The following is a 61,077-nucleotide window of genomic DNA, read 5'->3' as shown; positions in this document are numbered from 1 at the left end:
TTTTCTTTGTCATTATGGGGTATTTTGTGTAGATTGATGTAGAAAAAAAGATTAAATCAATTTTAGAAAAAGGCTGTAACGTAACAAAATGTGGATAAAGTCAAGGGGTCTGAATACTTTCTGAAGGCACTGTATATTAAATGCAATAACATCAGCCCAGTTCACAATTATAAGAGGAAAACATTGGGAGGGGTTGAGATTAAAATCAGATTGAAAATAGCATTTTTGTGTAATTCCACATTGATAGAAAGAGGAGCGCGTTGTCAGACACTGATAAAATGAGTGTATATGGTTGAAATTGGAGCAGTTTAGAGTGGATATTCAGGCTGCATTCTAAAACATTTAACATAATAGGCTACTGATGTAAGCTCCAGACTTTAACATACTACCAACATATTTTACAAATATGGAATACCAACTGGGATCTTTTTGACACCAAGAAGAAAATACTGGAAAAAGCAACAATAATAGCAAAATTATCAACTTAATTCTTATCAAAACATCATTAGACATGTAAATAGTGTCATCTAAAATAAACATTTTTTAAAAGTGTTATTTTAGCAAAATTCTGTCAAACAAAATATATTTTTTCCTTATATAACGTGCAGCTTTTTTCCAAAGTACAATCCATATAAGTACTAAAAACAAGATTTAACATAATTTGATTGTTATATCATTTAGTTTTTAGAATGTTGTAAATACAAATGTTGTCATATTTGTGTGGTAAAAACAATTTCCATTTAAAGGGGCGGTACACCAACATTTTAAATCCCTCGAGACATTGACCCAAAATATGTCTTGGTTTTCTTTATTTACTGCTAGTGAAACAATGGGAGTAGTATGGTCTATGGCAGGATGCTTCAAAAAGCATGCCCAAATCCTCAGTCACTTTAAACCAAATGTTATAACACAAATACCATAACAAGTTGCACATATAAAATATTGAAGGGTATTATAGGAATTTTGGTATTTATTTTATGAATACACACCAATACAGCACTACGTGTACATTCAGAGGGTAGTTGGTTATTGTATCACAGTTCTACCAAGTATTTATGCCATTGACAGACCTTTATGAGCTGTTTTGACTGCAACTAAGCATATATCTAAGGTAATTGATTTTGTACACGATCATACTTAGTTATAACCAAAGGTGAGTACATAAGATGCTCCATCTGTACAGGTGATCTGTCTATCAGGTCGAGATCACTCCAACATTTCCCCCTCCACCCTCTGAGGATATGTATACCTTAATAGTATGTATCCAAAGAAACCTGAATTCAAATAAATACATTTTTAGATTTGCCCTAGAATAACTTGTTTTCAGGGAATACACATCAATACAGCTCTCTGTGTAGATTCAGAGCGTATTCTAGTTGTGTATTGCAGTTCTATCAATAATATATACCATTGGAAGACCATTGTCCATTGTCAGATTTTAAATGCACAAAAATACGATAATCTTGGTTTTATACACAGTCATACGATATGTGGTATAGAAAAGTACATTCTTAGGTGAGTACATGGGGAGCTATATCTCTGCAGATTATGTCTATCTGTTCAAAACCATCACTGATACTGGTCCCCCTCCACCCTCTGGTGTTATTGATAACTTATATCTACGGATAAACCTAGATTCCAAACAAGGGCCTATTAATCAAATTACTATAGTTGGAATGAGTTGTTTTTGGCTAAAAGTCCATATTGATACAGAAACACTAACCAATGACAGATGTATTAAGAAAACATTGATTGACAAATTATGAAACATTTGAAGAATTTAATAAACTAATTTTGGGCTATGCTAAAAAATATTTATCTGGGGTCAAAATGACCCCAGTCGGTAGTTTGAGGGTTAACTACAGCACAAAAGCCAAACTTGGGCAGTATTTCTTCCAACTGGCAGTTTGCCAATTCATATCATGCTTTCCTTGTGGTCAATTTGTGTATTACACAAGGGGTCCAAAAGTTGAAAAAAAAGACCGGTATGAAAGTGCTAGTTTTATGGCCTCTGGTGCTCTCTAGTGGTTAAATTATATTTGAAAAAGTCAAATAATCTCTCTGGAGGCTGTAATAAATCTATTCCATCAGGTTTCTAGAATCAGATTTCCCAAAAGCTGAAAACCCTTCAACCAGAAAAAATGTCAGCAATACAATTGAATACTTTGAGTAATAAATAGCCTTTTGTTTTAACCAGTAATAAGACTTTCATTCAAGCAGGTTTTATTTTTCTAATGGTCTATATCCAGTTAGCTCAAATTGTGTTAAGATCACACGAACAGTGTTTATTTTATCTTCACAAAAACTCCTTGTCTACTTCAATCTTCTCCTCCTCTTCTGCCTCTCCTTCCCTTTTCTCCTCCTCCCCTCCCTCCTTCTCATCTAGGTCCTCCTCTGCCACATCCTTTCCAGTCAGCTGCTCCATCTCAGCGATGCGTTCCCTCATGGCCCTCTGGCTGGTGTTATAGTCTCCCAGCAGCTTCTTCAGCTTGGTCTGCATTAGCTCCAGTTTGCTGTACATGTGATTCACCTTAAATAAAAAAATCACATTTAGAATGTTGTACAATGTAAAGTGCAATCTTAAAGTCCTACTGTTTGTGCATTAAAATACTAAAATCAAGAAACAACTAACTCTACAAAAAGGCAGTTCTGTAAAGGTAATATATTTTAAAGCAGTGTTTTAAAAGATACCACCTTCTCGATTTCTGTGGTTTCGGGGATAATTTGGGAAGGGTCCAGTTCCAGCAGGCCGTCGTTCAGCAGGATCTGACAACCTTTTTCCTCCAGCATGCCCTTGGCTTTCGGGTACTCGGTCAACGACTCCATCAGGTCAACCAGGCAGAAGAGATCTGAGTAGCCAATGCTGCAGATGTTTGCCGTCCGCCGGTTCCCTGCCTTAGAACCCTTTATCGCTAGGATACTGATCTCGCCAAGTAGTGCCTTCTCCCAGTATGCAGAACTGCATGACGCCATTGTCAGCTGCCACCGCCAGCTTGCCCTCCTTGACAATATACTTCTCACGGCCGATGTCGCCCTTCTTACAGATGTAGTTGCTGAGGCTGAAGACCTGAGGCTGCAGCTTGAGCACCAGCTCAATCAGCAGGCCTGCTTCGCATTCAGCGAAGATGCGGACCTTCTTGAGAGTATCCAGGTGGACATTAATGACGATTTCGGCCCCAAGCTTCTCGGGTAGATAGCGCAACATCTCCCTTTCGTCCTGAGCCTTGTCGTTGGTCCACAGGTAGTCGAACGACCTCTGTAGAGGTGTTATAGGGAGAAAAGGACTCATATGAATAAAATACAACTACCTACCATTGTGACGCACCACTTGCCCTTCCAACCTCACAATGGGCGCTAACATAATTTCTATGAAGTGTAACAGTGCACCAACATTTGAGTCAACAAATCCTCAGTACTTTGATGGCTCCAGACAGTCTGTAGCCTTTCCGAACCCCACACATGCACCTGCATGTACTGCTTGATGTTGTCGATGCGTGCCTGAAACTCGACCCGCGTGGCGCTGATGTTGCCCACCAGGGTGGTGAAGATAAGCACACCCACCAGGAAGTTCAACACATGAAATAAGAACTGAGTCCAGCTCCGGTGATGGCATCTCGCCGATGGTGGTGAGCGTGGGCCAGTAGAGGCTGAAGGAGTACTTCCTCCCCAGTTCGCCTAACTCTGGCTCGTCCAGGTCATTCAGATCCGGGTAGACCCAGGGGTCAGAGCAGAAGCCGATGGACTGGATTAATTGATTATCAGATTTGTGTATAATAAATGTACACCATAAAGGTACAAAAATCTTAGAGGATAGTAAATGAGAGAATTAATAGTACTCCGAGTGGAAATTTACTTGCAGGTGAATAAGAGGATAATATGAAATTACACAAAATAAGAATTTACTCAAAGCAATTTTAGCCTTAGACTTTGTTATATATAAAAATGGAACCTTTGCAAACCACCAAAATAATAACTTATTTTATACCCTCAAAATCCAATCCATGCCACTAACTAACTATATATTTTAAACAAACTCTATATATATTTTACACAGTACATTTTTACTTGGCTGTTATAATGGTCCAGTTGTACATGACTGCTATTGTGATGAACAGCCAGTTTTAGTACAGACTGCCCGCTGGGTTGATGACAAACGCTTCTTTGGGCCTGCAAAGAAAGGAGGATGGAGAAGTCAATGTAATATTTAAAACATTATACTTATTAATATCGTACAATGATATCAGTATATGGCGTCGGGTGAAATGTTTCATACACACCCCTCCTTTAACTCTTTCTCATTTTCCTCTTTCCTCCTTTCTCCTCCTGCTCTTTTTGCTTCTTCTTTTCTTTCTTTTTCCAGAGATAGTCACTGGAGACGTCCTCGATGCACTTACTGATGAAGCCAGTGACTGATGTGGTGTACTCCTCAATGCCATCAGAAGAATCCCAGAACATATTCCAGTCTGTGCTAGCAAAACAGTGCTGTAGCTTAGCATCTGCTTCATCTGACCACTTTTTTATTGACCGAGTCACTGGTGCTTCCTGCTTACATTTTTGCTTGTACGCAGGAATCAGGAGGAGGGAATCATGGTCAGATTTGCCAAATGGAGGGTGAGGGAGAGCTTTGTATGCGTCTCTGTGTGTGGAGTAAAGGTGGTCTAGAGTTTTTTTCCCCCTCTGGTTGCACATTTAACATGCTGGTAGTAATTAGATAATTAGGTAAAACTGATTTAAGTTTCCCTGCATTAAAGTCCTCGGCCACTAGGAGCGCCCCCTCTGGATGAGCGTTTTCCTGTTTGCTTATGGCCATATACAGCTCATTGAGTGCGGTCTTTGTGCCAGCATAGGTTTGTGGTGGAAAATAGACAGCTACGAAGAATACAGATAAACTCTTGGTAAATAATGTGGTTTACAGCTTATCATGAGATCAGGGGCGGAAATCCTGGGGGGGGACGGGGGGGACACGACCCCCCATCCTGGGAAAAATATGATTTGTCCCCCCCAATATATCACTGAAACATAACTATGTAATTTAAATAATATTAATAATACGCAATGAAAGCAATTGTGCTGATTATAGACACTTAATAGCGCGTTTTTAAGTTTCAAAAGATTGCGACCCCCCCACCCTTTGCCTCACAATGGTTTGATCCACTGCCAGTTCCTTAGTTGGCAAGGTAACAGAGGGGTCGTATCTACTGTCTGAAATGCACTCAATGAACGTAACTGACATGAGGTTAATCTAGTCAATCGCACACACACACTAGCTGAATATGCAGAGCTAGCGCGCAAATATTAACTATTAAGCTAGCTAGTACCTATTCCATTTATGTGGCGTCGTCAAAGATGGAATCTTTGCTATCGTCAATTTATTCCAAGATCAGCATGCAGATGATGTAAGTTAGTGCTTCAAAGTCCCTGTGATAAGGTTAGCGATAAACTGAAGTCCAAACTGAACAGAACTACACTCTCTTCTACCATTGTCTTAAATATATTTAATGGTCTCGTTGCAAAAGCTAAATTGTCGCAAGGGAACTTTTATTTATTTATTTTATTTCACCTTTATTTAACCCGGGTAGCAAAGATTATAGCAAACACCACTGAAACTGAATTGGTGCTCGCTAGCTTTGCAAATTCAGCTATTGTTGGAAGCCAGCCAATATGAAACAAACTATTAAAATTACAAAAGGTTGCAGCATATGTTGTGTAAATGGGGAACTCATACAGCTGTCAACTCTTGTCATTTTAATCCGTTTCACATTTGCTAGCTACCTTTTAGATCGAAGCCCAAATAGAATGATAGAAGATGATAGAAGCCCATCTCCTACCTTAAATAACCTACACACTGTGTGTGTAGCCAGCCAGCCAGGTAGAAAAATGGCAGAAAAATAAAAGACGGACATCAGAGTATTTTTCAATACACCAAAACGCATAGTAAGAACCCTAGTAGCCTAATATCTCAAAGACTAGTTGATAAAATGTTCATAAGAAAGAAATGAAATTCTAATGGAAATGTTTCACAATGATGTCATTAGGCAGAGCAGGCAACAGATGGCACACAGACAGCAGAGTTGGGGACAGATATGCAGGGACAGACTGGCAGAGACAGGGAGTCTCAGGTAAGTTTGTTGAGTCTTTGTTTGGCAACATTATGAAAAAGGTTCTCAATTTTTTGGACTTGTAAAATAGGAACATCATTGGAAAATGCCATGGATACCCCCACTCTCAACTTAAACTGGTGACTGAACTAAGATTTGTTAAAGGCAATGGTATTGCTGTTGTGATTAGTTGTGTAGTTTTGGGTACTGGTAGTTTGGAGTACGTCAAACACCTTATTTTTTTGTTTCCTCAATATACATTTACCATATTACAATGTAGGCTATGTGTTACAGTACTACTTTTGGTGTCCCCCTCAGGAATTGCTCTTGAGAAAATTTCATGTAATTGTCCCCTCCAAAGTTGATATCAGATTTTCGCCCCTGCATGAGATACTCTACCTCAGGCAAGCAAAACTTTGAGACTTCCTTAGATTTCATATACCAGCTGTTGTTTACAAATATACATAGACCCCTACCCCTTGTCCTACCAGAGGCGGCTGTTCTATCCTGCCGAAAAAGCGTAAAACCCGCCAGCTGTATGTTATTCATGTCGTCGTTCAGCCACGACTCAGTGGAATATAAGTTGGTAGGATATACGTGTTCCTAGTTCGTCTATTTTATTATCCAATGATTGTATGTTGGCTAATAGGACCAATGGTATAGGCAGATTACCCACTCGCCGTCGCATCCTTACATGGAACCCAAACATACACTACCGGTCAAAAGTCTTAGAACACACTCATTCAAGGGTTTTTCTTTATTTTCTACATTGTAGAATAATAGTGAAGACAAACTATGAAATAACACATATGGAATCATGTGCTGGCCGCCACTGAAGGCTCTGGGCTGCAGACCTCCGCTGAAGGCTCCGGGCTGAGGAGCGTCGCTGGAGGCTCCGGGCTGGGGAGCGTCGCTGGAGGCTCCGGGCTGGGGAGCGTCGCTGGAGGCTCCGGGCTGGGGAGCGTCGCTGGAGGCTCCGGGCTGAGGAGCGTCGCTGGAGGCTCCGGGCTGAGGAGCGTCGCTGGAGGCTCCGGGCTGGGGAGCGTCGCTGGAGGCTCCGGGCTGGGGAGCGTCGCTGGAGGCTCCGGGCTGGGGAGCGTCACTGGAGGTTCTGAACTGAGAAGTGTCACTGGAGGCTTTTTACGTGGAGCAGGAATCGGTCTCACCAGACTGGGGAGATGCACTAAGGGCCGAGTGCTCACAGCAGGCACCGGCCGTACCAGGTTATGGATGCATACTGAACGTGGAGCAGGAACCGGTCTCAACGGACTGGGGAGACGCACTGGGGACCAAGTGCTCAAAGCAGGCACCGGCCATACTGGGTTATGGATACGTACTGGAGACTTGATGCGTGGTACTGGCTTAGGTGGCGCCAGACTGGTAACACGCACCTCAGGACTTGTGCAGGGAGCAGGAACAGGACGCTCCGGACTGGGTATGCGCACTGGAGGTCTGATTCGTGGAACTGGCTTAGGTGGCGCCAGACTGGCAACACGCACCTCAAGACGAGTGCAGGGAGCAGGAACAGGACGTACCGGTCTATGTAGGTGAACTGGAAACCTGGCATGCTGAGCAGGCCTACTCCTTCCGGGTTCAATGACCATCTTCGCCCTACACCGGCGAGGAGCTTGCACCGACCGCACCGGGCTGTGAGTGCGTATGGGCGATATAGTGCGCACCACACCGTAACTCATCGCTCGCTCCTCAGCACGCCCCCTCCGCCGTGCTCTTTCTGCCAGTACTTCTCTTCGGATTCTCGCGTCGAGCTCCGTGCTTGACTCCTTGACTGGCTTCTGTCTGCTCCACGGCTCTCTCCGATAGGCACAGGAAGTTAGATCAGGGCTCCCCCTGATGTCGACAAACTCCCCTTATGCCCCCCCCCAAAAAAAATGTATGGGGCTGCCTCTCCACCTTGATTATTGGTGGATATAGCGCTTCGTAGTATCGTCGCTCCCTCTTGGCTTCCTCTAATTCCTCCTTCGGGTGACGATACTCCCCAGCCTGGCTCCAGGGTCCTTTTCCATCTAATATTTCCTCCCAAGTCCACGACTCCAAGTACTTTTTCTCACACCACTTGGTCCTTTTATGGTGGGTTGTTCTGTCAGGGCTTTCAGAAGGATCGGACCAATACGCAGCGTGATCGTAGTTCCACATCTTTTATTTAATCGTGAAACTAAATGCCATATAAAATAAACTTGAAAATACAAAAAACAATAAAGCGTGACACAGAGCAGGCATACACTACTCACAAAATTAACAACCCACGGCATACAATTGGAAAACCCCCTACATAAATATGATCTCCAATCAGAGGCAACAAGAAGCAGCTGCCTCCAATTGGAGATCAACCCAAACAAAACCCGACATAAAAACAGAAAACCTAGAACCCAAAACATAGAAATAACAACCCAGACTGTCAACCAAACACCCCCTGTCACGCCCTGACCCATCTACTATAGAAAATGACCTCTTACACTGGTCAGGACGTGACAATAATATTTTTCCTTGTGGGAACACATATTGAAAAACATCCCCCCAAAAAAATCCAAGCTATAAAGTGAAGGGTATTATGGGATATAGATATATATATATATTTTACAATTACTGTCAAACAAAATGTCAGCGAAAGACTGATAACTCGGGGAGAGGGAAGAAAAAAGAAAATGTGAAATACACTACCGGTCAAAAGTTTTAGAACACCTACTCATAGTGAACACATCAAAACTATGAAATAACACACATGGAATCATGTAGTTACCAATTTTATTTTAAACAAATCAAAATATGTTTTATATTTGAGATTCTTCAAATAGCCACTCTTTGCCTTCATGACAGATTTGCACATACTAGGCATTCTCGCAACCAGCTTCATGAGGTAGTCACCTGGAATGCATTTCAATTAACAGGTGTGCTTTCTTAAGTGAATTTGTGGAATTTCTTTCCTTCTTAAGGCTTTCGAGCCAATCAGTTGTGTTGTGACAAGGTAGGGGTGGTATACAGAAGATGGTATTTTACCCAATAGGGCTAAGTCCATATTATGGCAAGAACAACTCAAATAAGCAAAGAGAAACGACAGTCCATCATTACTTTAAGACATGCAGGTCAGTCAATACGGAAAATTAAGAACTTTGAAAGTTTCTTCAAGTGCAGTTGTATCAAGCGCTATGATGATACTGGCTCTCATGAGGACTGCCACAGGAATGGAAGACCCAGAGTTACCTCTGCTGCAGAGGATAAGTTCTGTTCCGCATGTGTATTTCCCACCGTAAAGCATGGAGTAGGAGGTGTTGTGGTGTGGGGGTGCTTTGCTGGTGACACTGTCTGTGATTAATTTAGAATTCAAGGCACACTTAACCAGCATGGCTACCACAACATTCTGTAGCGATACGCCATCCCATCTGGTTTGGGTTTAGTGGGACTATCATTTGTTTTTCAACAGGACAATGACCAAACATACCTCCAGGCTGTGTAAGGGCTATTTGACCAAGAAGGAGAGTGATGGAGTGATGCATCAGATGACCTGGTCTCCACAATCCCTCGACCTCAACCAAATTGAGATGGTTTGGGATGAGTCGGACCACAGAGTGAAGAAAAATCAGCCAACAAGTGCTCAGCATATGTGGGAAGTCTTTCAAGACTGTTGGAAAAGCATTCCAGGTGACGCTGGTTGAGAGAATGCCAAGAGGGTGCAAAGCTGTTAAGGCAATGGGTGGCTATTTGAAGAATTTCAAATTTAAATATATTTTGATTTGTTTAACACTTTTTTGGTAACTACGTGATTCCATATGTTTTGTTGTTTTTAAGTAGAAAATAGTAAAAATAGAAAAACCCTTGAATGAGCAGGTGTTCTAAAACTTTTGACCGGTAGTGTACGTCCCCGATGTCTCCGTCTCTTTCTCCTGCGAATGACGGGATGAGGGCCTTGTCGGGTGTCTGGAGTAAATCCTTTGAATCCGACTCATTAAAGAAAAAAAATCTTCTTCCAGTATGGGGTGAGTAATCACTGTCCTGAAACATTATGTACAAAAAAACGTTAACAAATAACGTGAAAACACACACCATAGCACAATTGGTTAGAGGACCGTAAAACGTCAGCCATCTCCTCTGGTGCCACTCCAGAATGAATTAATGCATTTTATTTTACAATAAATACAAAAATACATAATAAAGTTGCCTCATCCATCCAATAATACACAGAAATGTATCTTGCCTTTCACAGCTTCTCACACGGTCATAATAAAACATCAGTGGGTGTGTGACGTTTGGAAACTCTGGGATTGCCTCCGATACACAGGGGGCATCGCAATAGTTTAAAGTGGCTTCCTACCACCATCCCCTTTCCTGTGTCTGAAAACACAGAAGGTAAATCTGTGTGTTGGATACCGCTGGGGAGCTTGATCTTTTAGCACCCCAGTTCCATTTAGAGCAATTTACAATTGATACAAATCAGACGGTTGGGTTGCTTTTACATACCTGCTACTATACCACACCTGTGTTTTGGTTAGCTCACCTTGAGTCCCTGAACAGTGGGGAACAGACAGTGGAGTAGGAATTAGTCTCAGTAGGGGCCGGCTTTTACCCTCTCTCCTGCTCTGTCAGCACTTTCTATTCTATCCCTCTGATCCTATTAAAACAAGCCAGCTGGGTAGAAGTTTCCTTCAACCACAGATCTAGGATCAGATTACTCTTCCTTAAATTCTAACATACACCGAGTGTACAAAACATTAGGAACACTTTCCTAATATTTAATTTCACCCCCTTTTGCCCCCAGAACAGTCTCAATTAGTCGGGGCATGGACTACAAGGTTGTCGAAAGGGATCTACAGGGATGCTGGCCCATGTTGACTCCAATGCTTCCACAGTTGTTTCAAGTTGGCTGGATGTCCTTTGGGTGGTGGACCATTCTTGATACACAGGAAACTGTTGTGTGAAAAAACCCAGCAGTGTTGCAGTCTTTGACACCCTCAAACTGGTGCGCCTGCCACCTTCATTACTACCATACGCCGTTCAAAGGCACTCAAACATTTTGTCTTTCCCATTCACCCTCTGAGTGGCACACATACAAAATACATGTCTCAATTGTCTCAAGACTTGAAAATCCTTCTTTAACCTGTCTCCCCTTAATCTACATTGATTGAAGTGGATTTAACAGGTGACATCAATAAGGGATCATAGCTTTCACCTGGTCAGTCTATGTAATGGAAAGGGCAGGTGTTCCTAATGTTTTGAACACTCAGTATAAATTATAAGGAGTTTGAAAATACATATGATCCTGGATCAGCTTTTATGGGCATCCTCTGAGTACCTGGGGATGTGTACTAATCATCCACTGTGGCCCAAGGGCTCCTCCTGATGGTAGTATTGGAGATTGATTTCACTGTTTATTGACAGCAGGGTCTTACCAGGGACGGAATTAAATACGATCAATAGTAGATCCACGTTAAATAGTATGATTAGTGAATGCCATAATGTATTTATTTTGTTAGACACTTCACCCTATTAGCTGAAATCTTTTTTTTCACAGGCATTTTAGCTGTCGCGCTTGCTGTTCGTTTAGAACAGATTCACTAATCATGGGAATTTGTCTCGCTATACAGACCTTGTCTCCCTCCCAACCCCCTGAGCAGGCCTGCTCCGCCCGTGGCTAAACCCAGTGTGAGAAGCATGCTAACAAACTTTTGTGCTATGAAACTAAATAAATACTGCACTCTTACCCAGGGGTGGAAATCCCAGGGGGGACGGGGGGGACACGACCCCCCCATCCTGGGAAAAATATGATTTGTCCCCCCCAATATATCACTGTAAACATAACTATGTAATTTAAATAATATTACTAATATGCAATGAAAGCAATTGTGCTGATTATAGACACTTAATAGCTCCTTTTTAAGTTTCAAAAGATTGCGCCCCCACCCTTTGCCTCACAATGGTTTGATCCACTGCCAGTTCCTTAGTTGGCAAGGTAACAGAGGGTTCGTATCTTACTGTAAATTAGTGCTTCAAAGTCCCTGTGATAAGGTTAGTGATAAACTGAAGTCCAAATGAACAGAACTACACTCTGTTCTACCATTGTCTTAAATATATTTAATGGTCTCGTTGCAAAAGCTAAATTGTCGCAAGGGAACTTTTATTTATTTATTTTATTTCACCTTTATTTAACCCGGGTAGCAAAGATTATAGCAAACACCACTGAAACGGAATTGGTGCTCACTAGCTTTGCAAATTCAGCTATTGTTGGAAGCTAGCCAATATGAAACAAACGATTAAAATTACAAAAGGTTGCAGCATATGTTGTGTAAATGGTGAACTCATACAGCTGTCAACTCTTGTCACTGCAATCCGTTTCACATTTGCTAGCTACCTTTTAGATCGAAGCCCATATAGAATGATAGAAGATAAGATGGTAGAAGCCCATCTCCTACTGTAAATAACCTGCACACTGTGTGTGTGTGTGTGTGTGTGTAACCGATGTGAAATGGCTAGTTAGTTAGCGGTGGTGCGCGCTAATAGCATTTCAATCAGTGACGTCACTCGCTCTGAGACTTGAAGTAGGGTAACAATGCTTCGTGGGGTGTCAGTTGTTGATGTGTGCAAGGGTCCCTGGTTCGAGCCCGGGTTGGGGCGAAGAGAGGGACGGAACCTACACTGTTACATTGATGCTGTTGACCCGGATCATTGGTTGCTGCGGAAAAGGAGGAGGTCAAAAGGGGGGTGAGTGTAACCGATGTGAAATGGCTAGTTAGTTAGCGGTGGTGTGCGCTAATAGCATTTCAATCAGTGACGTCACTCGCTCTGAGACTTGAAGTAGGGTTTCCCCTTGCATTGCAAGGGCCGCGGCTTTTGTGGCGCGATGGGTAACGATGCTTCGTGGGGTGTCAGTTGTTGATGTGTGCAAGGGTCCCTGGTTCGAGCCCGGGTTGGGGCGAAGAGAGGGATGGAACCTACACTGTTGCGTGTGTGTGTGTGTAGCCAGCCAGGTAGAAAAATGGCAGAAAAAAGACGGACATCAGAGTATTTTTCAGTATACCAAAACGCAAAGTAAGAACCCTAGTAGCCTAATATCTCAAAGACTAGTTGATAAAATGTTCATAAGAAAGAAGTGAAATACTAATGGAAATGTTTCACAATGTTGTCATTAGGCAGAGTAGGCAACAGATGGCACACAGACAGCAGAGCCGGGGACAGATATGCAGGGACAGACTGGCAGAGACAGGGAGTCTCAGGTAAGTTTGTTGAGTCTTTGTTTGGCAACATTATGAAAGGTTCTCAATTTTTTGGACTTGTAAAATAGGAACATCATTGGAAAATGCCATGGATACCCCCACTCTCAACTTAAACTGGTGACTGAACTAAGATTTGTTAAAGGCAATGGTATTGCTGTTGTGATTAGTTGTGTAGTTTTGGGTACCGGTAGTTAGGAGTACGGCAAACACCTTATTTCTTTGGTTCCTCAAAATACATTTACCATATTACAACGTAGGCTATGTGTTACAGCATTACTTTTGGTGTCCCCCTCAGGAATTGCTCTTGAGAAAATTTCATGTAATTGTCCCCTCCAAAGTTGATATCAGATTTTCGACCCTGCTCTTACCCACAAAATGTATTTGCTACATTCATGATAGTGTTAGACAAAGCAAGGAAAGTGAACTTCAAACCATGATGTACTTTTATTGGAACTTGCAGCGGTTGTTGGTAAGTAATGAATCTGCTAGCTTCTCATATGACTTATTGCGTCTTTAAAGGTAATTTCAGACTGAGTTGACATATGCAGCATTTACCACGAATTTGGGAACATTACCATTAAAAGGTGCATAGCCAACAAAGAGCGATGGGATTGAATCCCGGCCAAAATGACGAGCTACATATGGACAGTACCAAAATAAATGATCTAATGACTGCCTCCTCGCTGGGTAGATTGTATACCCCAGAGGTAGAGAGGTAGAGAGGTAGAGAGGTAGATAACATTCTATTGGTTGTAAGAATTTTGTATAAGCATTTTTAAATAAAAAAAATTCACATTTTTCAATCCGGCGTCGTTTTGCATGTCAATACATAAACCATGTGCCATGGAATCGGTACATCGAAAATCTCTTCCCAACTATTTTGCTGTATATATGGCACAGCTGTCATTTTTTTGGTCCTTAAATGAAACTGGTATATATTTTTATTTATCGCAATTTTCTTTAACCAATTTTGGTCTTTAATGCAGGGCCGACAGACAAGTTCCTTACTTTTTCTCCCTTCCACTTGCCTCTTCCATTTTTGCGGTAATGCTGCAATTAGTTGGTTGTGATTTTGTGTAGAGCACACATTTCCATATATCTGTGTTAGCTGCATGAGTGACAACTCCACCAGTCCTATTTATGATATCATATGCTCCAATTTGAGCAGCAGCAGCTGAAAAATTAGCTCCTACAAATATTGAAATTTACATGGTTTTTAGAGTGAAGTACATCGGAAAAAAGCAAAAGAAAACTGCAAGACTGAATAGGAGAAAAAACAAGCAACAAACAAAGAAGATAGGCTTTTGAAAAATAACTATTTTTCATAAAATTGTAGTCATCTTAGCTAGCTGAATTGTTTACCAGTTGCTAAGCACTATGTGTCTGTCTATCCCTGTTCTCTCCTCTCTGCACAGGCCATACAAACGCTTCACACCGCGTGGCCGCTGCCACTCTAACCTAGTGGTCCCAGCGCGCACGACCCACGTGGAGTTCCAGGTCTCCGGCAGCCTCTGGAACTGCCGGTCTGCAGCCAACAAGGTTGAGTTCATCTCAGCCTATGCTACCCTCCAGTCCCTAGACTTCCTGGCGCTGACGGAAACATGGATTACCACAGATAACACTGCTACTCCTACTGCTCTCTCTTCGTCTGCCCACGTGTTCTCGCATACCCCTAGAGCACCGAGCCAGCGGGGTGGTGGCACTGGAATCCTCATCTCTCCCAAGTGGACATTCTCTCTTTCTCCCCTGACCCATCTGTCTATCTCCTCATTTGAATTCCATGCTGTCACAGTTACCAGCCCTTTCAAGCTTAACATCCTTATAATTTATCGCCCTCCAGGTTCCCTTGGAGAGTTCATCAATGAGCTTGACGCCTTGATAAGTTCCTTTTCTGAGGATGGCTCACCTCTCAAAGTTCTGGGTGACTTTAACCTCCCCACGTCTACCTTTGACTCATTCCTCTCTGCCTCCTTCTTTCCACTCCTCTCCTCTTTTGACCTCACCCTCTCACCTTCCCCCCCTACTCACAAGGCACGCAAAACGCTTGACCTCATCATTACTAGATGCTGTTCTTCCACTAATCTCATTGCAACTCCCCTCCAAATCTCCGACCACTACCTTGTATCCTTTTCCCTCTTGCTCTCATCCAACACTTCTCACTCTGCCCCTACTCGGATGGTATTGCGCCGTCCCAACCTTCGCTCTCTCTCTCCCGCTACTCTCTCCTCTTCCATCCTATCATCTCTTCCCTCTGCTCAAACCTTCTCCAACCTATCTCCTGATTCTGCCTCCTCAACCCTCCTCTCCTCCCTTTCTGCATCCTTTGATTTTCTCTGTCCCCTATCCTCCAGGCCGGCTCGGTCCTCCCCTCCTGCACCGTGGCTTGACGACTCACTACGAGCTCACAGAACAGGGCTCCGGGCAGCCGAGCGGAAATGGAGGAAAACTCGCCTCCCTGCGGACCTGGCATCCTTTCACTCCGTCCTCTCTACATTCTCCTCTTCCGTCTCTGCTGCTAAAGCCACTTTCTACCACTCTAAATTCCAAGCATCTGCCTCTAACCCTAGGGAAGCTCTTTGCTACCTTCTCCTCCCTCCTGAATCCTCCTCCCCCCCCCTCCTCCCTCTCTGTGGATGACTTCGTCAACCATTTTGAAAAGAAGGTTGACGATATCCGATCCTCGTTTGCTAAGTCAAACGACACCGCTGGTCCTGCTCACACTGCCCTACCCTGTGCTTTGACCTCTTTCTCCCCTCTCTCTTCAGATGAAATCTCGCGTCTTGTGACGGCCGGCCGCCCAACAACCTGCCCACTTGACCCTATCCCCTCCTCTCTTCTCCAGACCATTTCCGGAGACCTTCTCCCCTTCCTCACCTCGCTCATCAACTCATCCTTGACCGCTGGCTACGTCCCTTCCGTCTTCAAGAGAGCGAGAGTTGCACCCCTTCTGAAAAAACCTACACTCGATCCCTCCGATGTCAACAACTACAGACCAGTATCCCTTCTTTCTTTTCTCTCCAAAACTCTTGAACGTGCCGTCCTTGGCCAGCTCTCCTGCTATCTCTCTCAGAATGACCTTCTTGATCCTAATCAGTCAGGTTTCAAGACTGGGCATTCAACTGAGACTGCTCTTCTCTGTGTCACGGAGGCTCTCCGCACTGCTAAAGCTAACTCTCTCTCCTCTGTTCTCATCCTTCTAGACCTATCTGCTGCCTTTGATACTGTGAACCATCAGATCCTCCTCTCCACCCTCTCCGAGTTGGGCATCTCCGGCGCGGCCCACGCTTGGATTGCGTCCTACCTGACAGGTCGCTCCTACTAGGTGGCGTGGCGAGAATCTGTCTCCGCACCATGCGCTCTCACCACTGGTGTCCCCCAGGGCTCTGTTCTAGGCCCTCTCCTATTCTCGCTATACACCAAGTCACTTGGCTCTGTCATATCCTCACATGGTCTCTCCTATCATTGCTATGCAGACGACACACAATTAATCTTCTCCTTTCCCCCTTCTGATAACCAGGCGGTGAATCGCATCTCTGCATGTCTGTCAGACATATCAGTGTGGATGACGGATCACCACCTCAAGCTGAACCTCGGCAAGACGGAGCTGCTCTTCCTCCCGGGGAAGGACTGCCCGTTCCATGATCTCGCCATCACGGTTGACAACTCCCTTGTGTCCTCCTCCCAGAGTGCTAAGAACCTTGGCGTGATCCTGGACAACACCCTGTCGTTCTCCACTAACATCAAGGCGGTGACCCGATCCTGTAGGTTCATGCTCTACAATATTCGCAGAGTACGACCCTGCCTCACACAGGAAGCGGCGCAGGTCCTAATCCAGGCACTTGTCATCTCCCGTCTGGATTACTGCAACTCGCTGTTGGCTGGGCTCCCTGCCTGTGCCATTAAACCCCTACAACTCATCCAGAACGCCGCAGCCCGTCTGGTGTTCAACCTTCCCAAGTTCTCTCACGTCACCCCGCTCCTCCACTCTCTCCACTGGCTTCCAGTTTTGTTTTGTAACAGTATTTTTATTGGAGTTTCACAATTTTCACCCATATTAAGAGATACAACAACAAGGACAAGGCAAAAAAAAAACGCACTCACTTACACATATCCGTATGTATGCATGCACCCACACCCACACCCCCACACACATACATACACACCCACCATTTCTCTCCCCGCTCAGCGCTTCTCTCACCCCATCCCCCCCATTGCGTCTCTCAATACATACATTTAATCAAACATGAACAGAGAAAAAAAAATAAAAAATTATAATAAAAATAAATAAATAAAATACAAAAAAATTAAAATACATGAAAATAAAGAGCTCAGTTTAAACCAAGAAGTTGAGTTCCCCCACATGGAACGTACAGTGTAATTCTGAAATACATAGATCACCATTCTAAGAGAATCCTTGCAGCATAATAGCTGACACTTCAGGTTCTAGGTAATTTAGGTAAGGTTCCCATACTTTGTAGAACTGATCTGTCTTAGAATGCAATGTACATGTCAGATATTCCAGCGGTACCCATTCAAATAGTATCTTATGCCAATCTTTAATAGAGGGAACCTTATCACTAATCCACTGTAAAAGTATGTTTTTCCTTGCTGCGAAGGTGAGGATGTTGTAAAGCCTCCTCTTACCCACAGAAGTTACATGCCTACTAGGTAGACCTAACAGTAGAGAGACTGGGTCCAATTCTAGATCGACCCCTAGGATCTTTTCAATTTCTTGCAGAACACCAGACCAATATCTTTGTATTTTGGTACATGACCATAAACAATGTGTTAGGGTGCCTGTATCAGTTTTACATTTAAGACATTGAGGAGAGGAGGAAGAGGGGCTAAAAGCATGTCTGCGATTTGGGGATATATGCAATCTGTGTATTATTCTTAATTGAATTGCTCTAGTACGATTACATATAGATATTGTTTTTGCATATTTCCAAATGTCCTCCCACATCTCTTCATCAATAGTAACAGACAGTTCTTTCTCCCACACTTGTTTCACCCTCTGTGTATCGACAGCGGAAAAGGACCTTAAAGCATCATAAAGCAGACTTACAGACATTTTCCTTTGTGGGAAAAAAGCATTCTTTCAATGACAGACATATCAGGGTTGCCAATTAAGGTGGTGCTCTTCAGAATATAATGCCTTACTTGTAGGAAACGGAAAAAGTCCTGCTTTGGGAGTTGATATTTCTCGACCATCTGCTCAAATGACAATAAAATCTTATCTGCAAATAAGTCATTTAGTCTGCGTATGCCCTTATTAAGCCAAACGTTAAAGCCAGCATCCAGCAATCCTGGAGCAAAATCTGGGTTGTTAAGAATTGGGGTAAGAGCAGAGGTTAGTTTGGACCTTCCCAGGAAACGTTGAACTGACTTCCATACTTTGAGTGTGTTAAGTGTAATGGGGTTGTTACAATGATCTTTTACAGACTTGAAACTTGTGAAAAACAGAAGATCCTGTAAAGGGTATTTTGAAAGAGAAGTCTCAATGTCTAACCAAATAGAGGAGTCATCGTTTGTGATCCAGTCTGAAATATAACATAGGTGGGCACACCACTGATAGAACCTGATATTGGGCAGATCCAAGCCACCCATAGAATTTGGCAGCTGCAATATTGCCATCTTAAGTCTTGGCTTGCGTTTACTCCATATAAAGGAACTTAGCCATCCATTTACATCCTTTATTACCTTATTGGAGAGTAATACTGGGATCATTTGGATTGGGTAGAGTAGCCTAGGTAAAATGTTCATTTTCAAGAGGGATATTCTACCCAACCATGAAATCGGAAGAGAGTTCCAGCGCTCCAGATCCTGTCTTATTGTGTCGAACAAGGGAACAAAATTGGCTTTGTACATTTGTTGGAATTTAGGAGTTACAGATATACCCAGATACGTAAAACCTGAGGGAGACCATTTAAAAGGGAAGGGGGGAGAAGTATTAGGTACAGAGTGAAGGTTACCAAGTGGCATAGCCTCTGATTTAGTGAGGTTAATCTTGTAGCCTGAGAATTCGCTGAATAACTCAATAATATTAATAAGAGGTGTGATTGAAGTCTCGGGATTAGAAATGAATATCAGGACATCATCAGCATACAAGCTTATTTTATGGTGAACATCGCCAATGAGCAGCCCCTGTATAGCAGGCGTTGCCCTGATGGCCTCGGCCAGTGGTTCCATAACAAGTGCGAATAGGAGGGGGGACAAAGGACAGCCCTGTCTGGTACCTCTGTGTATAGGGAAGCTATTTGACCGTAGTCCATTAGTAAGGACAGCAGCCTGAGGGTCATCATATAAAACTTTCACCCATTTTATAAAGTTGTCCCCCAGTCCGAATTTATTTAGAGCAAAGAATAGGTAAGACCACTCCACACGATCAAATGCTTTCTCAGCATCTAGGGAGAGCACAAGACCATCCATAGCACTTCGTTGGTAGACTTCAATTACATTAAGAAGCCGTCTGACATTGTTACATGACCTGCGTCCCTTAATGAAGCCAGTTTGGTCTCCTTTCACAATTAGCGGCAGTGAGTCCTCTAATCTTGTGGCTAGAATTTTAGAAAGCAATTTTCTATCCACATTCAGAAGGGAAATTGGTCTGTACGAGGAACAAGACTCCGGGCATTTTCCCTTTTTTGAGAATAAGTGATATGTTGGCTTCTCGCAGCGTTTGGGGGAGCTGGTCATTTGAAAATGAGTGGTTAAACATATCACGCAATGGCTCAAGGATCAGGCCATGGAATTCTTTATAGAACTCACTACAAAACCCGTCCGGTCCTGGGGCCTTACCATTTTGCAGATTCTTAATTGCGGACAATATCTCTTCCTCGGTAATAGGGGCATTAAGGAGAGACCTCTGTTCTTCGGAGATAGTAGGGAGCTCAATCTTAGAAAAGAAGTTCTCCATTAACTTGGCTGCGTCATTTGGCAGTTCTGAGGCATAAAGATTTGCATAGAATTTCTTAAATGAGTCATTTATCAATTTATTTTCATATAAATGATTGCCATCAGAATCAGTAATAGCTGCAATTGACTGTGAGTCAGCTCTCTTTTTAGCTAGGTACGCCAAGTACTTTCCTGGCTTATCGCCATGTTCATATAGCTTTTGCTTGACAAATCTAATTTTCTTTTCAGCGTCCTGTGTTAGGAGGGAGTCCAACGTTGATCTAATGACTGATATTTCCTTTAATAGGGCAGGAGTGGGAGTTTCAATGTAGTCCTTCTCTTTAGTTCCTAATTCACCCTCTAGTGTTTTTTGCTTTTCACGCTTTTTCCGCCTCTTAGTGGCTGCGTATGACATAATCAGACCCCTGGCGTACGCCTTACAGGTTTCCCAAAGGAGTGAGGGGTTATCTGTTGATTGAGAGTTAATAGAGAAAAATGCCTTAAACTCTGTAATAAAATATGATGTGAATGTATGGTCTTTAAGAATGGTTGTATTCAACCTCCAGTGTCTTGACTGATTGAATGCCCAGTTGAGTTTTATGTCCAGGATCACCTCCGCATGATCAGATATGACTATGCTTCCTATCCTAGCGGATAAAACCGACTGCAGTGACGTCCTGGGCATAAAAAAGTAATCTATTCTAGTCTGACATCCATGAGGTGCAGAGAAAAAAGTGAACTCTCTGTTGGAGGGATGAAAAGCTCTCCAAACATCAGCATACCCCAGATCGTCACAAATAGCCGTAAGTGACTCAGCTTGAGGAGAGAGTGAGGCTATACCACTGGGAAGCTTATCAATAAGGGGGGTTCAACAAACAGTTAAAATCTCCTCCAACCACTGCAGTGTCTGAGTTTAATTCTGAAAAGTCTAGAAATACCTTAGTGAGGAAGTCAGGGGGGTGGGCAGGGGGGAAGTAAATATTCATTATGGAAATGCTCTGCCCTTGTAAAGTACCATTAATTATAACAAAGCGACCCAATTTATCTTTCACACACTTCAAGACCTTAAGTGGTAGGTTCTTTTTCACAAGAATTGCTACACCTCTACTTCTGGATGTAAATGATGAGAAAAACACTTGACCATACCCCCCTTGTTGTAATTTCAGATGCTCCTTATCATTCAAATGAGTTTCTTGTAATAGGGCAATATCAATATTTTCTTTTTTCAAAAAGGACAGTATCTTCTTCCTTTTAATGGGGTTATGGCTCCCTCTAATGTTCCATGTACATATACGTAATCTGTTACCTGCCATTGCGCTTTGACGATTCAATATCCAGACTGAATTCTACTGTAAAAATGGGGTGGTACCTTTTTCCATGTGTTGAACTCTCCTCTATCTCACTGAGCGTAAACAAACGATATGAACCCTGAACTCGAACTATACTAAACCCAAAAATTAAACATGAAAAGATCCAAAAGGGGGTTTTCCCACTAGCTAACATGCAGGGGATTTCAACTCTCCAATGTAGACTCTTAAGTCCGCATTGCCACTCAATAGCCTCATCCTTTATATATGTGGAAATTAAAATCAATAGAAGATTGAGGCTATTCCACCTAAAACCAAGCCTGGGCACCAATATAGGTTCACACATATCTCAGTCTGAGCTAAGGCGGCAGTTACTTTAGCAAGAAAAATAATAACAATACGAATGTCACTGAACAGGAGCACATGAGAACTTACACCCCTGTTTCATGATCAGATTAAAAATAAAATAAGACGTTATCCAATGCAGCAGCCTCTTCAGATGTGTAGAGTTTTTTAGGCGATCCGTTGACCATAATCTTCAATGTGGCCGGGTACAGCAGTGCGTAGTCGATCTTCATTCTCTTGAGTCGGGCCTTCACCTCATCAAACGCTTTGCGCCTTCGTACAACTGCTGTGGAATAATCATTGAAGAATGAGACCTTTGGACCTTTACGTTGACTACCATCAGAACCGATGTTTCTAGCCGCATCCATGACGCGCTGCTTGTCGGTAAAGTTGTGGAACTTTATAACCACTGGTCGTGGGCGCTGATTGGGACCAGGTATCGGTGCTTGAGAGCGATGTGCTCTGTCTAGCTTCACCCGACCAGCCTTAGTGTCCATTTGTAGGTAGCCAGGGATCCATTCCTCAAAAAATTTTACTGAACGTGTCCCTTCAGAATTTTCCGGGAGTCCCACAACACGTATATTGCATCTGCGTCCTCGATTATCCAAGTCGTCAATGTGCTCCGCCATTTCGCGCACCTGTTTCTCAAGTGCTTTTATCTTAGTGTCCATGGATGTAGTTGAAGTTTCCACAGTAGCAATTCTTCCTTCCGCCTCATCAACACGTTTGACAACCCTCTGTAGTTCAGCTGAATGGCCTGCTATTGCTTCCAGGACCGTTCTTATCTTAACATCGATCACTTTAGTAATGTTATCCGTCATCCTTTGAATCACCAGGTCCATTGTGCCTGGATCTGTAATGCTGTTAGATTCGCTAACGTTAGCTAGCTCCTCCTGCACATCTACATGGATGGCGGTTTTGGTCGACTTCTTAGTAGCTCTGTTGGGCATGTTGTCGGGGATTTTTGAGAAATAGTCGCCAAGACTCATTGTAGGGTAACTTATTTAGCCAATTCTACCACTTTTTCAAGCTAGGAGATTAATGAAAGAATATAAATTTACGAATACCGCGTGAGCTCGCTGAAACACCGTGTTCTCTCTACGGCGCCATTTTGTTCCCCCCCGCCATTTTGTTCCCCCCGCCATTTTGTTCCCCCCACTGGCTTCCAGTTGAAGCTCGCATCCGCTACAAGACCATGGTGATTGCCTACGGAGCTGTGAAGGGAACGGCACCTCCATACCTTCAGGCTCTGATCAGGCCCTACACCCAAACAAGGGCACTGCGTTCATCCACCTCTGGCCTGCTGGCCCCCCTACCTCTGAGGAAGCACAGTTCCCGCTCAGCCCAGTCAAAACTGTTCGCTGCTCTGGCACCCCAATGGTGGAACAAGCTCCCTCACGACGCCAGGACAGCGGAGTCAATCACCACCTTCCGGAGACACCTGAAACCCCACCTCTTTAAGGAATACCTAGGATAGGATAAAGTAATCCTTCTAACCCCCCCCCCCTTAAAAGATTTAGATGCACTATTGTAAAGTGGTTGTTCCACTGGATATCATAAGGTGAATGCACCAATTTGTAAGTCGCTCTGGATAAGAGCGTCTGCTAAATGACTTAAATGTAAATGTAAATTTACAAAGATAAATAAAAAAGGTTATCAAAAATAGTTTTTTTTATCAATTAGTATATTTGAGTTTAACCACAATATTTGTTGTATTATTTGTTCTGTCTTTTAAGGTGGATTAAACTGAAATTGTAACCAACTTTCTATAGCTTGTTTAAAAAATAACAATATTTTGGAGATTATTTCATTTCAAATAACCGAAAGTGAGTGGTTGAAATCTGAATAAAGGGAAAAAGGCAATTCTTGATCATGGGTTGAGACATTTTTGCTAGAGAACCAGTTTGGATTTAAGTATAACTTTTGTATGACTGATGCCTTTTAGTGAGAGGATGAATGCTTTAATATTTAATCATTTCTGCCCTTTGAATTCATATTCATTATATAAATAGGCCCTTTTCATTTTGTCTGGCTTGCCATTACAAATAAAATTGAATATTTTTTGCTCATATCATTTTAAAAGAACAGTTCGCTATGTGTAGGCAAAACCATAAGCAAATAGGTCAACTGTGATATGACTAAGGAGTTAATCAGGGTAATTTTTCCACAAATAGACAAGTATTTTCCTTTCCATGGTAGCAAGAACCTATCTATTTTGCAAACTTTCTATAAAAATCTATTGGAGTGAGAGTATTTATTTATTTCTGGATATCTATACCGAGTATGTCCACATCCCAGTCAGATCATTTTATTGGTAAACTACACGGTAATGTAAAAGTTGTATTTTTTTGTGATCCAATATGTAATATAGCACACTTATCATCATTTGGTTTTAATCCAGAGAGGTTATAAAATGTATCTAGATCCTCTGAGGCTGTGGAGGGATTCTAATTGTGGATTTAAAAGAAAACATGAATCAGTGTACAATGACACCTTTTTTTAAGCCCTGGATCTCTAAACCCTTAATATTATTGTTGGATCTGATTTTAACAGCTAACATTTCGATGGCAATAATAAATAGATATGCCAATAGTGGACAACCTTGTTTTACTCCAATTGACAGTTTAAAACTTTGAGATGTTGCAATTATTTACTATTTTACACCTACAGTAGGGTTACTATACATAACTTTAACCCATTTTAAAAGAGATTCTCAAATTGAAATATTCCAGGCATTTATATACAGTTGAAGTCGAAAGTTTACGTACACTTAGGTTGGAGTCATTCAAACTCGTTTTTCAACCACTCCACAAATTTCTTGTTAACAAACTATAGTTTTGACAAGTCGGTTCGGACATCTACTTTGTGCATGACACAAGTAATTTTTCCAACAATTGTTTACAGACAGATTATTTCACTGTATCACATTTCCAGTCGGTCAAAAGTTGACATACACTAAGTTGACTGTGCCTTTAAACAACTTGGAAAAGTCCATACAACTTTGTCATGGCTTTAGAAATTTCTGACAGGCTAATTGACATCATTTGAGTCAATTGCAGGTGTACCTGTGGATGTATTTCAAGGCCTATCTTCAAACTCAGTGCCTCTTTGCTTAAAATTATGGGAAAATCAAAAGAAATCAGCCAAGACCTCAGAAAAAAAAAACTTATTGTCCTCCACAAGTTTGGTTCATCCTTGGGAGCAATTTTCAAATGCCTGAAGGTACCACATTCATCTGTACAAACAATAGTACGCAAGTATAAATACCATGGGACCACACAGCCGTCATACCGCTCAGGAAGGAGATCCGTTCTGTCTCCTAGAGATAAAAGTACTTTGGTGCGAAAAGTGCAAATCAATCCCAGAACAACAGCAAAGGACCTTGTGAAGATGCTGGAGGAAACAGGTACAAACGCATCTATATCCACAGTAAAATGAGTCCTATATCGATATAACCTGAAAGGCCGCTCAGCAAGGAAGAAGCCACTGCTCCAAAACCGCCATAAAAAAAAGCCAGACTACAGTTTGTAACTGCACATGGGGACAAAGATCGTACTTTTTGGAGAAATATCCTCTGGTCTCATGAAACAAAAATAGAACTGTTTGGCCATAATGACCATCGTTATGTTTGGAGGAAAAGGGGGAGGCTTGCAAGCCGAAGAACACCATCCCAACCGTGAAGCACGGGAGTGGCAGCATCATGAGGGGGTGCTTTGCTGCAGAAGGGACTGGTGCACTTTACAAAATAGATGGCTTCATGAGGAGGGAAAATTGTGGATATATTGAAGCAACATCTCAAGACATCAGTCAGGAAGTTAAAGCTTGGTCGCAAATGGGTCTTCCAAATGGACAATGACCCCAAGCATACTTCCAAAGTTGTGGCAAAATGGCTGAAGGACAACAAAGTCAAGGTATTGGAGTGGCCATCACAAAGCCCTGACCTCAAGCCTACAGAAAATTTGTGGGGAGAACTGAAAAGGCGTGTGTGAGCAAGGAGGCCTACAAACCTGACTCAGTTACACCAGCTCTGTCAGGAGGAATGGGACAAAATTCACCCAACTTATTGTGGGAAGCTTGTGGAAGGCTACGCGAAACGTTTGACCCAAGTTAAACAATTTTAAAGGCAACGATTAAATACTTATTGAGTGTATGTAAACTTCTGACCCACTGGGAATGTGATGAAAGAAAATAAAAGCTGAAATAAATCATTCTCTCTGCTATTATTCTGACATTTCACATTCTTAAAATAAAGTGGTGATTCTAACTGACCTAAGACAGGGAATTTTTACTAAGATGTCAGGAATTGTGAAAACTGAGATTAAATGTATTTGGCTAAGGTGTATGATGTAAACTTCTGACTTCAACTGTATCAACTCCAGTCGTACTTTAGCAAAGGCCTTTTCAAAGTCAGCTATGAATACCAGGCCAGGTTTCCCAGATATTCCATAGTGTTCTATTGTTTCCAGTACTTGCTTTATATTATCTCCAGTGTACGGTCCATGTAAAAAAAAAAAAATGTCTGATTTAGGATGAATATTATCTGACAAAACCTTTTTAATTCTATGCGCTAAGCATTTAGGTAGAATTTTTGCATCACAACACTGAAGTGTAAGAGGCCTCCATTTTTTTCAATGGACTGGATCTCAACCACACACACGCACACACACACACCTTGGATCCTGTTTCAGTATTAATGAAATCAGACTTGTTGAGTGTCTGATAATCTACCATTTATATATTAGTGGTTAAAACGTGCTAATAACGGTCCTCTGAGTATATCAAAAAACTTTTGTATACCTCCACTGGTATGCAATTATTACATTTGAATTGGAATAGTAACAGAAATGCAATTTGAATGAAAGGAATTAGAATTGAATTCAGTAAAATTCTATGAAATTCAAATGCCTCTTCTATTATATATTAGGTGTAGTCTATACAGATATACATTAAACATCAACAATGTCGTTATATACATGCATATAAAAAATATTGTTGAAGCAATTGATTTTGAGGACAAACTCTTAAAATGAATGATCAAGGAAAACAAAACCTGTGTGTAAATATTCTAAGTTATTATATTTCATTAATATTTCATATTTCATTAAATTGTCCCTAGAATTTCTAAGCAAACGGCTGGAGGTAGGGCTTTCTCCTATAGAGCTCCATTTTTATGGAATGGTCTGCCTACCAATGTGAGAGACGCAGACTCAGTCTCAACCTTTAAGTCTTTACTGAAGACTTATCTCTTCAGTAGGTCCTATGATTAAGTATAGTCTGGCCCAGGAGTGTGAAGGTGAACGGAAAGGCTGGAGCAACGAACCGCCCTTGCTGTCTCTGCCTTGCCGGTTCCCCTCTTTCCACTGGGATTCTCTGCCTCTAACCCTTTTACAGAGGCTGAGTCACTGGCCTACTGGTGTTCTTCCATGCCGTCCATGGGAGGGGTGCGTCACTTGAGTGGGTTGAGTCACTGACGTGGTCTTCCTGTCTGGGTTGGCGCCCCCCCCCTTGGGTTGTGCCATGGCGGAGATCGTTGTGGGCTGTACTCGGCCTTGTCTTAGGACGGTAAGTTGGTGGTTGGAGACATCCCTCTAGTGGTGTGGGGGCTGTGCTTTGGCAAAGTGGGTGGGGTTATATCCTGCCTGTTTGGCCCTGTCCGGGGTATCATCGGATGGGGCCACAGTGTCTTCTGATCCCTCCTGTCTCAGCCTCCAGTATTTATGCTGCAGTAGTTTATGTGTCGGGGGCTAGGGTCAGTCTGTTACATCTGGAGTATTTCTCTTGTCTTATCCGGTGTCCTGTGTGTATTTAAATATGCTCTCTCTAATTCTCTCTTTCTCTCTTTCTGTCTTTCTCTCGGAGGACCTGAGCCCTAGGACCATGCCTCAGGACTACCTGGTATGACTCCTCCTTGCTGTCCCCAGTCCACCTGGCCGTGCTGCTGCTCCAGTTTCAACTGTTCTGCCTGCGGCTATGGAACCCTGACCTGTTCACCGGACGTGCTTGTTGCACCCTCGACAACTACTATGATTATTATTATTTGACCATGCTGGTCATTTATGAACATTTTAACATTTTAACATTTTGACCATGTTCTGTTATAATATCCACCCTGCACAGCCAGAAGAGGACTGGCCACCCCTCATAGCCTGGTTCCTCTCTAGGTTTCTTCCTAGGTTTTTGGCCTTTCTAGGGAGTTTTTCCTAGGGAGTTTTTCCTAGCCACCGTGCTTCTTTCACATGCTTTGCTTGCTGTTTGGGGTTTTAGGCTGGGTTTCTGTACAGCACTTTGAGAATATCAGCTGATGTACGAAGGGCTATATAAAAATAAATTTGAAATTTGATTAAATCACTTACATTTTGTTGAATATGAGAAGAATACTACATTTCCCTGAAGTTGACGCTGAGGCCTTCAAAAAGAAGCAAAACAAATGAAACGGTTGGTTTAAATATAATTGGCTATTCTAAGCACTAAGGTTAAAAGAGTATATGAATATTGTTTCCAGAGAAAAGTCTCATACTTTTTAGTAATTGGAAGTGTTACCTGTCAGACTCAATAAAACTCTCATGTTCCATGACTGAGAGGAATTTCTTTGAATTGCACCAAATTCAATTCTGAATTGATTTCTTATTCAACATGTCGGAGAGGCATGCTTGTTCTACAAAACATATTTCTATCTGAATGTTCCAAAACGTTGCGTCCTACTGAACACGCCCCAGGTGACTCGACTCGTGACTTGACCATTGGCATTGGTGACTCGGATTTGGACTCAAGCACAGGGGACTTGGGACTCGAGGTTTAGTTACTTGACCACATCACTGGCGAAACAGTCATTAGCTCCCATTCAAACTCATTAGCCCCCGTTCTACTTTTGGACATCAATGTGGCTGAAGTGTCTGTGGAACGTTGATAACAATGGCAATGACGCGACCAAGTGATGAAGGTGCAACCCATACTACTTTGCGGAACCATGTGGTGTGTCTCTCTGAAATGACAAACTTTTGAAACCTTTTTAAAACCCAAATACACTACAAGTTTGCATTTACAAGAAAATTCTCAACAACAAAAGATTGATGGAAAAAAATATCCTACCTCTGTATGTAGGCTAAATTAGGAATTAACATGGCTAAATAGTTGTTATATATTCTTATGTTTGTCATATTTCTGCTGTTGGGAAGAGAATAGGATGTTATGCAGAAAAATATGTTGGTAGCATTACTAGTTATTGTTTATGGCCCTCATAATAAATAATTACTTTTGGAGATTAAGTAGATTACATTTAGTTACATGTAACTGGATAATGAGGCAATACAAATGTGATGTGACTAAAATGAAGAGCATTTAGTTGACTAAAATGGCCTACTGTTTTTGTGATTTTGACAATAACTAGACTAAATCATTATTCAAATGAAAATAAAGTGTGACTACCCACTGGGCACACACTGTTTGAGTCAAAATTGTTTCCACGTCATTTCAATAAAAATAATTTGAACCAACATGGAATAGACGTTGAATTGACGTCTGTGCCCAGTGGGTAACACTTACTATTATTTTTGTCAAAATTACTAAGACCAGACAAATTCTAAAAACAGAGTACCAAAATTAAAACTAAAATATTTCATATTACTGATGACCGAGAGTTCTCCTAAACATCCACTGGGGGGCAGAGACGTGTGTGCAGTCTCGTTACAACTTCAGGATAGGCCAGAAAATTGTGACAAAGGGATTTATGGCTGATTTAAGATTATATCGATGTTCTGGTGAAAATGTATTGGTCGCGGGTGGTGACACAATGGCCGCAATGGCATTTATCTTAGAGAATATAAGGTGACTTCGGAAACTATTCATACCCCTTTAACATTTTGTTACATTACAGCCTTATTCTAAAATGTATGAAATAGTTTTTTCCTTCGTCAATCTACATACAATACCCCATACTGACAAAGCATAAACAGGTTTAGAAATGTTTGCTAATTTATAAAAATTATAAAATATGTAAATATTACATTTACATAAGTATTCAGACCCTTTAGTCAGTACTTTGTTGAAGCACCTTTGGCAGCAATTACAGCGTTGAGTCTTGGGTAAGGCGCTACAAGCTTGGCACACCTGTATTTGGGGTTTCTCCCATTCTCCCTGCAGATACTCACATGCTCTGTCAGGCTGGATAGGGATTGTTGCTGCGCAGCTATTTTCAGGTCTCTCCAGAGAAGTTCGATCGGGTTCAAGTTGGTGCTCTGGCTGGGCCACTCAAGGACATTCAGAGACTTGTCCTGAAGCAGCTCCTGGTTGTCTTGGCTGGGTGCTTAGGGTCGTTGTCCTGTTGGAAGGTGAACCTTCACCCAAATCTGAGGTCCTGAGCACTCTGGAGCAGGTTTTCATCAAGGATCTCTCTGTACTTTGCCAAGTTCATCTTTGCCTCGATCCTGACTAGTCTCCCAGTCCCTGCTGCTGAAAAACACCCCCACAATATGATGCTGCCACCACCATGCTTCACCATAGGGATGGTGCCAGGTTTCCTCCAGACGTGATGCTTCACATTCAATCTTGGTTTCATCAGACCAGAGAATCTTGTTTCTCATGGTCTGAGAGTCTTTAGGTGGCTTTTGGCAAACTCCAAGCGGGCTGTCATGTGCCTTTTACTGAGGAGTGGTTACCCTCTGGCCACTCTACCATAAAGGCCTGATTGGTGGAGTGCTACAAAGATTGTTGTCCTTCTGGAAGTTCTCCCATCTCCACAGAGGAACTAGATCTATGTCAGAGTGACCATTGGGTTCTTGGTCACCTGCCTGACCAAGGCCCTTCTCCCCCGATTGCTCAATTTGGCCAGGCGGCCAGCTCTAGGAAGGGTCTTGGTGGTTGCAAACAAATTCCATTTTAAGAATGATGGAGGCCACTGTTTTGGTACCCTTCCTCAGATCTGTGCCTCGACACAATCCTGTCTCTGCACTCTACGGACAATTCCTTCGACCTCATGGCTTGGTTTTTGCTCTGACATGCACTGTCAACTGTGGGACCTTATATAGGCAGGTGTGTGCCTGTTCCAAATCATGTCCAATCAATTGAATTTACCACAGGTGGACTCTAATCAAGTTGTAGAAACATCTCAAGGATGATCAATGGAAGCAGGGTGCACCTGAGCTCAATTTAAATGGATTAAACATAGGGATGCACGATATATTGGAATCGGACAATATTAGATAAAAATGCCAACATCAGCATCGGCCCGATGTCTAGTTTAACACCATTGTGCAAAACCGATGTCAAAGCTGATGTGCATACCTATATGATGTAATGATGCCACAAAAAATACAGCGCTACACAGAACAAAAGCAGAAAAATACTAAGCGCACACTTCCAACAACTAAACAAGTTCAAGTAGTGCAGTCGTTTGAAAGAGTAAGAACATTTCAGTGAGTCAACTCAAAGGTGAAATCCATTAACGCCAAGATAATGGAATTCATTGCCCTTGACAATCAACAGCTTTCGCCGACTGGTCGAGCACCTCAATCCCCAGTACACACTACCAAATAGGAGCTATTTTTCAGATGTTGCCCTACCAAAGTTACACAGTTTTGTTGAAAAGTACATCCATGAGCTACTTGCTATGGGCGTTTCTGCTATTAGCTTCACGACTGACGTTTGGACCAGCGATGTCAGCCCCATGAGCATGCTGAGTCTGACAGCACAGTGGGTCGATGAGAATTTCGTACTGAGGAAAGCCATATTGCATGCTCAAGAATGTGCTGGTTCTCATACTGCTGCTGCCATTTCAATGGCATTTGAGAACATGTTTGAAACTTGGAAACATGAACACACTCCTAGCTCCATTCGAACAACTGACTCGAGAAGTAAGCTCATCAACTGCGTCTGCAGCAGACGTGATACCCTCTGTCAAGGCATTGAAACGCCTGCTCAACAGAACTTCTGACACAGACCGTGGGGTTAAAACGTGCAAATGTACTCTACAAGAGGCTGTGAACAAGCTATTCGTGGCATTATTTCTGAGCCTCTTTACTGTGTCACCACCATGCTCAATGCTAGGTACAAGTACCGCTATTTCGATGCAGACAAGAAACAGGGTTTACGTTAAATGTTAGACACAGCTGGACAAGATGTAAACAGACACAGTGACAGTGCGCACTGAGGAAGGGAGGCCACTGACAGACCGACGCTAAAACATACATTCAAATGAATTAATTTGATATAATCGCCCAGTCCTAACTGAACTGTGCTGTCAATCTTGTGAAACAGACACCATGATTGGATCAGATTTGGATTGACCAAATTTGAACTACTTTTCAACGTCCAATGACGTCCGGTGTCAGTCGGTGCTCAGTGGGTACAGTAAATGGAAAGAGAGTGGGGATCATGGGTAGTTGTCCTTAAGAGCTGGGAGAGGTAATATTAAAGGCGTCCGTATACCTAGGCCTTTTCTCAATTGCATACTCCTCGCGTCCCCTCTCCTCTTCAAAACCCATTGGAGGAGAAGGTCAGAGGGGAGGAACCTATGGCTTTCTCATCCAATGGGTTTTGAGGAGACGAGAAGAGGACACTTGGAGTATGCAATTTAGAAAAGGCCATAGGCTGAGTTTGCTCCTAGCAGAACTCGGTTAGGCAAAGTGAACATCTGTGCTCGCATACTCTCTGAAGATCTTCGCTTGAAAAACGGATATGCAATATTACTGATTTGTCCCTCTAGAGCCACCATAGCAACAACATAGCCAGTCATAATACACTTCATGGCAAAATGCAAACTCAGCAAAAAAAGAAACGTCCCTTTTTCAGGACCCTGTCTTTCAAAGATAATTCGTAAAAATTCTAATAACTTCACAGATCTTCATTGTAAAGGGTTTAAACACTGTTTCCCATGCTTCCCATGGTTCAGTGAACCATAAACAATTAAGGAACATGCACCTGTGGAACGATGGTTAAGACACTAACAGCTTAGGCAATTGGTGTCACAGTTATGAAAACTTAGGACACTAAAGAGGCCTTTCTACTGATTCTGAAAAACATCAAAAGAAAGATACCCAAGGTCCCTGCTCATCTGCGTGAATGTGCCTTAGGCTGAATGGATGGACAGCTAATCATCCTCGCAGTGGCAGACCATGTGTAGCAACACCTGCACAGGATCGGTACATCCGAACATCACACCTGCGGGACAGGTACAGGATGGCAACAACAACTGAGTTACACCAGGAACGCACAATCTCTCCATCAGTGCTCAGACTGTCCGCAATAGGCTGAGAGAGGCTGGACTGAAAGCTTGTAGGCCTGTTGTAAGGCAGGTTCTCACCAGACATCATCCACAACAAACCCACCATCGCTGGAACAGACAGGACTGGCAAAAAGTGCTCTTCACTGACGAGTCGCGGTTTTGTCTCACCAGGGGTAATGGTCGGATACGCGTTTATCATCAAAGGAATGAGCGTTACACCAAGGCCAGTACTCTGGAGCGGGATCGATTTGGAGGTGGCGGGTCCGTCATGGTCTGGGGCGGTGTGTCAAAGCATCATCAGACTGAGCTTGTTGTCATTGCAGGCAATCTCAACACTGTGCATTACAGGGAAGACATCTTCCTCCCTCATGTGGTACCCTTCCTGCAGGCTCATCCTGACATGACACTCCAGCATGACAATGCCATACTGCTCATTCTGTGCATGTTTTCCTGCAAGATAGGAATGTCAGTGTTCTGCCATGGCCAGCGAAGAGCCCGGATCTCAATCCCATTGAGCACGCCTTGGACCTGTTGGATCGGAGGGTCAGGGCTAGGGCCATTCCCCCCAGAAATGTCTTGGAACTTGCAGGTGCCTTGGTGGAAGAGTGGGGTAACATCTCACAGCAAGAACTGGCAAATCTGGTGCAGTCCATGAGGAGGAGATGCAGCTGGTGGCCACACCAGATACTGACTCTTACTTTTGATTTTGACCCCCCCTTTGTTCAGGGACACATTATTCCATTTCTGTTAGTCACATATCTGTGGAACTTGTTCAGTTTATGTCTCAGTTGTTGAATCTCAGTTGTTGAATCGTATGTTAATTTTGCAGAAAATAAACAGTTGACTGTGAGAGAACGTTTCTTTTTTTCTGAGTTTATGTGGACACCTGCTCGTTGAACCACACATTCAAATCAAATCAAATTGTATTTGTCACATGCGCCGAATACAGGTGTAGACCTTACAGTGAAATGCATACATACAATTCCTTAACCAACAATGCAGTTAAGAAAACAAATAAAAAAAGTAACAAGTAAAAGTAACATGATTAAAGAGCAGCAGTAAATAACAATAGCGGGGCTATATACAGGGGGTACCAGTGTCAAGGTAATTGAGGTAATATGTACATGCAGGTAGAGTTATTAAAGTGACTATGCATAGATAACAGAGTAGCAGCAGTGTAGAAGGGGTGGGGGGGATTAGCAATGCAAATAGTCTGGGTAGCCATTTGATTAGCTGTTCAGGAGTCTTATGGCTTGGGGGTAGAAGCTGTTCAGAAGCCTCTTGGACCCAGACTTGGCGCTCCGGTACCGCTTGCCGTGCGGTAGCAGAGAGAACAGTCTATGACTAGGGTGGCTGGAGTCTTTGACAATTTTTAGAGCCTTCCTCTGACCCCGCCTGGTATAGAGGTCCTGGATGGCAGGAATCTTGGCCCCGGCGATGTACTAGGCCGTACGCACTACCCTCTGTATTGCCTTGCGGTCGGAGGCCGAGCAGTTGCCATACTAGGCAGTGATGCAATGCATCAGGATGCTCTCGATGGTGCAGCTGTAAAACCTTTTGCGGATCTGAGGACCCATGCCAAATCTTTTCAGTCTCCTGAGGGGGAATAGGTTTTGTCGTGCACTCTTCACGACTGTCTTGGTATGCTTGGACCATGTTAGTTTGTTGGTGATGTGGACTCTAAGAAACTTGAAGCTCTAACCTGCTCCACTACAGCCCTGTCGATGAGAATGTGGTGGGATCGGTCCTCCTTCTCCTCAATCATCCCCTTTATCTTGATCACATTGAGGAAGAGGTTGTTGTCCTTGCACCACACGGTCAGGTCTCTAACTTCCTCCGAAAAGGCTGTCTCATTGTTGTCGGTAATCAGGCCTACCACTGTTGTGTCATCAGCAAACTTAATGATGCTGTTGGAGTCGTGCCTGGCCGTGCAGTCATGAGTGAATAGGGAGTACAGGAGGGGACTGAGCACGCACCTCTGAGGGGCCCCCGTGTTGAGGATCAGTGTGGCGGATGTGCTGTTACCTACCCTTACCACCTGGGGGCGACCCGTCAGGAAGTCCAGGATCCAGTTGCAGAGGGAGATGTTTAGTCCCAGGGTCCTTAGCTTAGTGATGAGCTTTGAGCGCACTATGGTGTGAACGCTGAGCTGTAGTCAGTGAATAGCATTCTCACATAGGTGTTCCTTTTGTCCAGGTGGGAAAGGGCAGTGTGGAGTGCAATAGAGATTGCATCATCTGTGGATCTGTTGGGGCGGTATGCAAATTGAAGTGGGTCTAGGGTTTCTGGGATAATGGTGTTGAAGTGAGCCATGACCAGCCTTTCAAAGCATTTTATAGCTACAGACATGAGTGCTACGGGTCAGTAGTCATTTAGGCAGGTTACCTTATTGTTCTTGGACACAGGGACTGTGGTGTTCTGCTTGAAACATGTTGGTATTACAGACTTAATCAGGGACATGTTGAAAATGTCAGCGAAGACACTTGCCAGTTGGCCAGCACATGCCCGGAGTACACGTCCTGGTAGTCCATCTGGCCCCGCAGCCTTGTGTATGCTGGCCTGTTGTCCGGAACATCTGATGCTCTCATGCATGCCTCAGTGTTGCTTGCCTCGAAGCGAGCATAGAAGTGATTTAGCTCGTCTGGTAGGCTCATGTCACTGGGCAGCTCGCGACTGTGCTTCCCTTTGTATGTAATAGTTTGCAAGCCCTGCCACATAAGACGAGCGTTGGAGCCGGTGTAGTATGATTCAATCATAGCCCTGTATTGACGCTTTGCCTGTTTGATGGTTCGTCGCAGGGCATAGCAGGATTTCTTATAAGCTTCGGGTTAGAGTCCCGCACCTTGAAAGCGGCAGCTCTACGTTTAACTCATTGCGAATGTTGCCTGTAATCCATGGCTTCTGGTTGGGGTATGTACGTACAGTCACTGTGGGGACGACGTCCTCGATGCACTTATTGATAAAGCCAGTGACTGATGTGGTGTACTCCTCAATGCCATCGGAAGAATCCCAGGAACATGTTCCAGTCTGTGATAGCAAAACAGTCCTGTAGTTTAGCATCTGTTTCATCTGACCACTTTTTTATAGACCGAGTCACTGGTGCTTCCTACTTAAATTTTTGCTTGTAAGCAGATATCAGGAGGATAGAGTTGTGGTCAGATTTACCAAATGGAGGGCGATTGAGAGCTTTGTACGCGTCTCTGTGTGTGGAGTACAGGTGATCTAGAATTTAACATGTTGATAGAAATTTGGTAGAACTGATTTAAGTTTCCCTGCATTAAAGTCCCCGGCCACTCGGAGCGCCGCCTCTGGGTGAGATGACAGTCCATCATTCCTTTAAGACATGAAGGTTCGTCAATACGGAACATTTCAAGAACTTTTAACGTTTCTTCAAGTGCAGTCACAAAACCATCATGCTCTATGATTAAACTGGCTCTCATAAGGCTCAGGCCTTCATGGTCAAATTGCTGCAAAGAAACCACTACTAAAGCTCACCAATAAAAAAAGAGACTTGTTTGGGCCAAGAAACACGAGCGATGGACATTTGACCGGTTGAAATTTGTCCTTTGGTCTGGAGTCCAAATTGGAGATTTTTGGTTCCAACCGCTGTGTCTTTGTGAGATGTGGTGTGGTGAACGAATGATCTCTGCATGTGTATTTCCTACCATAAAGCATGGAGGAGGAGGTGTTATGGTGTGAGGGTGCTTTTCTGGTGACACTGTCTGATTTCTTTAGAATTCAAGTCACACAACCACCATGGCTACCACAGCATTCTGCAGCGATATGACATCCCATCTGGTTTGGGCTTAGTGGAACTGTCATTTGTTTTTCAACAGGACAATGACCCAGCACACCTCCAGGAAGTGTAAGGGCTATTTTATCAAGAAGGAGACTGATGGAGTGCTGCATCACATGACCTGGCCTCCACAATCCCCTGACCTCAACCCAATTAAGATGGTTTGGGATGAGTTAGACCACAGAGTGAAGGAAAAGCAGCCAACAAGTGCTCAGCATATGGGGGAACTCCTTCAAGATTGTTGGAAAAGCATTCCAGGTGAAGCTGGGTGAGAGAATGCCATGAGTGTGCAAAGCTGTCATCAAGACAAAGGGTGGCTACTTTTAAAGAATCTCAAATATAAAATATATTTTGATTTCTTGAACACTTTTTTGGGTTACTAAATTATTTCATATGTGTTATTTCATAGTTTTGATGTCTTCACTATTATTCTAGAATGTAGAAAATAGTAAAAATAAAGAAAACCCCTTGAGTGAGTAGGTGCTCTAAATCTTTTGACCGGTAGTGTACACAAAATACTCTATCAAAGTGGAAGAAAAATTCCAACCTTTGTAAAAAATTCATTAAGTAAAACTATCTTGATTAACGTAATTTCCGGACTATTGAGCGCACCTGAATATAAGCCGCACCCACTGAATTTAAAAAAACATATTATTTGGAACATAAATAAGCCGCACATGTCTATAAGCCGCAGGTGCCTACCAGTACATTGAAACAAATGAACTTTACACAGGCTTTAACGAAACACGGCTTGTAACGAAAATAAATAGGCTTTAACGAAACACGGCTTGTAACAAAAAATAAAAAATTAGCAGTAAACAGTAGCCTACCAAGAACGTCATTGGTCACTATCTTCCTCCTCCTGTGCACTGAAACCACTGAAGTCATCTCCTTTCAAAAATATTTCAAAGCGGGAAAAATCCATATATTAGCCACGTCATTGTTTAAGCAGCAAGGTTCAATGCGTGGGAAAAAAGTTGCGGCTTATAGTCCGGAAATTATGGTAGATAAGTATTCAACCCCCTGAGTCAATACATGCTAGAGTCACCTTTGGCAGTGATTGCAGTTGAGTCTTTCTGGGTGTCTCTATGAGCTTTCGCCACCTGGATTGTGGAACATTTGCCCATTATTCTTTGCAAAATTGTTCAAGCTCTGTCAAATTGGTTGTTGATCATTTCTAGACAACCATTCTTGCCATAGATTTTCAAGTAGATTTAAGTCAACTGTAACTCGGCCACTCAGGAACATTTACTGTCTTCTTGGAAAGCAACTCCAGTGTAGATTTGGCCTTGTTTTTATGTGTCCAGTGTCTGGTGGAAAGCACATTGAACCAGGTTTTCCTCTAGGATTTTGCCTGTGCTTAGCTCCATTTAGTTATTTTTTTATCCTGAAAAACTCCCCAGTCCAAGCATACCCATAGCATGATGCAGCCACCACTATACTTGAAAATAATGAGTGTTACTCAGTAATGTGTTGGATTTCTCTCAAACATAACAATTTGTATTCAGGACAAAAAGTGAATTGCTTTGCCACATTTTTTGCAGTATTACTTTAGTTCCTTGTTGCAAACAGTATGCATGTTTTGGAATATTTTCATTCTATACATGCTTCCTTCTTTTCACTCTGTCAATTAGGTTAGTAACTGTTTTAAAGTCACCATTGGCCTACTGGTGAAATCCCAGAGCGGTTTCCTTCCTCTCCGTCAGGAAGGTGTATTGGTACACTATCCAAAGTGTAATTAATAACTTCACCATGCTCAAAGGGATATTCAATCTGTTTTTTTTTTTTTTTTAACCCATCTACTAATAGGTGACCTTCATTGCGAGGCATTGGAAAAGCTCCCTGGTCTTTGTGGTTGAATCTGTGTTTGAAATTCACTGCTAGACTGCGGGACCTTACAATTATCTGTATGTGTTGGGTACAGAGATGAGGTAGTCATTCAGAAATCATGTTAAACACTATTGCACACTGAGTGAGTCCATGCAACTTATGTCACTTGTTAAGCAAATTTTTACTCCTGAACTTTAGGCTTGCCATAAGATGTTGAATACTTATTTATTCAAGACATTTCAGCTTTACATGTTTTATTAATTTGCTAAAATGTAGCAAAAAAACTCAAATTTGACATTATGGGATATTGTGTGTAGGCAGGGCCAAATGTAAATGTAATCAATTTTAAATTCGGGCTGTAACACAACCAAATGTGGAAAAATTCAAGGGGTGTGAATACTTTCTGAAGGCAGTGTAAATGAGGCTGTCATCTGAGCCAGAAATTTATAGGGATCCCCTCAGGCTCATTGGTGACCACGATGTTTGCCTAAGACCTCGATGTAGGAGAAAATGCAACAGTCAGGTTTTCTCTGACGACACGTAATGATTTCAATTCTAAACACCGATTCGTTTTACATATTTGAATTGGTCTTATTCGGATACCATTTAACTTAAAGGGACAGTTCATCACAAAATCAAAGTTAAGATTTAGGTTAGTTCAGATCCTTGTCTTTAAGGTTAATGTTTTTAGAGCTCAAAGTTGGTCTTATGTTGCCCTCATTCCAGGCCATTGTGTAGATCCAGCTATACCCATCAATCCAAAATAATGATGATGAGCACCATATCATCTTTATCTATGTCTTCATGTAGTCTCTCTCTGTCAGTTACTGTCAGTCACTCACTCGCTCACTCACTGATGAGGAACAGGGCCACTTTGACTTAGTCAGAGCGGAGACATACGGAGCTATTCACCCAGAACGCCAAGACATAATACACCCTGACAGTGGTTGCCACCGACAATGGAACTGTCCCCCTATAGGAGACAGCCGTCATTCACCTCTAGGTGCCCTGACTTCTTTTGCATAATGGGATTGATATTGGCCCAGTTCTCACTGAGTACTACGATGACATGCCCGTACATGTTTGTCATTTACCTTTACCAGTTGCTCTTATCTAGGGCATCATGCAATTAAGTTACATTATCTCATAATATGTAATGGAGACAACTGATGATTACTGTGGATGGTTTGTAATTCTAGTGTAATTACAATAATTAGTAGTATTTCTAACATGATTTGCACTACTTAAGTCTGCATTGGCAATTAGAAATGTAATGGTTTGAATTGAAGTTGAATTCAACCCATGTTCAGGCTGCAGAGAAACAGCACGGTGGCAACCACCCCCAAAGCGTGCGAGTCTTCTCCGTGAGGGAGGACAACAAACCCGGCACTGTCTCGGCTCCATCACGTTGGGGTTTCTGGAGGACGTAGAAGTTGGAACGCGTGTGTTCACCTTCAACGCCAGAGACGGCGATGGGAGCCTGGCCAACAGCGGCCTGCGTTACTCATTGACCTTTGACCCTGAGCTGGGCAGGTCAGGAGGGTCATCGTTGTCGTCCTCAACATCATTTGCTTTCCGTATACACCCGCTCACCACCCGCTTCCGTATTCACCCGGCACCTTCACCACGACCGCTCCCCTGGACCGCGAGAGGACCGTGAACTTCATGTTCATGGTCACCGCCCCCGACCCGGCAGCGAGGGTGGCCGACCATAATTTCGTGACTGTGGCTGCTCAGGTGTTCCTGCTGGATGTGAATGACAACTGTCCGGCTTTTGTCTCCCAGGACATGGCCCTCGTGATGGAGGACGTGGAGGTGGGGAGCCTGGTGCATCGTGTGGTGGGTGTGGATGATGACATGGGTGAAAGCCACCAGGTCACCTGTTTTCTCTGGGAACAAGGAAGGGTTCTTTACTTTGGAGGAGAAAACAGGTATGCTCTTGGTAGTATTTTAATGAATGACGAAAATATGATTCTGGAAAATGTATGAGGAATCATTTACCTCCAATACAGTCTTTCCATAGTTTAATTTCCAGGCGAAGCACAAAGGCCCCCAAAGCAAAGCATCCAGGTAGCCTGATGAATCACACTAAATTCCTCCGCTGCTCTGTCGTTCGCTACATACTTTAGTCTGAGACTGCCATCAATGAAGTTGTTTGTGGTGACAAGGGGCGTTGTACAAAAGTCCTCAGCGATTGGATTGTCTCTAACCAATCAAAGTATTAAAGCCAATGATGAGTTTTCAAACCGCTGCTTTACCCACATGTGTTCTGGCCCAACCAACCCAATTGGTGTCTGGATAAATCAGACGGCCCTGAATGTGTTTGCATTTGGTGAAGGGTCTGGGAGGTACTCCGATCAATAAAACTAAAGTCTTTGAGCGTGGCAGAGTGTTTGGCCGGAGCAAGGAGTCTGGATAGCCAGGCAAACATCCAGATCCTCTGGCATCAAAATTGTAAAATGAATCACTGATCTACGAATCACTTTGCATCCCAAATAACTACTCGTTATGTGATCATGATTAGTGATTCTGCGCCTTGCCTTGCTCAAACTGATCCCTTCAGACAAACTGAGTCTATTTAGGTTGGGGTTAACAGAGCAAGTTAGGGGCCCACTCTGTCAATACAATGGCAGGGAAACACTGCCACAGTACATCAGTCTCAACTCTCCTCTTCTCCCCCCGTAGGTCTGCTATACCTTGCATCCCCTCTGGACTACGAGCTCCAGTCATCCCACTCCCTGACCATCCAGGTCTCAGACCAGGGGCTCCCCTCTTTCTTCTACCCAGACCCTGAGGCTGGAGATGGGGGACGTGAACAACCAGCCTCCCCTGTTCCAGCAGGACGTCTACACAGCCAGCGTTGCCGAGAACAGAGAGCCTGGGGAGAGCGTGGTCACTGTGTCCTCCACAGACAAGGACTCCGGTACGTACCACTCTGGACACTGTTATTTTTTCAAATTGTTTCATTGTTCAGTTCGGATGCAGAAAAACATTAAGTCGCACAGTTTTCTCTCCATGTTCAGCGCTTCAATTATTTATTGGAGATATTGTTCTGCACCGCAGCGCTAGCTTGCACCTCATCTCAAAGTAAGAAGTAAGCCTTGTCCGAGCCAAAATGGTCTACAGGGAAAGAGCCTCTCCTGTTTCTGTAGCATGAGGCAGTTTGTAAAAGTACATCCCCTGGAGATCACAGGGTCTTACCCCCTTACCCCCAATCCATCTCCTTACCCCCAATCCATCTGCTTACCCACAATACATCTCCTTAATGCGGAGTGTCAAGCAGAGATGCATCAGGTCTCATTTTGAGTTTTTATGAATCGACCGGTGATCAAACCCCCAACCTCTGGGCGATCAGGACAAAGAGAACCATGGGCAGAATAATACTCTAGATAACCTAGAGCCCACATCACTCGTTGTAGACAAACCCATCCACGGTTTAGATGTTCACAGTGGTCACAATACAGTAGATCAGTCTATCCTCTAGGTGGCAGCATCAGCATATGAATTATGCTTTGAGGTAGCCTATCTTACTGTGGTTGAGCTGAGTCCGATCTGTCCCGCGATATAGTGGTCAGCAAACACTGTTGGTTATCCCTTCTAACCCAATATCCTGACCATAAAATTGTATTTGGTAAAATAACCAAGTTGGCTATGGTTTGGATTGCGGTTTGGGACACTTTTTTATACTTACATTTGATCCATATGTTGCTCTCTCAAACTGTTCACTGTCCAATGGTAGAATATTAAGGGAAATCATTTTTTATATGAAATATCTATAGCTTATCGAAACATTTTGGGATTCCTGTGTCTTTTCTGCTATCTCAAATAAGTATTTAGAAAGTTCAACTATTGGGTAACCTTGTGTCCTGAAAAGCCACACACAGGTCTATCATTCCCCCATTTTTCCTCCCCCCCCCCTATCCATATGTGGTTCATGTCAATCACCAGTATTTCACACTGACGGGGGGGGGGGGGGCACCATTAACCGACAATCCAGCTCAATCCGTGAGTTTTTTAGTAGAGCCCTAGAGGCCTGACAGGTCAAGAATTTCTACTTCTCCATTTGTCCCATATGGCACTCTATTCTCCACATAGTGCACTACTTTTGACCAGAGCCATTTGGGCCCATGGGACCCTATTCCCTACATATATTCCCAATGGGCTCTGGTCAAAAGTAGTGCACTATATAGGGAACATGGTGCTATTTGGGACGCAACCTTTGGGTTTGATTGAAAGGGAGGCAGCTCCCCTGATCTCGTCTTGTACTGTTTGCTTTCTCTGCGCAGGCTAGTTCAAACACGCATTACACTCACGCCCCAAATGAATCGTGTTCACACATCCACACGTTGGCCCTGTTTATTGTAACACTTTGCCCCACCGTAGCTCGCCGGCCCCCAAAACAAGTTTCTTCATTTCTCACCCAAATATTGAAAGTTGAGGAAGAAGGTGGCGCGAGGGAGGGGGTGGTGTTTTAAACACCAAGGAGGTGTGTGTGTGTGAGTGTATGTCTGTTTCAGCATGTGTCTCTATGCGCGTCCATATGGGTGTATGTGTGTGTGTGAGACATTCTTGGGGGTGAGAACAGTGTCCAAGAACAACAAGCAGAGCGAAAGCCCTCGCTCCTCCAGGAGATGTGAAAGGTTCCACTGATGAGTCCATAATCCCAACCATCTGTGCTAATAGGCGTCATGTTTTCATCCTCCAATCACCTGTCTCTGGAGTGGCCAGAATCTGTGGCGTGCCTTGATGGCCACTCTCTCTCCATCTCTCCCACAATCATTTATTTGATTAACATTAGCAAATTATTATTTGACTGACACCGGGTGGAAAGTTGAAGAAGGTTGTTTTTTTTGCGCCAGTGGTTGATTTTTGTCTCCCGCTTCGGTGTGGAGAAATCTTGAGGAGAGACTGGTTGCTCAGTACTTGGCTCCAAACCTTACTTTAGGGATGTGTCCAGCTTACGTTTTTTTGGTAATAAAAACAAACAAAAAATGTATTTGTGGAAAATACTAAATAATGGATGTTTACATACACTACCGGTCAAAAGTTTTAGAACACCTACTCATTCAAGGGTTTTTATTTTTACTATTTTCTACATTGTAGAATAATAGTGAAGACATCAAAACTATGAAATAACATGGAATCATGTAGTAACCAAAAAAGTGTTAAACAAAAAATATATATTTTATATTTGAGATTCTTCAAATAGCCACCCTTTGCCTTGATGACAGCTTTGAACACTCCTGGCATTCTCTCAACTGGCTTCACCTGGAATGCTTTTCCAACAGTCTTGAAGGAGTTCCCAAATATGCTGAGCACTTGTTGGCTGCTTTTCCTTCACTCTGCAGTTCAACTCATCCCAACCATCTCAATTTGTTTGAGGTCGGGGGATTGTGGAGGCCAGGTCATCTGATGCAGCACTCTATCAGTCTCCTTCTTAGTTAAATAGCCCTTACACAGCCTGGAATTGTGTTGGGTCATTGTCCTGTTGAAAAACAAATGATATTCCCATTAAGCCCAACCAGATGGGATGTCGTATCGATGCAGAATGCTGTGGTAGCCATGCTAGTTAAGTATGCCTTGAATTCTAAGTAAATCACAGACAGTGTCACCAGCAAAGCACCCCCACAGCATAACACCTCCTCCTCCATGCTTCACGGTGGGAAATACACAGATCATCTGTTCACCAACACCACATCTCACAAAAACACGGCGGTTGGAACCAAAAATCTCCAATTTGGACTCCAGACCAAAGGACAAATTTCCACCGGTCTAATGTCCATCGCTCGTGTTTCTTGGCCGAAGCAAGTCTCTTCTTCTTATTGATGTGCTTTAGTAGTGGTTTCTTTGCAGCAATTTGACCATGGAGGCCTGATTCACGCAGTCTCCTCTGAATAGTTGAAGTTGAGATGTCTGTTACTTGAACTCTGTGAAGCATTTATTTGGGCTGCAATTTCTGAGGCTGGTAACTTTAATGAACTTACCCTCTGCAGCAGAGGTAACTCTGGGTCTTCCATTCCTGTGGTGGTCCTTATGAGATCCAGTTTCATCATAGTGCTTGATGGTTTTTGCGTCTGCACTTGAACAAACTTTCAAAGTTCTTGACATTTTCTGGATTGACTGACCTTCATGTCTCAAAGTAATGATGGACTGTCGTTTCTCTTTACCTATTTGAGCTGTTCTTACCATAATATGGACTTGGTCTTTTACCAAATAGAGCTATCTTCTGTATACCCCTACCTTGTCACAACACAACTGATTGGCTCAAACGCATTAAGAAGGAAAGAAATTCCACAAATTAACTTTTTTAAGAAGGCACACCAGTTAATTTAAATGCATTCCAGGTGACTACCTCATGAAGCTGGTTGTGAGAATGTCTAGTGTGTGCAAATCTGTCATGAAGGCAAAGAGTGGCTATTTGAAGAATCTCAAATAATAAACATATTTTGATTTGTTTAACAGTTTTTTGGTTACTTAATGATTCCATGTGTTATTTCATAGTTTTGATGTCTTCATTATTATTCTACAATGTAGAAAATAGTAAAAATAAAGAAAAACCCTTGAATGAGTAGGTGTTCTAAAACTTTTGACCGGTAGTGTATTTCACATTTCCTTTTTTCTTCCCTCTCCCCGAGTTGTCAGTCTTTCGCTGACATTTTGTTTGACAGTAATTGTAAAAATATATATATCCCATAATACCCTTCACCTTATAGTTTGGATTTTTTGGGGGGATGTTTTTCAAAAATGTATTATTTTATACAAAAATAAAGGATTTAGTCATAGTAGAGCTTCAATTCGTGGTGGGTTATTGACATGTTTGTGAATTGTTCAGTCTAGCTCGTGTTTTTGACAAGTCCCATGCCAACTATGTCCAGCATACTAGATCATTCATACCCTTTTCATAATACTGAGCCAAACTGTCTGGAGCTGGCCTGGTTATGTATTCACCATAGTTAAGTATTCACCATAGTTGCTGGAACTATGAGAAAATAAAATAGCAGAAGCAGCACACTACTGTTCGGATTGGCCCTATAGTGTGCATCAGACATTTGTGTTTAGAGTTGCTTATGTACACTGCCGTACATGTAGTTCCAGTTATATCATTAATAAAAAAACAAATGTTTGGGGTTGGACGCATTGGGATTTTTGTTCTACGACCCAACGTGCACAGCCTTTGACTGTCCCATTGCTGTGTAATTATTGCCATGGTGATTGCTTATCTCACTTGACCGCTGACCTTGGATGTCACCCACATATCCCCCTCTCGAAGTTACCCTGAACCACTGGTCCAGGGTCAGATTTTTTATTTATTGTCCTAATGGTTCATTGCCTGTATTTACAAAGATTATCAGAGTACGAGTGCTGATATATGATTAACTTTGCCTTTTAGATCATAATGAATCAAATAATATTGAGGTTCCGCTAAATGAGCAAAATTAAATGTACCTTTTTTATTTTAAATATTTTAATAAATGAAACAGTACAACACCAGCCACTATAGTCACCATATCCACTAGACAGGGAAGAGACTATACCCCACCTTCACCCCTGACAATTAGTGGTGGAGTTACATTTCTCCCGTAAAAGTGTGCGGTAATGTCAACCACATGTGGAGATCTGCGCTGGCTGGTGCCTGATGTGGTGCCTGATGTGGTGCCTGATGAGGTGCCTGATGAGGGCTGCTCTACCACTTGACCTGCCTGTTGGGTAGGGCTGGGGGTGAAAGGGGTGGGGGGGGCTATGACTAGGTCAGGGACATCAATCTGTGTGTCTCTAGTACTCGTGGCACTTTCCCTACTGCCGCCTCTCCCTGTTCTTCCTCCAAACCACCAACCTGGGTAGTGTTTCGTTAGGGCACGCCGTAGCAAAACGTTTTCCAACGGTTAACAAGTGTTTCCTATTGGACACGTTCAGATACCTATCCGTTTCGAAGCATTTTCATCTGTTTTGTGCCTAAGATGAGCATTGGACTAGGCGGTGGTGGGGGGGGTTTCAAGATTGTTGTGTGTGCGCGCGCGTGTGTGTGCGCATGCGTACATGGGTGATCCACTAGCATTGAATCAGACTGCAGCACTTGGTGGGGCTCATGTAGAGGTTAGACAAATATTTTCCTTTATTTAAGTGACAGATCATATCGTGAGGTGATTTACCCCTTTAGCACTGGTTTCAATCTGAGAATCAGAAAAGGCCTCTGTCCCAAATGACTCTTTCTCTCCAGGCAAGCCCCTAAAAATGGTCTGTGTCTCAAATGGCACCTTATTCCCTGTCATTTGGGACATGTAGGTGGGCTGACCTGACATGCTAAACGGCGACGTCGTTATTAATGTGCCCCTAAACTTCAAGCGTCTGTCCCCCAAATAGCACCCTATTCCCTATGGTGTAGTGCCCTTCCTTTGACCTGAAATGGCACCCTGTTCCAGAATTTTGTATAATGCACTTATTTTGGTCTGGTCAAAAGTAGTACACTATAAAGAGAATAGGATGCCATTTTGGACACAGCCCAATATGTCTAAAAGGAGCCTTGTGGAATTTGCTGGGTTATCAATCATATTGCGAGAAGAAAAAAGCAGTTAATTGGTTTTAATGGAAAGCGTGAGTGAGTTTTGGTGAGACATGCTGGAGCGGTAGACTAGCCGTAGCAAGGGTTGTTAATATTGAAATGGTTCGTTTTCATGTGCATGCCTGCCATTTATTGAACAATGTCCTATTTATTACATGGTCCTTGTTTTGAATGCCTTTGCTTCATGAGCTGGACTGATGGTGCCATGGCTACGTGCCCACAACCTTGAAACTGTTTTCGTGTGTCTCTGTTGGACCAGAGTTCAAATAATATTGTTTTCTAAAATACTTAATTTCTGCTTGATTGAGCTTGCATGGCACAATGGAACCAAAATATATTTCCAAACCCTGTCTATCTGGCAGGCTAAATCAAACACAAAGTATTTGAAAGAATTTGTCATTTTGTGTACCATGCATCTGATATCGGCTGGATGTGAACAGTACTCTACCTGGAACTAACTGTCCATCTATCTCTCTACCACAAGAGAATGCTGCGGTATGGTACAGCCTGTTGCCCGGCCCAGGCTACGACTTTTTCTCCATTGACCTCCACTCTGGAGAGATCTGCACCATCTCCCAACTGAATGGGGAGCTGTACCAGCACTAAACCCTTAGAGGTTATACACATTACACACAGCAACTCATTACCGTTAAAGCTGCAGTCATTTCAGGGTGCTGTGATGTCCTCTGTACTTGTTTGTAGATGGAGGTGTTGAGTCAATCTTGAGAATATGATTGTGTTTTTTATTTTTGTATGTGTGTTGATTCCTTGTATAAGGGTGGATTTCAGTTCAGTGATGCCCAGTGTTAGGGGCGGACATATCTGGGGATATCAGCCAGAGTGGAATTGTAGCCTCATTTAAATGCCCGATTATGCGATACGTGGAGACAGTTATCCTGTACAGCAGTCCTCTCTCATTTAGGTCACCTCTTGGCTTGTCACATCTGTTTCCACCATCGGGCTTAATAAAATATCTTGAATATTTTCAACCCTCTTTCTCTTGCTCCTTCTCTCTCCCTCTCTTTGTTGGGTTCTCTCGCTTCCTCTATCGCTCCCTCTCTCTCATTCTCCCTCTTTCTTGTGCTCACTCCTTCGTCGCTCTCTCTCACTCCCTCTGTCTCCCTCTCACGCTGTCCCTCTTCCTCCCTCTCTCCTCCGCTCTCTCACCACCATTCTCTCTCCCTCTTTCAATCTCTCTCTTTCTTGTTGTATGGTTCACAGACAGAGTCCTAAAGAACTCGGTCTACCCACTTTATGAAAGCAACATTATTCACCAGATTTGATTAACGTAGAGGCACGTCTAGACGTTACAAGGGTACGTCCCAAATGGCACCTGATTTCCGAAATAGTGCACTGCTTATAGGGAATAGGGTGCCATTTCCGACTCAGTCTCAGCTTTGTGGGTAGACGCATGTTCCACGGACTGTTTTGCTTTCTTGGCCTAGGGTATTTTTCGTGTGCTTTCTCCCCCGCCTCATGCGAATACAATTACATCCAAAATATGCAATAATATTTTGTGATTAAACTGCTTTCAGATGTGCACATGACGATATTTCAATCAATCAAATGTATTTATAAAGCCCTTTTTGCATCAGCAGATGTCAGTCGGGACTGAGTTTGAACAATTTAAATCTACTAAGGAAATGTAATCACAGGAAAGCTGCAATGTCTTGAAGCTGTGCCAAAATCGACCCGGTGATTGTGAAATACCAAGAGACGTCGGGCCAATTTTCCACTGGTACGGTCAGATGAAAACAAGGGGGGAAATGAACCCTGAAAAAAAAATTAGTTTCATATCATATTTGGGGGGGCAGTATAAGATGTTGGTACAATGTAGAGAAGCTGTGAAAGAAGTACGTCTTCAGTTATGACTTTCAAAGGACAGTCTATTTCGTTAAGTTTAACCGGAGTGTATTGACTTATCCCTCCAGGTGGGCGTTTCACCATCCATGCCACCATGGGCGCCGTCAGCACCACGCGGGCCCTCCACCAAGAGGAGAGGCCCAGCTACACCCTCTACATCCAGGCCAGCATTGGCGGCCAACCCTCCCCCGTCAACTCCTCCACCCATCTCCTGGTGCTCCTGCTGGACCAGAACGACAACAGTCCCTCGTTTCACCGCAAGAGTTACCGCGCTTCCCTGGCTGAGGGGCTCCCCGAGGGGGCAGAGGTGCTGCGTCTGGAGGCCCGGGACCCGGACCAGGGCCCCAACGGCGAAGTGACATTCTCTCTGGCCGAGGACACCCTGAGGGCCTTCTCGGTAGAGCCCGCCACGGGCGTGATTTGGACCACCCGGCCGAATCACAGAGAGAGCCGCGCTCAGTATACCTTCAGGGCCGTGGCTACCGACAGCTGCGCCAGAGGTCCACCGCGGTTACCGTGAATGTGGAGGACGCTGACGCACCTATCTGCGCGGAGAACAGTCCCATCCCATTCTGACCACTGTCGCCGTCCACTGCAGTCACCGTGGCGACAATCTTGCTTGGGATCGTCTCCACGGCGACCCAGCCGACAACGGGACTGTGTGGTTTAGCTTGGTGGAAAACAACCCGTCAATTCATCAGTTTCTTGGGTGCTAAGCTGCAGGTGTTGGCTGCAGACCAGGGGAGGCCAGCTCTCACCTCTACCTGCCTGGTCCTTATTTACTTGAAGGGAGAGGACGAGCCATTGCACTTCACTGAGACGCTCTACAAAGCAGTCATGGTGGAAAACAGCAAAACTGGTACGGAAGAACTGCTCTAACATCAGTATATTAACAACTATTCAAGACACGTGCATTGATATGTACCAGACCTGGTTTCAACTAGTATTTGTTTTCTATCAAAAACGTCCTTGATTGAACTTGGCTGCTGCAATGGAACCAATAGAGTAATCCTAAAAGTGTCAACCCAGCCCATCTGGCACTCCAGTCAGGCTCAATCAAACACTTAAATCTGCTGTGTATGTTCAATACTTTATCCAAACTCTTTACTGGCGTCACTCTATTACGAGGGTCTCAAACCCTTTGAGTTCAGGTGAGTGCTAAAAGCCTGAGACTTATCTTCCATTTTTCCATCTCTTCTCCTTCCCCCTCCAGGCTTGTGGATGGGAAACGTGGTGGCCCACGACCGAACCGACGACGGACAGCGAATCGAATACAACATTTTCAACGGCAACGAGAACAGCGCCTTCACCATCAACCGACACACAGGTATGAACTGAACCTTTCCAATACTAAAAAACAATATTTATTATGTGGTCCAGTGGTTAGTGCCACCATCCCCGGCACACATGTATACCAGAGTCAGCATGTGTTTAAATCCAGCTCAGTACCTTTTTGATTCACAATCTCTCCCACCTTTTCTCTTCACTGTCCTAATCTTCAATAAGTACATTAAAACCCCAAAAGAACTTGTTCTTCTCTGAAGCTGGAATCAAAGACATTGCTTAGGCTCCAGTGTACTGGTTGGCATAAGCCAGCTAGGATTCTTTCATTAGTTGCCTGCCGCAAGAACTTCCAACATGCTTGTCTTTTCTTCCTTGGTCGTTTTTCAACGCCAGGGACACACCAAAGCCAGAACTTCCACCCATCATGGTTACTACATGATTCCATATGTGTTATTTCATAGTTTTGATGTCTTCACTATTATTCTATACTGTAGAAAATAATAAAAAATAAAGAAAAACCCTGGCATGAGTAGTTGTCCAAACTTTTGACTGGTACTGTGTGTCTGTCTGTGTATAAATGCAGTGGTGTAAAAATACTTTAAAGTACTTCTGAAATAGTTTTTTGGGGTATCTGTACTATACTATTTATATTTTTGACAACTTTTACTTTTTACTCCATACATTTTCTTTCCCTGACTCCCAAAAGTACTTGTTACTTTTGGAATGCTTAACAGGACAGGAAAATAGTTCAATTCACTGAGAACATTCCTGGTCATTCCTACTGCCTCTGATGTGGCGGACTCACTAAACGCTGAGTGTTGGACTAAATGTCTGAGTTTTGGAATGTGCCATTGACTATCCGTAAAATAAAAAAAAATTAAAAAGTGCTTTGGCTTGCCTAATAGAAGTAATTTTAAATTATTTATACTTTTTACTTTTGATACTTTAGTATATTTTTGCAATTACATTTTCTTTTCATACTTAAGTATACTTAAAACCAAATACTTTTTGACTTTTACTGAAGTAGTATTTTACTGGGTGACTTTCACTTTTTCTTGAGTAATTTTCTATTAAGTTATCATGACATTTACTCAAGTATGACAATTGGGTACTTTTTCCCGTGTGTGTGTGTGTGTGTGTGTGTGTGTGTGTGTGTGTGTGTGTGTGTGTGTGTGTGTGTGTGTGTGTGTGTGTGTGTGTGTGTGTGTGTGTGTGTGTGTGTGTGTGTGTGTGTGTGTGTGTGTGTGTGCGTGCGTGCGTGCTTTACAAAACATTAACACCTGCTCTTTCCATGACATGGACTGACCAGGTGAATCCAGGTGAATTCTATGATTCCTTATTGATGTCACTTGTTAAATCCACTTCAATCAGTGTAGATGAAGGGTAGAAGACGGGTTAAAGAAGGCTTTTTAAGCCTTGAGACATGGATTGTGTATGTGTGCTATTCAGAGGTTGAATGGGCAAGACAAAAGATTTGAGTGCCTTTGAACGGGGTATGGTACCAGGTGTCAAGCACACCAGTTTGTGTCAAGAACTGCAATGCTGCTGGGTTTGTCACGCTCAACAGTTTTTTGTGTGTATCAGGAATGTTCCACCACCCAAAGGACATCCAGGCAACTTGACACAACTGTGGAAGCATTGAGGTCAACAAGGGCCAGCCTCCCTGTGGAAAGCTTTCGACACATTCTAGAGTCCATGCCCTGAAGAATTGAGGTTGTGGGTGCAACTCAATATTAGGAAGGTGTTCATAATGTTTGGTATGTGTCTATCTATACTGAACAAAAATATAAACGTGACAATTTCAACAATTTTACTGAGTTACCGTTCATATAAGGAAATCAGTCAATTGAAAAAATGCATTAGGGCCTAATCTGTAGATTTCATAACCGGGCAGGGGCGCCCACTGGAGAGCCAGGCCCAACCAATCAGAATGACTTTTTCCCCAGAAAAGGGCTTTATTACAAACAGATATACTCCTCAGATTAATCAGCTTTCTGGGTGGCTGGTCTCAGACGATTCCGTGGGTGAAGAAGCAGGATGTGGAGGTCCTGGGTTGGCGTGGTTACACGTGGTCTGCGGTTGTGAGGTCGGTTGGATGTACTGCCATATTCTCTCAAACAACTTTGGAGGCGGCTTATGGTAGAGAAATGAGCATTCAATTCTCTGGCAACAGATCTGGTGGAATTTCCTGCAGTCAGCATGCCAATTGCACACTCCCTCAACTTGAGACATCTGTGGCATTGTTGTGTGACAAAACTGCACATTTTAGTGGACTTTTATCCCCAGCACAACGTACACGTGTAATGATCATGCTGTTTAATCAGCTTCTTGATATGCCACACCTGTCAGGTGGATGGATTATCTTGGCAAAGGAGAAATGCTGACTGAGAAGTAAACATATTTGTGCACAAAATTTTTTGAGAAATAAGCTTTTTGTGCAAATGGAACATTTCTGGGATTTTATTTCAGCTCATGAAACATGGGACCAACACATTGCATGTTGCGTTTTTTTTATATTTTTCTTCAGTGTATATACAGTATATGTCTATCGATCAATACATCTTCTACCTACAATCGAGAGATGCACATTTCATTATAAAAATGTTGATTCCAGATTCTATAAATAATGCAGAGTTGATTTATATTCCTGGTAATGTCATGCTGTGTGTTTCCTTTGACGGTCCCACTGGCTAGTCATAGTAATGTAATGGTGTTGTGTTCCCAGGTTGGTACTGCGGGCGTCAGACAGGGGGAGCCCTCCCCTGGCAGCACCGCCACCGTCCAGGTGGTGGACATCAACGACAACAACCCCACCATTCCCCCCATGGAGCCTGTGGTCATAGCAGAGAGTAAGACACCACCCCTCTCAAATGGTACCCTTTTCCCGTTACAGTGCGCTACTTTCGACCAGGGCCTATATTTTCGAATCACATCATTTTGTGTGTGTGTGTGTGTGTGTGTGTGTGTGTGTGTGTGTGTGTGTGTGTGTGTGTGTGTGTGTGTGTGTGTGTGTGCGTGCGTGCGTGCGTGCGTGCGTGTGTGTGTGTGTGTGTGTGGTGAAAGGATGAAGTCGCTCTGTAACAGGCCCGCGGGCTGTTGTGCCTGAGGCAAAGCTCTGTCCTTATGCCACCGTTCTGAAGGAGTGAAGATCACTTCCTGAGACAAATTTCTTGGGAGACAAGCCCACCCAGTGAGCAAAATGTGTTGAAATTGGTATTTCCAACCAAAAATACATATTTTCAATGTCTTTTCAATGTATTTTGCTCATAGAGCAGTTCTCAGCCCAGCACTGACACATTGATTTAACTAACCAAGGTTTTTATGATTAGTTGAATCAGGTGTTATAGCGGAAGTCTGGAACAAAAGCCATTTTTATTGATTGAGGGGGATATCCAAGAGAATTGTTAACTTTCGAGAATGTTTCAGTTTAATTTGTAGTACTAAATACCTGTAGAGATTAAGTAGGACCTGTACACACAACTGTTCTTCGGCTCAGGCCAGTACCCCCTATGAAGTGGTGTGCATTTGACTATATAGACTATTTGGTACTAAATACCTCTTACACTGTTATCTTGTTGGTCACTAGACCTCCCAGCGGGCTACATGGTGAGCGCCAGCGACGTGGACCTCAGCTCCACTGTGACCTACAGTTTTTCGGACAACGCCAGCCGGCTGGGAGCTTCGCCATCAATTGCTACACAGGCGTGGTGACCCTGACGCAGATGCTGGACCGTCAGGAGCAGGCGGTGCACAGGCTGGTGGTGTGGGCCTCGGACTCCCTCCACCTGACCACCTGGTAGGAGTCCTGGGAGAAGACGGGCACGTTGTCGTTGACATCCAGCACTTGAACCAGGACCTCGGACTCCCTCCAACTGACCACGGCCGAGGTCCTGGTTCCAGTGCTGGATGTCAACAACAATGTGCCCGTCTTCTCCCAGGACTCCTACCAGGTAGCTAGAGCTACAATCTGTCTTTTAATGATGGATTACAAGACAGTTATAGTTAAGGAACACAAATCCCTCACCACACAAACATCTACCTTGTGGTGAGCCTTTCCACATTAGCAAAAAAGTATTGTATAGATGGCAGAAATGAAGTCCTTTAAAATGTAAACATGACTGACTCACTGAGAGGATGAGGGGATTTGTATGTCAAGTTGGACAATGTCTGATCTATCCATGTGACACCATTGTACTCCCTCAATCTTCAGTGATGTCTTGTGACTCAAAGTCCTCCTTGAGATGTTTATAAATGTATGTATTTTTTCCTGGGAATTTACATAAGATGTCTGTTTGTTTGCACCCCCAGGTGAAGTTGCCAGAACTGTCTCCTGCCAACATGTAGATCCTGACTATGGCTGCCATAGACCGAGACTCTGGGCTTAACAGCAAACTCGGCTACAAACTCCTCTCGTCTCCTCTATACGGCTTCTACATACACCCAGACAACGGTAAGCACTATTAGATTTACCAATTAGATTCAAGTTAAGTGACGTGAAACGCTACATGAATAGCTTTCATCAGAATTAGCCTGATCAGATAGTCAACTCGCCTGTTCTAATTATAAAATATTTATACTTTAGTATTTAGTGTTCTTTTTATTGAAGAGATTGGAGGGATAAAGAGAGAATGCGTCACTGTGAAAAATGTGTAGGCCGGATACCACCCTATGCCGAAGTGTACATATGTGCACCAGAGGCTACGGCCCTAACTGCTGTCCCATCCAGTCCATTCTAAATAAATTTTTGTCAAATTGAAGAGTAACAGTGGAACTTATTTAGGCATGAAGTCTGTAAAGTGAAGAAATAGGCCTAATCCTCCCGCGATGCTACAAAATGAGCTTCTCTTAATTCCTACGATTCAGCCTGTCAAAATGTAGCAGTAAAAGAAAAGTTACCGCCACATGCTTTCAAAGGTTCACGTCTGAAGGCTGTCTGGCAGCCCGGTTTTCATATTCATCTTTTATATTCCCTTTGTTTAAAATCAGATTTTTCCTAGCACGGTGCGCTTATTTTCACTCAGTGCCAAGAAATGGGGGTTTGTGCCAACTGTAAGTATATGCCCAGTTCTACACATCAAGGGTTATCCAGAGTATTCACACTGTCAGTAGCCTCCGTTTCTCCATCCTTTCTCTTTTTACGGGCTTGGATGTGTGAACGAGTGCACTGGAGGGGAGAGAGAGGAAAAAAGAAAGGGTGACTGGGAGAGATTGCTGATGAGAGGTCACTGATATACAGGTCTGTTTAAGAGCCGGGTCTGTTATCTCCCGTCTCGAGAAGCCCAGTTAAGTCATCGCCCTCCCCAACCCAATGAGTGAAGACTAATTGAAGCCGACAAGAGGCTAACGCCAAAGATGTATCTTTTTCTTTCTTGAAAAAATTATTTGTAGCCGCCTCCTTATTAAAGTCGCTGGCCCTCGAAAGTAACATCTGAGAAATGTATTCTCCATGTTTTGTGGTTCGAGTAACTAAATGGGAAGTGAAATTTGGATTGGTGTCAATATTAGAATTGAGCCTCTCGGAACCGTGTCTTTATCCTAGCTCGAACCAGAAACACATACTGGCTTGTTCTTTTGTGTTTCCTCATATTTCCAGCACTGAAATACGTTTTAACTTATGTGAATGTGTTTCAAGATGAGTTGCAATATTATAGGAGGCTGGGTAATATCCCAAACTGATTTGGCAATACAATAGTAGTCAATTCCATGTATTGAAAAGGACCAATCTTGCTTGGGTTTTCAGTCTCCGTTTTCTGTGCTCACATCAGTAAACTCAATCGATTGTTCAACATTCTCAAAAGAAACTTCAGCCAAAAGCCCACAGAATGCACTTCTATAGAGAGCATTAAAGCCACAATCCTGAATTTGGGTTTCAGTCAAAAGGCAGCCCCACCACTCGGTTTGCTATAAAGCTAAGGAATGCAGCTGGAGAAATGTAATCACTCTCAGATTCATAGACTGAGCTATGGATGAAACCCATGAGGTAGTGAGTGATCTTATTGTACAGGTTTTGCGGTTGCCAAAACCTGTAGGGACTTTCCTGGTTAAAGGGGCATTCCACCAACGTTGCTCTTTGATAGGCTGTTCTTTACCATAATAACAGCTAGAGAGCTGTGAGTTGTGTTTACAGTCAGCATGGTAAAGCCTCCCTCAGCAGCTGTAGACTGAGTGGACACCTGAAACACGCCCCTACATTAGACAATGCTAAAATAGATCATTTTGAGTGTTTGTCTAATAATGACGATATTTTCAAAGAGGAGGGGGATGCTGCCGCGGGTCAGGGTGAGAGATGGAGGAGAGCATGAGGGGCCACATCCCTCTGTGGACGGCTCCTTCAGCTCGCTGTTGTCTGGAGGAGCAGCTCCAGGGCAGCAACGGTTGGGACTACCTGCTGGACTGGGAGCCGCGCTACCAAACACTGGCCTCAGTCTTCACCGACATCAGCCTGCTGCCCGACAAGGACCTCCAGGGGGGCCACGAGGGCCTGGCATCTGAAGCCTGCTGCCTCATGCATCCGCCACCCCTCATCATGGGCGTGGCGCAGCCAGGCCTTAGGGCTGTGCCCCCCCGGATGCCCCATACACACCCAGACCCGGAGGCCCTTCTACCCAAAATACGCTTACGCTCCCCTGGCCAGGAACATAGTGCTCACCCCATCTGCCATGACGCCCAGTTTCTCTCCCTCGCTGTCAGTTCTCACACTGCGGACCCCCAACGCCTCCCCGATGGTCTCAGAGACTGGGCTGGGGGTCTTCAGGCTAGACGCCGGCAGCTTCCTGGAGGGAGAAATACAGGTGTAAACTTGCGGACCTTTTTATATTGACTTTGAAATATATTGTATTGTATGATAGATGCCAAATACTAGTATTAAATCATTCGGTTCTCAAGCTTATTTTAAATCCGATTTTAACATCACATCACTATTCAATTAGTTTCTCAACATAAAGGATCTACAAATCAATATTGGCTCATGTTGAACAATATCCTGTCATCTGGCACATCTACTGGTAAGGACATTATACAATGCAGATGAATGGGTGAAATCAGACATTTATTAAATGTATTTGTACAATGAATGATTCGCATTGTGGTTATTTAATATTTCCATAACTTGCTTTTGTAATAAAAAAAAGTAATATATGCAAAAGCCTGAACTCTGGTTTGCGTTGCAATGGCACAACGCAGCACTCTGTACACAAGTGGATGTTTGAATCCACAATTAATGAACAAATGTGTGGTCGTAAACACATTTGCATGCTAAAGAAAATGAAACACATTGTCATTTCAGTTGGCTATAGCTTTTTCACTTGGCAAGTATTCTTGTTTTTTCTGTAGTTGTATTATGTCAGAGTACCACGAACCCATATTCTGTAGACTACTAAAATTCAAATACCTACAGTATTTGAAATATCAATAACAGCTGTACAAAGAGCCAGGGCAGTTGGTGTCTTTTGATATTGCTGTGTGCGCTGATTGTATACTATAGATACTGACGTCACTTTTAGTATACTAACCGCACTTTATTGTACAGTGTGTAACATTTCAATTTTTTATTTTTTTTATTGCTCAATCATAATATGCATATACTTCTAACTGACTTGAACAACAATTAGTGTACAATTCAATTCCACAATGGTTTGTGACTTTGTCTCTTCATTCCTTTTCATCGTTGAACTGATTGTTAATGTGGTTCATAAATTAAACAATTCCAATGGAAAATGTGTGTTGCTTACGAAGCAATAATGTTTCCAGACTTCCTCTGCAATTAAGAAATTCTAAATTAGACTAAACTATCAAACTTCAGAAACTTATTGATACCACATAGAGAACAAAACCCGCATAAGCCTTTTGTTGTTCTTCCCATTGTGGAACATGTGTCTTGGAATCATGATCAAATAGCATTTTGATTCCATCCAACATTATTCCACATGGCCACGCTGAGTTAACCCAGTGCTGAAGGAGGTCTGACGCGAAACAATTGTTTGAGTCTGTTTCTAATGGAATCCAGACCGAAAAAAGAGTGCAACCATTCCCTGGCTAATAGAATAGTTGCGTTTTAAAGGGTGGAATAAAAACAAGTTTCGCTTGTGGCTCTCTAAGGGCAAAGGTGAGAATCCCAAGCTTCAGAGGCTGGTATTGTTGCTCTGAGGTTATACAGTAGAACATGTTTGCCATGACACTTCATCTCATTCCTCGCACTGTCTTTGAGGTCTTTGTACATTTTCCACCTCACAGCTATAAGGAAAGTGCCAGATGAAAATACAGTATGCTTCTCTCTTTCCAAGGGTTTAGGCCGTGGCAGCGTAAACAGTGTCTGAGATCGGGGGACCTAGCACTCCTCTGCTTGGCTTGGCTTGAGAGCATCCTTAATATTGATGACCTGTTTCCTTACGTTCGGATCACTGCGACGGAGATGATACATCGATTGTTCTTGGTTGGAGAGCAAGAATCTATTATAAGACCTTTGGTCTGGTGTGAAAGCTAGTGTGGCAATGAGGAGTCACAATTCTCTTACAATGCCAGAGGTCCTTGAAGCATCCAAACACTTTTTCAGAGCCTCTGTCTCAAGATTAACAGATGGACATACCATCCATACATTTGGCCACCGTGATGCGAAAATATGGAATGGCTTTTGGCTGTGAAACCCATTTTGGGAGGTGGTCTATTTTCAAAAAGTGTAAGGTATTTGAATTAGCCTCGTCAATGTGTCTTTTTACTCATTTTCAAGACACATTTGAGATGAGTCTGCATGTCGAGACTATAAAATGGCCTCCGAAACTGCTGGTGAAAGACTCCTGGAGAAGTAATGACATGGCCCTGACATCCAAGTCTAATAAGCTCTGACTCTCAGCCATTTTTTTCCTTGCACCCACCCAAGCGTCCCTTACTGTCCATAATGGGCCATCTGAACGCCCACGCATTCCTTTGCTCCAAAAGCAATAAAATGCAGGGCGATTTGACACGGCTCCACTCGGTCTGGTGCTAATCCAAAAAATGCTATCTTTAGGAACATGTGCCAGGAGAGGTCTAAGACTCGGAGCCCTTATCAGGTATCTTAATTAAGGATAATAAACATTTGAGTGGCTAGTCAGTTAACCGTGCAGGCTTCATGCATTCTATGTATAGGGCCTGATAGGCATCTTATTTATTGACTCAGTTCTGGGTCACTCCTTCCTGACGGGTTGGTTTGGACTACAGCTCTGCTCTGTCTTTGGCCTTGGGAAGCACAGGCGATGGAGAGATCTCTCCTGTGTCATGTGATCTGGTAAAACAAGCATCTGCATGTCTCGGCACATAGCTGGGAGAGTCAGGGGACCCAGGCAGGGATATGGAGCTCCTCTGAGATGTTCCATCAACGCTTCTTCAACGTCTGTCAGTCAGCTGACAATGTGCTCTGTTCGGAGCAGTAAAACAATCTCCTTGCCCCAGACGAGCACTTCATGCTCATGATTATGCGGGTCCGATGTTCAGTTGGACAGGGATGCATGGTGGTAATTTCCAGACAGCTGCACTCTAAGCTGACTTGGATTTCATACTACACCCATCACTTGATATTGAAATATGCATTGGCTTCAAAACAAGTCCTGCATTGTTGTCTGTTTTCTCAGTGGTTGAGCTCTGAAACATCTCAAGGTTCGGGGGGCTGAGTCATCCACTGCAAAATCGAGATTGCATTGGGACTTGGCAAAGCAACACTCACTGGGGGGGGTGTACAGTCTGGGTGACAAGTTGTTTGATAATGATTATGTTTCTGGAGCGCGATCAGAAGGCAGTGCTAAAAGATTGAATCCAACGCTAAATCTGATAGAATGTTAAAACAGCTCTACATTTGCACAGGCAGAGCAGACTCTTGCCTATTTTCAATGTTCAAAAGTAACGGTTGACTGCTCTCAACTTTAAAGAAATGTGTATTCTATTTTTGGAAGCCAACCGGCTTTAATGTGTGACTTTAACAGCAGAGAGATGTTCCAACATGTGAAACACAAAAATAAAATGTTCTGTGGGGCCGCATCCAAAAGGTGAATTATGTACTGTAGATGCATGTGGGAATTGTATAATTTTTATTTTGTGCCATCCACACTCTGTACCAGACCTGGATTGAAATACTATTAAAAATCACTGAAATACTTTAGCTGTGCTCTTGTTTTTGCCTGGCACAATGGAACCAATGGAATAGTCCCATGTGTAAACCACACCCATCTGGCACTATAGACAGGCTCAAGCAAAATGCATTGGCAGCTTTTGAAAGATTACAAATACTACTTGAACCCCCACCCCAAAATACTACTTGAATCCAAATTTGCTCCATAATGCACATCACCTTGCATGCCTCCAAAGTACACATTCCAGACTGCCAGTTCAACAGGGTCTGGCTCTGTTTATTTTGCAGCCATCTAAGCATCTGGCTAGCTTCATAAAGAGATCAATTGGAGACTAGGGCTACATTTCTTATGTCACGATTTTCTAAAACTAAATATCCCCAGACTCTAACTTTACTGGTTATTCTAAAATAAACACGTTTACACTGAGGGCTCTTAATGTCTTTGTTTTCAAACACGGGCAACTAGAGTGAATTTTTGAGGATAGACATATATAGAAAATGTAACTCAAAATGGCCACCTCAGCTCTTGCATTTAATCACTCAAAACAAGCTTTCTCCCC

General features: G+C 43.2%; 1 pseudogene; it reads right to left on the bottom strand.

Moving 5' to 3' along the window:
• Positions 1 to 2,296: 2,296 nt before the first annotated feature.
• On the bottom strand, positions 2,297 to 22,235 carry LOC106609993 (cGMP-gated cation channel alpha-1-like; annotated as a pseudogene).
• Positions 22,236 to 61,077: the final 38,842 nt, after the last annotated feature.

Source organism: Salmo salar, chromosome ssa08 (assembly GCF_905237065.1).
Source record: "Salmo salar chromosome ssa08, Ssal_v3.1, whole genome shotgun sequence".
Classification (NCBI taxonomy): Eukaryota; Metazoa; Chordata; class Actinopteri; order Salmoniformes; family Salmonidae; genus Salmo; species Salmo salar.
The sequence above is the reverse complement of the archived record's forward strand: the minus strand, read 5'-3'. Positions and strand labels throughout refer to the sequence as shown.